The sequence below is a fragment of the Mercenaria mercenaria genome, unplaced genomic scaffold (genome assembly GCF_021730395.1).
Source record: "Mercenaria mercenaria strain notata unplaced genomic scaffold, MADL_Memer_1 contig_1034, whole genome shotgun sequence".
In the NCBI taxonomy this organism is placed as follows: Eukaryota; Metazoa; Mollusca; class Bivalvia; order Venerida; family Veneridae; genus Mercenaria; species Mercenaria mercenaria.
The window spans coordinates 1-58943 of record NW_026459005.1 but is presented as its reverse complement, the minus strand read 5'-3'; the positions used below and the strand labels follow the sequence as shown (position 1 = coordinate 58943).

Sequence of the window (58943 nt, the reverse complement as noted above, 5' to 3'; positions counted from 1 at the left end):
AATCTTGAAATCTTCATTGCTTTGCATGACATTTTCAATTTCTTGAAGCAAAGTTTCCCCTTACACTGCTGACGCATTGTCAAATGGGACGTGTATTCCAAGTTTCAAACCGGGGTGATCAATAGAGACTCGAACCTTGTCTCTTGGCTTGGTCTGACACTCCTCTTTTATCTTGTCTACCATGGCATTGAATAGTTCGTTAGTAAAGTCATACGGCTGGTCATAGGGTTTGAACGTGACATCGTACACTTTACTTTGCGTCTTGAATTTTCATTCTGGGTGTAATGTTTTATTAGTTGCTTGCCAAGTCGTGTCGTTTCACATCGTGCTGATCTTGCCTTGCTTGTTTACGTTTTTCTTCTAAACCCTCACGCCGTTCCTTTCTACTAGATAAGATTTGTTTCTTTTATGTTAATGATAAACGATGCTTCTTTAGTTTCTCTTCATCATCTTCACTGCTACTCGAAGTATTTGAGTAAGGTACTAGTTAACGTGGGCTGCCATATTTTCCAAGGCAGAAATGATACAAATCCCTTGATGACTGCCCTTTTATACTGACAGAAACCAAGCTGGCATGATGGCCTTGAAAAATCTTATAAATACGGAGACTGCCAGCACATCGACATCAGTTGATCTCTGAAATCTGAAGAGACAAGATGGAAAGCAAAACTTATGCACCTGTAGAGAAAGTAGATGGGGCTGATACCATGTACTATCAACAACCAAGGGACGTGTTGTTGGAGAAATTAAAGAAGCATATCAGGGGTATGAATTGGTTGATCTACAACAATGGAAAGGACGTTTGTTATAATTGCAAGGAGGAAGGACAATTTGCTAGTCAATGTCCCAACGAGCAAAGCTACATAAAGAATCTGAGATGTTACAACTGTAACGAATTAAGACATTTTGCTAACAAATGTCCCACTCGACAAGCAGACGATAGCAAGGACACATCGTTGACTTTACCCTGTAGACCATTATTTCAACCAGTCGTAGTATTCTCTGACAGTATACCACCAGTACCACCACGCATGTACAAATGGTCAGATAAAGCAGAGCAGAAGGAAAACACCGTAAACTTTGGCTTTGGCTCTGTACCCTCTGCTGATCCGCGACAAGGTTTTGTTCCACAGAAGCCAACAGCTGGTGTACAAGGTATTAAGAAAACAAAAACACCTAGAGCATATGGTACAATTGATCTGATCATACCAACAGTGCCTCAAGGGAATACGGTAGAAAATCAGGATACCCTACCACAAACCGAGGAACAGGAGCCTAAGAAGGAGGAGAAGAAGCGTTTCATACTCAAACGAAAAGCTGGTGGTAAGGAGAGTCAGGGAGAACCCAAGCAGAAGCAACCAAAGTTATAAAAACCTGTGACATTGACTTTTAACATCTGTGTTTTTCCTTTAAAAGTTGTATTTGGAATAAAATGTTTAGAGAAAAGATAAGTGTTTGCTGTTTTTTTCAACTGACAATATACAAGGTATTTTCTACTCTAAAATAGTTGGTTGGTCCTTAAAAGGACCTTTTTAAAAGTCAAAACTTAATAAAACTCAGACAAGTCTGGGTATAAATTATTAAGCTTGACTGGCTGAGTCTTAAACTAAGTCAAGTCCGGGTACAGGTTGTTAAGTTTAACTCTGTACCGCGGACGTGGCAACTCCACCCCACGTCTTACAAAGAAGGCTTTCAGGCCTGCCTGCCTCTGTCTCTTTTCAATCTCTTCCTACACCCAGTCAGGAGTCCGATCCTTCTTGATCAACCGACGTATCAAACGAAGAAGTTTTCGTAGACCTATAGTGAATGGTATACCCTATACCTTTAGCAACATTGTATATAAAGTAAAGGCACGAACTGGAGAGAGAAACAATGGACTATTCAGAAACAAGTTTACATATTTAATGTTTAACCAATCAGAAGAGGCCTTACTAAACTACCCTTGGGGACTTAGACAACTTTGTTGTTTTTTTAATTGTTCTTGACAATATAATGTAGGTATCATTCTGAAATTTGTGTGTAGCTCTGAAAAGGGCTGTTGGTTTAGGTTTGGAGGATCTCCAAAACCTAGTGCATGCAACGGCAGGTCGAAGGACCGGTTTTGGAAAGTAAAGGACGGCTCCTCATCCGCCTCCCAGTCCGAACCTTCACTGGCAGCTTGGCTCTGGCCCGCTTCCTCCACCTTCCCTGGCCCATTAATGACAATGGGGTTGGCTGGTTGTCTCCTGGACCCGCTGGCACGCCTGGCTCCTCCACCCTCATCTCCGTGTATTCCACCACCTCTTCATCCTCTGTCTGAGCTTGCGTGCTTTGCATTCTCTGCAGGTGCTCAACCTCAGCCTCTTGGATGGCCTGTCGGAGTAATGAGATGTCCATCCCCAACCTGTCGTAGCTCTTCTCAATATAAGCAAGTCTGTCTTCAAGCTCGATAGTGGTTACTGTCAGAAAGTGCAATGAAGCCTATGGAGCGCTGCGCTATATAAATATAAGACGCGCGAACCTAATAGAAAGCACTATAAATGACGTCATCGATACATTTTTCTGTACGACTAAATGTAACGTTAAAATGGCTTATTTGTGTTCCTTGACGCTACGTTTTTTCTGAACTGCTCATTGATTAGTCGTCCGATTTTAATGAATAGACCCTTGTTAGAAAGGTCTAGACCTAGACTATATAATGCTAATATGTAATGATGGAAATGTTGACTACGAAAAAAGACTGTAGGAGAAAATATAAGAAATTACGCGGATCTAAGCTCATGTTAACACTTATTCTTGATCAACCAATGAATACACGTGTAACATCTGCATCATGGCTAGGGTATATAAAGGCGGTGCATCCTACGTCCAAGTCACTTTTGATGGATGGAGGATATCTTACCTTCTACCAAATCTATACTTGAAGAAGTCATGGAGGCAACAAATATCATTTAACCGTATACACAAACAGTACCACTATGATGAATACCTATACACCGAATCATTAACCTGTGTATACATCGGTACCTCAAAATACCATGCAGAATGGGGTAGATTCATATTATACCTCATCACAGACAAATTGTACACAACAGTATCAATAGTATCAACAGCAGCCACAGCAACAAGCTCAGCAACAGTCACAACACCAGCAGGTACATATGGCGTACCTCAGTAAAGTTGGAACATCCATACTGGAAGAGATCAAGACTATCGATATGAATCTGGTTAAACTCAACTCTACTATCAAGGAGAGTCGAAGACATCATCGGACGGAATGTGATGTGAAATTCAAGGCAGATCAACTTACGGTGCCTATCCTGTTCACTTCTCCAACAACAACAAGTACGACTCAGCAGGAAAACAGTAAGGGTGAAGAGCAGGATGGCAGGACACAGTCAAACAAAATGACTCTGTCGGATGATCAGGATGATACAGTGTCAAACAAACGAGTTGGCTCAACAGGAAGAGGAAGACATATGAATCTATCAACAACCACAAGAAGGCCAAGAAGTAAACAGCTAAAAAACACAACGGCCCTTTTCAGGGCCACTCCATTTCTTTTACGAAAGAAAGTACTTTATCTTATTGTCTACTGGTAAATTTTCATAGTAACCTAAATGATGATCTGGTACCCTAAATGGTGATCTGGTACCCTATGTTAAATTCCCATAGGGTACCAGAAATTTCCTGATTCACAATGGGGCCTATGGCATGACATGATGATCTGGTACCGTATTGGAAGTGATCCGGTACCGGTACCAGATCATTCCTGACTCACAATGGGGGCTATGGCGTGGCGTGATGATCTGGTACCGTATTGGAAGTGATCCGGTACCGGTACCAGATAATTCCAGAATCACAATGGGGGCTATGGCGTGGCATGATGATGTGGTACCATATTGGAAATGATCCGGTACCGGTACCAGATCATCAGCCTTTACTACTACCGTCACTGTCCCAACACCGCTAAATATCGCAAAATCATTTTCTGCTTTATGTCGCACCATTAACGCTAAATGCCTTACCGTCATATCTCAAAACAAAACGCTAAATGTCGCAGTGCCTATTCAAAACTAAGAGAACCGAATCATGTACAATGTTTACAGTTTTTGACAGCACCAGTTGTTTCAATTAATAGATTTCATGAAACATACATTTCGACGATTTAGTATTTCATGTCCGCATTTGATCTCCTTTTTTTAGCATAATAATGTTATGATATATAAAGTATTCATTTAACAGCATTATGCTTTATCTTAGAGTCCTTGAACAATTCTATTATTTCAACTTTTTACTTGCTTTAGAGAATTATTAAGAGAGCGCAAACTCTCACTTTGAATTTTCGATTCATTTCGATAGTTATTATATTTCTCTATGTAACATATATAAATACATGTAGTTCCAAGTCGTCTGCTTCTTCTTTTAAGAGCATGATGCTGTTTACTAGATATAGAAGGAAGTATATTCTTTGAATTCTCATTATATGTATTTTTGAAGCGTATAGACAAAGTAAGATGTGTGACTTCAACCACATTTTAAAGCGTATGTACAAATGTAAATCGTTTTCAGTTTGATTAAACTCTTGTTTTATTGCATATAAACGTAAGCACAAAGTAAGCATTGTGACAAATTTTACTTATTTAGCTTCCAAGACAGCACTCTGAAGGTTGAAAATATTTCTGGCATTATGAATTTTTACCTTATTTTAAAGTTCTGAATTGTGTACAATTGCTCCCGGCAACAGTAGATATTGGTCAGTTTACCGTAAGATTGTGCGCGGACAATGATAGAACGGCATGCAAATATTGTGGTTTGACAAGCCACGCGTACTTCAAGTGTACAACAGAAAGAACTAATCCACCAATTACGAACCAAAATCCAAAGAAACAATAAAAAAGTATGCTATAATTGCAATAGTGACGACCATTTGAAAAATGCCTGTCCACATGATGTAATATGTAAGTTTTGTAAAACTGAAGGACACACTCAAAACAACTGCCCAAATGAGTGCTACGGAGAATATACATTTGAAATTATGGAAGGACGTACGGCCAACTTATTGCAGTTTGAAGATGGGAACATTAGCGCATCAGTAGAATCGATGTCAGTGTTCTCGGAATTACTGAACAATCCCTGGAGCGTTGAAAGTACTAGACGTGACGAGTCAGAAGAACGAAAGATATTTCTGAAACCGTAAATCAGGAAGATGATCCCCCTTCCCCATCACTTCTTGAAAATCCAAAATCATTTATGTACCAACGGAAAGAAAGTTTTGTGATAATCGGAGATTCAAATACAAACAGACTCCATATACCGGACAAAATATCCAGAATAAATCTATATCTTGGTTATCTTTAGAAACTGTTGAAAATATAGTAAATTCTATCATCATTCCCCATGACAGCAGAATAGGAGGAGTGGTAGTTCACCTGGGCACAAATTACATCCCGAAAAAGAATAAAAAATCGAGGTAGTTGCCAGTGCTAAAAAGACGCTTGACCTTATTTATCAAAAATGGTCAAAATGTCCTATCGCCTACTCAAGCATCTTACCAATAGTCGGCAATAACACTCCCGTCAAGCGTATAAATATGGACGCGAAGTATATTAACCGCCGAATTCTTGACTACTGTAGGAAAAATAAATATATGCATTATTTGGATAATGATGATATATTTCTTCAAGGGAAAAAAACAGTCAACTCTTTGTATGATGCTGGAGACCCGCGAGGAATTCATATTTCCGATGAAGGGGCTGATCAGCTCTACTTAAGCATGACAGCGTTTCTGATCGATCGCGTATCAGACGAGGATACTTTGCCCCCTGATACAGCGACGCCGATGAGAAACTGGTCAAGTGAATCTGATTTTACTCAGCCATCGTCGGCAAAATGTGTGTCAATGTATAAAAAGAATTAAGGAAAGATCCAAAAATGAAAAATGTCTATGTATATATGAAACATATTTTTCATCCGGATCTCTTGTATAAATGTAGAAGACGTATTGTTGTTATCGATTCAGCACTCCGTTTATTTCATTTGCTTATAGTACATACCCATAATGTGTTATGAGTTTAAAAATAGAAATCTGTATGAATATTCGAAAAAAGTAAATGAAGTGTTCAAAATATGCCAAAATCTTATACATATTACCAATGTTATGTTATATGACTTGCGGTTTTATTTATTTTTCTGAAATTGTTCATTTACGAGTTTGCAATTTGATTTTAAAAACTTTAGTAATAACTACTAGTTTTTTAAAAAAAAGTCAAACATTTAAAATGACACGAATACATGAATTTATTTTTCCAAAAAAAATGCTTTGCAGACTAGAAGAAAAATGCGGAATAATATATACTATTTTGTGTAAATTTCGTGTAGTTTAACTGTGTTTATATGTCATATCATATTGTAAATGTAAATGGTTTGAGGGACGTTAAAAAACGATCCCTGGTTTTTTAATGGCTGCATAGGAAAAAAAATGACATTATATTTTTACAAGAAACACATTGTAATAATAATCACGAATCAAGTATGTGGGGTAAACAATGGGGAAGGGATTCCTTCTGGAGCAATTATAATAATTCAACAAGAGGTGTTGCAATTTTAGTAAAGTCAAAGTTACATCTTAAAGTTAACAACATTCATGAAGATACAGAAGGTAGATATATTTCAGTTACTATCAATCCGACGAAAATAAATCCTAACGTCTTGCAAATACTTATGCACCAAATGTAGGGAAAATCCGCAAGGATTTTTTAATGAAATAAAACATAAATTAATAGTATATGACTTCCCAATTACTATTGGGGGAGTCTTTAATTGTGCACTGAATTCCAAAACAGATACAAAAAGTGCCATTTTCTATAATAGCACCGCTCGAGCAGACGATGGCTTGTCAGAGATATTAGAATTAATGCGCGAGTTAGATCTTGAGGACATATGGAGAAGGCGTAACCCGGCAGAAAAACAGCTCACTTTTAAGCGTGTCAGTTCGCACTCGCGTATCGACTATTTCTTATCCTCGAACATAATCAATAATGAGATAAATAAAGTTAAAATTAATCATTTCTTATATTCTGACCATGGACTTTTATCTTTGGTATTAAACACAGTACTTGTTGATAGAGGCCCTGGTCTATGGAAATTAAACGCATGCATTTTAAATGATTCAGAATTATGTAGAAACAATAGAATCTTTCTTGAAATACTGAGTAGGCTGTAAAAATAAATTTAACACAAAACGAGAATGCTGGGATATGGCTAAACATAAAGTGAAATCAATTTCTATAGGCTATCCTGAAGGGAAAGCAAAACCGCAAAAAAAAAATACAGATTTTAGAATGAAAACTTGAAAATTGAAAACATAATTAAATAACGATATTTCGACTTCAGGAACGGAAAAAATAAGTCAAGAATTAAAGTTTTATTACAACAAACAGTTAGAAGCTGCAAAAATAAGGTCAAAAGCAAAGGATGTATGTGAAAATGAAACTTCATCAAGGTGCTTTTTCGAGTTCTAAAAGAAGCGAGGAAAGCAAAAATTATGGTCAAAATTTGTATGGAGATGGGGGAAATAAATCAAGATATTGATTCTATCTTAAGTGAACAACATACTTTTTACAAGTCGCTATTTTCATCAGAAGGTATTGACAAAATTTCGGCGGAAAAAATAATATCACATGTAAACAAAAAAATAAATGAAAATGAAGCACATGCTTTAGAATCAGGAGTAAATGAAAAGGAAATAAAAAGAGTAATTATGAGCTTTTAACGTCTTAAATCTCCAGGAGAAGATGGACTTATTTCCGAATGGTACCAACAATTTTGGTATCTGATTAAAGGAGATTTGTTACAAGTAGTTAGAGAATGTTTGGACAATTTTTGTTTATCGGATTCACAATACAAGGATATAATATCATTATTATATAAAAATGGGGGGGGGGGGGGGAATCTAAAAAACTAGCGTCCGCTAACTTTGCTCAATGTAGATTACAAAATAATTTCAAAAATCATAGCCGAAAGACTGAAACCGCTACTTCCAAAACTACTTAATACTGATCAAAAAGGATTCATAAAAGGGAGACATTTAAATGAAGCAAACAGATTAATTCAAGGCTTAAGAGATTTTTGAAACCTCGAAAATCAAGATGGTATAATAGTTTTTCTAGACCAAACAAAAGCCTTTGACAGAGTAGAATGGGAGTCGGTTGATATATGTTTAGAAAAATATGGTTTCGGAACTAAATACAGAAAATGGATTCAAATGTTTCTTTCAGGCTCAAAAACAGCTATACAAACAAATGGGTTTATATCGGAATATTTCTCAATATCAAGGTCTGTAACACAAGGCTGTTCGGTGGCACCGTTACTTTATATCTTGCAGGCAGAACCTAGGACATGCTATGTCAGAGCAGATACAAACATTAAAGGCATTAAACTCCCAGCTTATAATCAGTTGAATTTAGAAATCAAACTTAATCAATATGTAGACGACACGCAATTCTTCTGCGAAAATGAAACTTGTCTACCGCATCTATTTCAAAATCTAAAGGTTTACAAAAAAGCATCAGGCGCCAAAATCGACAAAGAAAAAACAACCGGACTTTTTTATTGGTAAATTAAAGAACAGTACTCCAAAATACAACGAAATTAAATGGACTAACAATTACATTAAAACAGTGGGCGTATGTCACGGCTACAATATTGATGCTAATGAAATTTGGATGGAAAAAATAAACAAAATAATACACTGTCTACAAGTATGGAAATCAAGAGATTTAACGTATCATGCAAAAATTCTTATTTTAAAAAACTTTTGTCGTTTCGCGTATTAACTTCGAAAGAGAAACAAGAAGATTTCCATTAAAATACATTGACGAACTAGAAATGATAATGAGTAACTTTTTATGGAATAATAAGAAATCGTTAGTAGCTAAAAATACAATTTTACTAAACAAAGAAGACGGAGGTCTTAGTATGTGTAATATACCAAATATATCTGCAGGTCTAAACATTAAAATGATTTATAAAATATTACATTCTGATCCACAAATTATACATGCCTTCTGACCAATAAGGGTGACACTGACCATTGAGATAGGGGTCTAGGGCTTGCACGTGCCATTCCGTCTGATTCAAGCAGATATTTATGCCACATAGAATTAAGATAGTTCAATGCACGACAAAGTTATGACACGGACAATCTTTAAAATGACCTTTGACCCTGATTGTGACATTGATCTTTGATGTAAGGGTCTGCGAGTTGCATGCGACACTCATTCAGGCAAACATTTATGCTGAAAGAAAATGATATTGCTTTATGCATGGCCAAGTTACATCTCGGAGAAGCTCTTAAATGACATTTAACTCCTAAGGTGACCATGATCTTTCAGGTTTGCGCATGAAACTCCGTGTCTCTTAGAGGTGAACATTTATGCCGTTTAAAAAAGGAACATTGCTCCATACGTATCAATATTATGGCACGGAAAAGCTATAAAATGACGTTTGACTCCTGATTGTGACATTGACCTTTGATATAGGAACCTTGGGATTGCGCATGACACTCTGTCTCATGGAGGTAAACATTCATGCAAAATATGAAAAAGATCTATTCATGCATTACAATTTAAAGCACAGGCAAGTTCTGAAATGACTTTTGGCCTGCAAGTGTGACCTTGGCTTTTTTTTTTGACATACGAACCTGCAGTTTGCACTTGACACTCCGTCTCATTGAGGTAAACACTCTTGCTAAATATAAATAAGATTGCTTCATGCTTGTCAAAGTTATTGTCCGGACAAAATCTACGGACGAAAGCACTAACTAGAGCAATACACCAAACTATGGTGTACCATTTAGGTCAAAAGTCTGAAATCGCTCGAGCGGTACCATAATACACGGTAAGCGTGTAAATTTACACGCTCACCGTGTAAATTTATTCGTTAAGCGTGTTTTTTACACGCTCAGCGTATAAATTACACGCTAAGCGCGTAAATTTACACGCTCACCGTGTAAATTTACACGTTCAACGTGTATTTTCGTTGACCCGATTCTAAATTTAGAATTCGAGCGAATAGACCAATCAAAATTTAGTTTAGAACTGCAAAAAATGGCTGCATTCACCGCGGACCAGTAGTATGATCGTCTTCTGTATCCATATGAAAAAAATGTAGACAGCAGTAGTTTCTTAAACGAGTGTATATTATTAAATGGGTAATAATTCATATCTACAACCAAACGGAGAGTAATTTTATTGAAGAAATATATAATATTTATTTCCGAGTAGCCAACGACCGGCTGCGCGAAGTCCCAGTAATGTATATGATGCGTACCTGTAACTAACAAACTTATGCTGAAATGGATAATAATTGATAACTACAACGAAATGGAGAATAATTTCATTGACGAAATGGATAATATTTATTTCTGGGTAGCCGACGACCGGCCGCGCGAACCCCATGTAATATTTATCATGCGTACCTGTAACTAACAGAGTTATTACTGAAATGAATAATAATTTATAACTACAACGAAATAGAGAATAACTTCATTCACGAAATGGATAATATTTATTTCTGGGTAGCCGGCGACCGGCCACGCGAATCCTAGGAAATATATATTATGCGTTTAATTTTTTTTTATTAAACTTCGAGTTTAATCATATTTTATTGCTTATTACTGTTTACATATGTACTAACAAACATCAAAAATGTACATGTACAGCCAAGAAAATAAGCAAATGGGTCGTGCCACAAGTACATGTAACTATCAAACTTATTACTAAAATGAATAATAAATACAACGAAATGGAGAATATTATTTCATAGCCGAAATGTCGCAATGATACTTGTAATATAAGTTGAAAATGAAATAATCAATTAAATCCAGCCTTTCATTTTGTATCCACTTATACTAGAGTGGGGATCAATTCATTCCGTATTCAAAAATAGTAATCATCTTAGAATTGTTATTTATCATTTCTATTGATTCTTCGAATTGAAATTTTTGATTTGAAAATATCAAATGGCAGCGGTCAGATTTAAGAGGGGGAGAGGGGGGGTGGGGGTGCGTGTAGCAGGGAAGGGTGTTCTAGACCTTAAATCTTTTTCTATTTTTTTGCGGAATTCAGCTTTATCATAATTATTCTATTAAATTACGGATAATGACTTTGCGCACAATACATTTTCGATATGAAAATGATCCAGAATGTAAATATAAGAAATAAAAAATTATAGATTTATGTCAGCAGGAAGGTCTAATACGTATCAAGTGTTCCAGATATTAGGTATTTCCCATCAGTAAGTATTTAAAGTCCTTGATTCAAATCTAACGAATTTACATTTTTGTTACTACACTTTCATCGTTTTAAAAATAAATGTTCATTAAATTTCCAAAAATATTCTTACAGATTTTAGAATACTAGATATCTTGTGACATTTTTATTTTCGTTTCACAAGACAGCTCCGCCACGTGATATATTAATCCGTGTGCGTTCATATATAGTGGCATTGATGACCGAAGGCATTAAATTGTATCATATCAAAGCCATCTTATATGCTTCAGTAAATTTTATGATCTGCTCTAATTAGGGAACCTCGAAAGGATCTTGATAACCTAGGTGACATATGTTTTATCATGTCATTTTGCATAATAGTTACGTAATGATTTCCGGTAGATCACTTAAAATTGCAATTTCAGTGACATGGAGTCGCTCGATGCACCCACTCCCCCAATTATGTACATGTCATTCAAGTCGGAGAAGAATAAATACTATTATTATTTATATATATATTATTTGAAGTTGTAGAAAAAATAGATATATGATAACAAATGACATTTTAAAATGTAAAGTACAAGTTTTATATGTGTATGATGTGTGGAATTAGACTGAAAATACTTGTTCTTTTCTGACGAAAATAAGAATAAAGCAGGCTGTTCAGGTAAGATATGATAAAAAAATATACATGTCTTTAATCAAAGCATATATACTGTAGAATAAACTACTTGACTGAAATCATCTTTACAGTGGCAAAACAATTCATAATATACCGAAAATATTAATTATGTTTCCTTAAAAGTAATAATTCAATCATAAACTTTATAAATCTCTTCCTTTGTAACATGTATTTTGATTGGCTAATTTATTTAAAAGTGTAACTCAAGCGAGCGATATGCGCTAAGCGTATAAATTTGTGCGCTAAGCGTATATTTTACCCGGTAAACGCGTAAAAATACACGGTGAGCGTGTACTTTAATAGATCTACCGATTGAAATACACGGTAAGCGTGTAAATTTACACGCTAACTATGTATTATGGTATCGCTCGAGCGATTACAGACTTTTGACCCAAACGGTACGTCATACCAAACAGCCATTTGGATGACTATGACTACGTTTTCCACAAGCGGGCTGTAAAAAAAATAATCAAGTAGTGCTCAGGTGAGGTTAAGGTTCATTCTATCGGAAAATTAGTGGGTCTAAATAATTTAGATTGGCGGGTTTGTTACTGGACAAAGGTCATAAAAAGTATACACCAATGGATTCGTCTTGGAACGAAGTATACGACTAGATAATCAAACTACGACTACGACTCTTTCATAAGTCGTACGACGACGAGTTTGATAACAAAATTGGTCATGTATTTTCAAAATCAAGGGTTGCTTCAAAATACCTGCGGAGTCCATTTAAAATGTATTAATAGACAGACAAGACATGTATCTAGTTCCTGCCACCCTTTAAATTGCCCAAACTTTTTCTAAAAGGCTTACAATTTACGATTGAAAATTCATTTTAAAATGCTTCAGACGATTGTTTTCATCGTGTTTTGTTGACATGACGGACTACTTTTTTGTTACTATACATACTAATATTGCACGGTGAAAACGTGCTCGATTCCCGCCAAATATAATAAAGGATAGTTCTTCACGCCGTTTTATAAAGAGAGAGTTCTTTATCCCGATTATCATTCTCGACAGATTTTATAGATCCAATAACACTATTCTAAGAGCGTTTTTTTCGTAGACAAACTAGTTTCGGTTTTAACCCGGTTTCCGAAACTATCCGTTTGTTGAGTGATTTTTTTTAGAAACTGTAACTGGTTTGCTTCTTTTATTTGCTGAAACCTAAACCAGTTTTTCAAACTATCGAAACCGCCCCCCGGAGTGGTTTCGTCGGTTTCATACTATCCGAAAACGTGTACAGAAAATGGCGGGAGGCAAGGTGCTGAAGTTGGAAATCGGTAGTTCTGATGCGGCCGAGTGGGCACAGACGGTGCAAGACAGTGGTAATAACAATAAAAGTTTATTTTACCATTTTAAGATATAAGAATCAAATTTTGTGTTAATCGATATTACTTTAATCGAGTAGAACAGCAATGATAATATGAAATGGTGATTCGTACACAAAGATTCGAACATGAGCATGCATGGAAGTATGTAGTTTTGCTACCAGCCAGATAATCTGTATTTTGATATTTTTTTAAGGTAAACAACATAGAGGATCACGATATTGTCATTGTGAGTTGTATAAATAATCGCAGGATTATAGACCCACCTGGCCACCGCAATCTAGTAACCTAATTTTAAGTTCAACTGATCTTTTCCCCCCACATGGACATCATGAAAATCATTCTGATAATACAGCTCTGTTGCAAAATGACAAGTGGACAAAATAAGGCCAAAATTGAGTTTAGCTTTTATTGATTCAGTCAATCTTTTTTTCAGTATGGGGAATATAACAACTTTGGCTATTATGGCCATTAATGGCTATTTTAGCTGCAATTGGATATAAAAGTGACACAAAAATGTCAAATAAATATTTGAACACATGTGCTGAGTAAACATTTCAGAATAATACCTTGCGTTTTATAAATAATATGCATGTTGTTTGTTTAAAACAGAAAAAAAACTAAAATCTACCGATGCATTTGCATTTTACATGATAATTTTATGATGAATTACGATCGGATTATTTTTTTATTTATGCTTTTTATTTTTTTTTTTTTTTTTGCAGACTTATAACATATAGATCTAAGTATACACTTTTTTATAATGAACAAACTCTCTGTTTCTATAATCAATTCAAATTAGCGTAGATTATGTTTTACTAATATTTACGATCGTCGTCTAGAAACACAAGTTGAAGTATTAATTGTTGCCTCTTGTTATATTTCATTTCAAAAATATAGTGCGTGTAGGCTAGCAGTAAGTGACTCATGTACGGCTAGAATTTTTGGCTAGCAGTACGGGCCCGTAAGGCTAGCCGCTTCCTATTTTTAACGTTATCTCGTGTTTTTGTGTAACTATTATACCCAATTATTTCTAAAGCAGAATAAAACAAGATTGAATGAAATATAAATTTAATAGAGTTATAAAAGTTCGACACAATCAAGACACACAAATAGTAAATGTAAATTGTCAAATTAAAGTATATAGAAACGAAGACGATGTGTCAAATTAGAAATAGACAAAAGGCTCGAAATAGCTATTAAGCTAGTTCATACAAAACCGCCGGTAATAATCAAAACAAATAAGTCAGCATAGCGAAGAAAACAAACAAAAACAAAACAGACAGAAAAGGGGGCGGCAGTGGCGGGTTAAGAAAATTCTTTCAAACGTTGTGTCAATATCGACGTGTCAAACCAAACTGTACAAAAAAACGCCGAAATTTATGAGCATTAAATGCGCTTGAATACTAAAATTATTCAAACGTGAAACGGTGACACCCATAACAACTAAGGAAAGAAAACTCTTGTAACCTAAATTATATGTCTTTCTCAAAAATACTATAACTAAAAGAACTCTTTATTAAATATATCTGCCGAATTTATTCAATAATTAAAAAATTTTAGTAAACGAAAATACTTCAAATAACAGCTAAAATAGCCAAAAATGGATATAATAGCCAGAATTGTTATATTCCCCAACCGGTAGATCTATTTTAAAGATTTAAAAACACAGCTAAATGAATATCTTGCAATGTATAAACAAGTGTGGCATAATTTCTGACTAGATATATCAAGAATTGTGCATACTTGAACATTAATTCAATAGAATATTTAGGTAGTAAAAAGGTAAACACAAAGCCTGGGCCTCCTAAAATGTCACCGTCAGTAAAAACAAGGTAGATACCTGTATTTCTCAACTTTCCACTGCAAATCATGCACAGTTACCAGAATGAAAACACAAGAATAGATACAGTGAGTAACTGCACAATTGAATATAGCCTAATTCATTTGGCATTCAGGTTGCTTGAGGAAATTGGGAATGTGTGGTGGTGGGGTGGGGGGTGGGAGGCGAGTAAAATATCTTTCAAACTTTAAATTGGACAGTGCAATTTCATCTCTAGAAATCTAGCCACTTGTGGATTACAAATAATTTATAACAGTCAAGGTGACTTATTGTGATACTGCCCTGTCGGACCTCGTCAACAGTAAAAGTTCAAATCTCTCACTCTTACTGCTTTCTGTTAATAGTAGCATATTGGTAAACATTTTCAGATAATTCTTCTGACATCATCAGATTCTATAGATGATGATGACCCACTGTTTTTAACTGTCGAACATTTAACCCTTATTTAAAATGTAATTTTTAAGCACGGAAATTCACCGACTATATACCGTCTGTTCCTTTAATTTAATTTTTGTTTAAAACTCAAGTAAAATGTTGAATGACACATGTTTACTTTATGAATATAAAAATGGACAATTATAGTTGATTATATTTGTTAAAATGTTATAAACATGATAAAAATAATGTCAAGGTGTCAACATCATAACATGACTGAATCATTATACCAGGAAAGATAAGCTATTTCACTCAAATGAAACTTGGACTATATCATCAAAATGAAAGAGACATGCGCATATTATTGGGACTTTCAAGTCCGATTAATTTTTTTTAGTTTTGCCCCTTTTTTGACTTAGCCATATCATTTTATCAAGCTCTTTCATGGGGGCATTTGTAATAAAATCTTGACACTATTCTTGTTTGAGTTATGTCCCTTTTTTGGACTTAGCCATATTATTCTGTCAAGCTCTTTCAGGGGGGCATTCCTCTTACAATGTTAACATCAATCTTGTTTTTGTTTTCAGGACCGGCAGCTTTAGGCCTACCTGTTGGTCCATTTGCTTCACTAGTGCCAAAAATGTTTCATCGCTTCATTTCTGAGGAAACACTTCATGTCAGAAAATGAGGAGCTTGCTAATGTGCTGAGAAATAAAAATTGAGCCAGCTGATATTCCAGTTATTGTAAAGGTCAGTATAAAGAAAAACGGAAACATTCGTGACAGATTGTAGCCTATCAGAATTCTTCAATGGGTAAATTCTTAAAGACTTAGCATTATCAATGACTGATCATTACCTGTAATGTGATCATGAAAAATACCTGTAAAAATGTGAATGTACATGCTTTTCAACACAGTTTATGAATTGAGGCCTTGTTAATGGCCCAATAATACTCTTGAGGGGGGTGGTGTGTGTGGTGGGGTGGGAGGGGGGATCATTTTAACTGTAAATTGGACAGTGTAGTTTCAATCATCTCTAGAAATCTAGCCACTTGTGGATTACAAATAATTTATGACGGTCAAGGTGAGTTATTGTGATACTGCTCTGTTGGACCTCGTCAACAGTAAAAGTTCAAATTTCTCACTCTTACTGCTTTCTGTTAATAGTAGCATATTGGTAAACATTTTCAAATAATCCGTCCAACAGCTCTTCTTTCTCTCTCTCTCTCTCTCTCTCTCTCTCTCTCTCTCTCTTACTTACCGGTAAATCGGTAATATATATGTCATAGTGTTTAAGGTTTATATGCAACCCTGTATTCATGAATAGATTTAATCAATATTGTTATCATTACTTTGAGTTTGGTTATCATCTCTTTTAAAGGCATATACAGAAGAAGTGTACCCACAGGTGCTTGACAAACTAAATGATGTTGGAAAGATTGCAGTGGAAAAAATCCATCCATGGGTCCTGAATACCCTCATTGATTGGGAGAACTTCGATAGAGTAATTGTTAAAGGTATAAATCTGCTCATTGTTCTTTAAAAAAAAAAGCACCAATAAATGGCAGTAGGTCTTCATTTAAGATTTTAGAGCAGAAATTGCTGGCTCAGTCAGAGGCTAAAATTTTGCCTCAATGCTTGGTTATTATGAGGGGAGAACAATGTCCCTTTCTGATGAAGTTGTTTCAAATAGTATTTCTTTGCTTTTTCAAACAGCTGAAAAATACATGTATGTGTGCTTAAGGCGTCTGATTGCAAAAGCCTTAGGCACGATATGTCAATTTAATATTTGATTTTTCAGCTCCACTATTTCAAGAATTTTCAAATAACTTGGCATAAATGTTTACCATAATGAGACGATGTGTCATGCGCAAGACCTAGACCGCTAGCTCCGAGGTCAAGGCCATACTTACAAGTCAAAACCCACCTGTCATTGTCCTAACATAAAAAAAACGGGACATCCGTGTCGTTCAGACACATTTCTAGTTCTTCTAGCTTTCGACTTGACTTAATGCTGAAACATTTGTTTTCTTTGCATGTCTTCAGAAGATGCTTTGAGTAATCCTACAGGAGGAGATTCGGTTAAACAGACTGATTCTAACAACAATGATGTTACAGCCTGTAAGGATGTCAGTTATGTGGCTGAAGGTCTACCCAGTAGCAATGACAGGTACCATTGGACAAATGATCGAGTAAGAAAACTCATCGACTTACATTCAAGATATGAAGAAATGTTTAATAAGCCGTCAACTAAAAAGATAACCATCTGGTAAAAGATAGCTGAAGAAATGAATGCCAATAGTGAATCTTCTGTATCAGTCACTGGTGTACAGTGTGAACAGAAATGGAAAAACATAACGAAAAAGTTTAGGGACTGCGTTGACCATAATGCTAAATCTGGCAATGACAGAAAAGAGTGCCCTTTTTTCCAGGAACTGAACGCATGCTATGGCTACAGGCCGAATGTAAAGCATGTGTACACAAGTGGAAATACCGATGAAGTGAATGAGAGCAGTAACGAAGAGACATCTACGTCCATTTCAACTGCCAAAAGAAAAACAACTAAAAAAGATGAAGTTGTATCAATTTTGAAGAATATACAGGAGGAAATGAAAGAGGACCAAGAAAAATTGATGGAAATGCTAGAAGAGCAACACCAAGACCGTGTCAAACAGGAGGAAAAAAAGCTTAAATTACTTTCAGATTTAATTTCCAATTATAAGAAATGAGCTGTTCTCATGTTGTTGATATAGATCAATTACAAAAAGTCACCCAGAACTTGTGGATATTAATAAATGTGTGGGTAAAAAGGTCATATTTTAATGTTACTTATTTTATTAGCTCATCTATTTTTTGGAAACAAAATTACGAGCTTATGTCGTCACCTGAGCGTCGTCTTCTTCCGGTTAAGTTTTGTGTTTAGGCACACTTTTCTCCTAAAGTATCAAAACTATTGCTTTCAAACTTAGTACACTTACTTACTATCATAAGGGGACTGTATCATAAGGGGACTGTGCATGCAAAGTAACATAACTCTGGCAGGCATTTTGACAGAATTATGGTTCTTTTTTTGGACTTAGCGACTTGGAAAATAAGGTTAAGTTTTGTGTTTAAGTCAACGTTACTCCTTAAGTATCAAAAGAATTGCTTTAAAACTTGCAACACTTACTTAATATCATATGGGGACTGTACAGGGCAATTTGCATAACTCTTGCTGGAATTTTGACAGAATTATGGCCCTTTTTGAACTTAGCAACTTGGAAAATTTGGTTTAGTTTTGTGCTTATGTCCACTTTACTCCTAAAGTAACAAAGCTATTGCTTTCAAACTTTAAACACTTTCTGATACAAAGCAAGTTCAATAACTTTGACTTGCATTTTGACATAATTATAGCCCTTTTTATGCACTTATGTACATGTACTCTATAATTTAGCAACTCTGAAGTTTTGATTGAATTTTTATGAAGGGCCCCTCCAGCTTTTAAATGATAAGAAAAGTAGATGAGCGGTCTGCACCCGTAAGTCGGTGCTCTTGTTTGTATAGTATTAAGAAATTATTGCTTAAAGTATGTAATTGTTGCTTAAAGTATCTTTCAACCCACCGCTTAGTCCAGTAGGTAGAGCGCAGACTAAAAATTGTAAAGTGACTGTTTTCTTTGTGACTTTATACAAAGTATTTATTTCTGACTTTACAAATTTGATTTGACCTAGAACAGATTGATCTGAATAATATTAGTACATATTACATTTAGTATCAGAGTCTGAAATAATATGTACTTCAAAGCATTGCTTTCTTTTTGGTATAATTTTAACGTTTGATGATTGTTTATTGATCTATATTTCATGTTTGTAATTTTGTGTTATTGCTCATGGTAAGTGCTACATGTACTTACAGTTTAAAGTTTAACTTTGACATTGACAATCAGTGAGATAGTTATGGCAGATAAATTGCATTTTCAATGCATGATAGAGAGCTGAGTTGAAGCTGACATTTTTGTTATGTTAATATTTGGGCTAATCCAGGCCCCATCTTATGTGAACTTTTTCATGACATTTTATTTGCTCTAGTCACTTCTTTTTGTACTAAAGCGAAAGGCTAAGAAGCCAGGTATTAAATCTATTTTTATGCTCCCAGTGTCGAAGACCCTGGAGGCATATAGTGTTTGACTTTTCCGTCCCTCGATCTGTCATTCCGTCTGCCACACTTCCTTGCGTACTCAACTCCTCCTATAGTTTTCATCCAATTCAAATAAGACTTTATACATATCATCAACATGAAGTAGACATTTTTATTTCTTCAGAATTAATCAATTTTGATGTTCGATTATTAATATTTTGAGTTATTGCCCTTTTTTGACTTAACAACATATCACAACTACATCTGTAACTTGTGTTCTAAACTGGTCCTACAGTTTTCACCCACTTAAAATGAAACTTTGTATAAATATCATCAACTTTGAGTGGGAACATGTATGTCATTGTAACTTCCATTCGCTTAAAATGAAACTTGGTATGTAATATGAACATGAGTAAAAATATGTATCTTTATCGTAACGTTGACATCCAGGTACCATTTTTTGGACATAGTCATATTACAACTTCAAAGAGGCATATGCATAGGCTTTGGACTTTCATGGCTGATGATAGATTCAAGATTGAGATATGCTCCTTTTTTACTTTGAATATTATTCTATCAAGCATATCGGGGGGAGGGTGTGGGGGAGTAGTGAGTCTTACAATGTCAACATTTTTCTTGTTCGTAATTTTGAAGAGCTATTGACCTATATTTCATGTTTGTAATTGTTTGTTACTGCTCATGGCACTTACAAGTTAAAGTTTAACTTTGACATTGGTGAGTTAGTTACAGCTGATAAATTGCATTTTTAATTCATAATATACAGCTACAATGAAGCCGACATTTTTTATGCCATAGGCATGTACTGATGCGGAGGCATATAGCGATTGTCCTGTCCGTTCGTCTGTTCGTCTGTACGAAATGGTTAAAGTTTTGCGTGCAATGTCTATTCTGGGTATATCTCAAAAACCGTTACTTGATTTGATTTGAAACTTGATGACAGTGATGAGGGGGTGTTACACTATCAAGTTAAATAACTCTTGACTGAATTTATCACAAATTATGGCCCTTTTGCAACTTAGAAATGTTGGTTAAAGTTTTGCATGCATTATTGTATTGTGCATATATCTCAACTATTACTTGGTTTGATTTGAAACTTGATGATAGTGATGAGGGGGAGTTACACAAACAAGTTAGATAACTCTTGACTGAATTTATCACAAATTATTGCCCTTTTGCAACTAAGACATTTTGGTTAAAGTTTTGCGTGCAATGTTCTATTGTGCTTGTATCTCAAAAACAATTACTGGGTTGAATTTGAAACCTGATGACAGTGATCAGGGGGTGTTACACTATCAAGTTAGATAACTCTTGACTTAATTTATCACAAATTATGGCTCTTTTGCAACTTAGAAATTTTGGTTAAAGTTTTGCGTGCACTGTTCTATTGTGCTTATATCTCAAAAACCATTACTTGGTTTGATTTAAAACTTCATGACAATGATAATGGGGTGTTACACTATCAAGTTAGATAACTCTTGACTGAATTTATCTCAAATTATGGCCCTTTTGCAACTTAGAAATTTTGGTTAAAGTTTTTGTGTGCAATGTTCTATTGTGTATGTATCTCAAAAACCGTTTCTTGGTTTGATTTGAAACTTGATGACAGTGATCAGGGGGTGTTACACTATCAAGTTAGATAACTCTTGACTGAATCAATCACTAATTATGGCCCTATTGTACTATTGTGCTTATATTGGCAGGGCTACCACCGGGGGCATAAGCGTTTATTGAACGCAGCTTCTTGTTTTATGTTAATATTTGGGCTAATTTAGGTCTTACTTTATGTGAACATTTTCATGACATTTTATTTGCTCTAGTCTCTTCTTGTGGTACTACCACAAGAAGAGATTAGAGCAAATAAAGAAAGGGCTAAGAAGCCTTAATTATAAATTCACTATTTCTCCTCATGTGTGCGTAGATAAATTGATTTTGTCTTGTTTGTCTGTCCGTCTGTCAGAAAGGTTTAACTCCTCTGAAACTACTGGTGGGATTCCAGCCAAACTTTGTAGGAAGGTTCAGTACCAAGTCTAGTTTTGCATATTTTCAGCATTTTCTGGTTTAATGATTTTAGCAGAGTTATTGCCCCTTTATGGTTATTTTTATGCCCCCGCCATTCGAAGAATGGTAATGGTGAAGGGACATTATGTGTTACCCCTGTCCTTCAGTACTTAAGTCCTTCCATCTGCTTTGGTTTACGCTCAATAACTTGAAAGACTTCATCAATTGTAATCATATTTGGTATGCAAGTATGTAATACTAAAACACAGGTCAAGTTAGATTATGGTTACGGTCCACTAATTTTTGACAGTTGTCTGCCCATGAAAAGACAAAAAAAGGTTTCCGCTCAATAACTTTTGAAAGGCATCATCAATTGTAGTTATATCTGGTATACAAGTGTATGATGTCAAAATACGGGTCAAGTTAGATATTGGCTACGGTCCAATAACTTTTGAAAGGCATCAGGGCTTCACTCAGCGTGGCCATCCGTGTCCTCTGGACACAATTCTAGTTTTTAAAAAGTTTATCCGGACTACTTTTATACTAATGGTTGGATTTAAATGGAATTTCATAGGATTGGTCAGTACCAACTCACCCTGCAATATAAATGTAGCAGTATTTTGAGACATGCGCTTTTTTGAAAAGCAATTTAGTTTTTTATTGAATTCTATTTTTATTTAGTTTCAAGTATGTTACATGTTAGATAAATTTTAAATGAGTTCATGCCTGGGTTTATTTCAGAACCCTTAAATAGTTGGTAAATTTTTAGCAGTGATGAGAGCAATGCTCTGAATCCAATTGAAAGGTAGATCCTTTCTAGCGTCCAATAGAACAATAACTCAACTTCATGTCATTCATTTATTGCGTCAAGAAGTTGGCTTCTTTTAATTTCAGCATTGTGGTTATTCGACATGAAGTCTTGAAAGTTGTTGATTTCTTCATTCAATGCAACAGCTTCTTGGAGATACTCCTTAATATCTTCCATGCTATTAAGACACATTTGGTGCAATGCACAGGCACTCAGAATCAGAATAACAATATTTTTTATATTAAGCATGTCAATGTATTTCAATCTCCTAAACCGTCCTTTCAGGACTCCAAAGACACGCTCTGTACACATTCTTGTGGCACTATGCACATAGTTGAATCGTTTTTGCTTTTCGTTGAGATTACCATGGTCTTTGAATGGCACTAGAAGCCATGTGGTTAAGCTATATGCAGAGTCACCAAGTATATGAGTATTTCCAGGGAATTTGTTGACAGGGTCTTCATCTATTTCATGATATAATGGTGATTTATTTTTTTAGAACTCTTGCGTCATGAACTGATCCAGGCCAGCCACAATATACATCTGTAAATCGTAAGTCACTGTCACAGACTGCCTGTAAAATAACTGATGGGAAAAATTTTCAGGATACTCCCTGGGCGTTCTGATCGGAATATGGCTGCAGTCAATGGCCCCTTTGACAGTTGGAAATCCTTTTAACTGTTCAAAACCGTCAACGATATCGGCAATGTTTTGTTGCTTGGCTGGCCATTTGATCACAGATGGTAGAATATGTTTCCTAATCTTACTGGCGACATCTTTTATAATCACGTGAGCAGAGCTTTCACTCACACCAAATATGTCGGCAATTTCTTGCAATGTATGAAGAGATGAAAAAGACTTCAAGAAAATAAGCAACTGTTTTTCTGGTCCAATTTTTACCTTCTTGCTTCTAATAGACAATGCAGTAGAAAGTTCTACAACTTATTGTTCAAATGATGTCCTGCTTAAACGAAATCGAACTTGAAAGTCATCAATGTATTGTGGCATGACATACTCTACATAATTTTCAATTCTTGGCTTGGTGTGTCGGATTTGACTTGAAGCGCTTATCAAATTAACAGATGATGCCAGAATTTGCCTCCTTCTGTTGGCTGCAATAGAATATAAAAAACATCTTGATATACACACACCAAAAAAAAAAAAAAAAAAATAGCAATTTTTATTTAAGCTATTGCAAAGAATGTCGGCTAAGATGACTAGTACTTCCTACTGCTGATTCAAGTAGAGAATTTGTCATACCCAAATAAAAGGATTATCACTATTAATTGCTTGAGAGTAAGCCTTCCCTTGAAAAAAGTAGGTAGGTATGCTGACTCACTACTTTCGACTTAAATAATGTTGAAAAGACCATAAAGCACAGACAAGTCTACGCATAGTTTTATTGAACAGTCATATTTGGACATCAGCATACATAGTTCATTGGAATAGGAAGAAGGGGAGGGGTGATAAAACTACATTCATATACACAGAACCCTAACCAGGTTATCCACATATATATGTAATTATGCAGGGCGATGGGAGGGCCATAATGAACGGATCAGTGCAAGAGAGAGAGAGAGAGAGAGAGAGAGAGAGAGAGAGAGAGAGAGAGAGAAATTTAATATGTATTTAGTTGCCATACCTATGATATAAACTGCTGAAACGGAAACCGAAACTGGTTTATCTATTAAAAATACGCTCTAATAGTACAGTCAAAAAGTATTCGAAGAATAATCAATATTTTTTTTTCAAATATTCAAAATATATGAAGACTAGAGCAAATAGGGGTGTCCGGGGGTATGATTCCCCGGAAAACTATGAAAATAATGGATCCATTTGGTGCATTCTGGGCGTTGTGGGGAACTTTATTTGTTATTGACAAAGGACAGGTTTTGTGATAAAATCAACACAAATAACATGCTAATTATAGTCACGTCTTATGAACTGTCAGACTTATTCTTGCGCGAGTATCTCGGAATTTCTTATATGTGAGTAAACTTAATTTAAAATTGATGTTTCCCCTTTTAAACCTGAAAATTGCAAACTTGAGAAAAATGCAATAAATAAAATTTAAATTGTCCTGGGATTCTTATATAATGCTTAATTATCAAGTAATGCCTGCATTTAACTTACACACTGCTAAGAATATAGAACTGCCACAACAGAGAGAAATAAAGTAAAAACCCATTTTATTTAAAGAATAGTTACAAGGGATATTTTTGGGTGTATAGACATATATGAAGATTCTGAGAAAGTTGATTTATAAAACAATAAAATCATAAGGTGTCTTCAAAGCTGTAAGGATAAAGATCTTAGAAAAACATTACGACTTAAGAAAAATAATGGGGTTATGAAATTGTAGTGTTCAACTTTTAAATTTATCACTTTTTTTTATGAAGGGGCTTCCATTACAATTAAGACATGAACTATTGGTAAGAATAAAATTTAGTTAATGAAAAGAAGTATTTTGTTTTAAATGTGCAGAGTTTAGATTACATAAGAAAAGCAAAAGCTGTGAAATTAAGTTTGGTTTGAAAAAGTAAAACACAGTTGAAAACTATCCTTCATGCAAAATGTCACACTTTTGGTGCAGAGGGGACAAAATTAGCTATATAATTTAACATAACTTTAAAAATGCTTGAGCCATTCATCTGAAATTGCACACATTTCTTGAATACATTGATTTGGATATCATTTGCCCCAAAACACATTCTAAAACTGAACTGAATTAAAGTAAGGTGAAAAGGAAGAAAAAGCTTTATTTTTTTGAAAACCAACTATATAAGGAAATCAGCATTTTATATGGAATCTTGACAAGTGTGGATTTATGTATCTTAAAATTACTCTTCTACAGCACAGTTGATTTAGGAAGTTGAACAATTCATGCATGCCATGTAAAATAAATAATTATGATATTATTTATTAATCACATCTTGCTGTAATATAGGCCTACTGTATGCTATTTCATTCCATTGTATAAATGTATAAATTTGTTGATATTTTGGTGCATGATCATGTTTCATTCAGACCCTTGACCTTGTCAGCTATGCAGAGGTGTCCTTTCTTTGGCTTGCTTACAGACATTTTTCTTTTTTTTACGTAGTTATTGTAGAATATATATAGAACATTGACAATTACCTAGCTGTACTGTTAGTCGGCATCATGCATTCCTGTTGAATAAGAAATGTCAATGTGAACGCCCAGCACAGGTTCAAAAAGTTTGCAAATGACATTGTTTCCATGGTGCAGGTATTCATTGATCTGAAACAAACACGTGACGGATTTAATGCACAGTAGACCTTGATTATAATTAATGGTACTTTAGAAATATTGATGTTTGCCACAGGGGTACTACCCCTGTGGTTTTTGCCGGATGATTCAGCACGTCACTTTATGGCATAAACAGTTATAAATGCAGAGTCTATGTTCAAATTATGTCAATTCGAATGCAAAAAGTACATCAACGTATTTTTCTATGACAATGATCTATTCTGTCTATTCTGATCGATTCACTGTCTATGAAACAATGCGTTAATTCTGGCATCGACTCTATTTCAAGATCTGACAATGATTTGTTGTAGCTCTGCCAGTGGATCTAATGATAATCTATGGTGGCAGTGATACAAGCATGCATATGCTATGTTCTCCGCCCAAAAATAGGCAAATCATTATCAGATCTTGAAATAGAGTCGACTGTTTATCAACCTTACTTTGAACTCGTTGCGAAAATAATTAATTAATATAAATCTATATAATTTGCACTTACCATTGTTCCTAGTCCCAGAACAACTCGACCTGTCAGAATATGTAAACACGAGGGAGGCCTTTCGACAGGACAGTCATGTAAACTTCCGAAGGAAATAGTCCAAATTTATTCCAGTTACTTCCATATGTGGTATTATCGTGAATTATAATTATATGCATAATGTATCACATATAGATTTAAGCATAAATTTAATGTTTGTGAATCCTGTGCTTTAACTGTTTTCACGTTAAGCGCCGAAAATTATGAAATCCATAAGACCATGTGCTCAGCCTGATCACATTTCTACGCACTAACACATTTTTGTGTGAAAAAATATGCTGAAATTTACATTTTATTCTGTCAATTACTTTGTGACTGCAACCGTTTCTAAAAATAAAATTGACACATCTGACTTGTATGTGTATTGCCCTAGTAATGATATTATGGATTTTTGTCATAGATACGCATGTTTATCTCAAATTAGTTGTGAAATGATGATGTCTGCTTGAAAAAAAGAGAAAATAAAAATTATCTGAAATTATCGACTCTAAAAGGCACTTTCATCAAATTAATTAAAATTGATTGCTCGCAGAAAGTAGATATATTATGTAGGTACGTGTTGGTCACAATTTTAGGCAGAACAATGCTTGAATGTAGCAGCTGTCGATTTTGAAAAAATATGACCACTTAAAACAAAAAAATTCTGTCATCTGTCCGGATTTTCGGGTACAAGTTGGCATTTGTTTTTCAAGATATATACTTCAAAGGAGAGATAAATCATTTTCAATAGGCATTTCATTCATCAAATTATGTAATTCTTCAGTAAAAATTCGCAAAATGGTTGTAAAGACAAGCACTAAAATGTCGATATTTTGGCTATAGAATGTACCTTAAAATAGTAAGGCCTGGACCGGGATTTGAATCATTGCTATATCTGTTCAACATTACAAAACCTGCAACAGATGTACGTTTTAGCCCACTACACCATTTTTCTTTTTCTATAACAGTACCTTGACCGGAATGACTCCGAATACATTTCCTACATCACATACCAAGTTTGCTTTGCTGACAAGAGGTGTACAAAAACAAAAGTACCACAGTAGTTTTTATGTTACGCTGTACTATAACGTTACACCTAAATTGAATTAAGCCTGAATTTTAGTAATAATGTACCTGTCTACCAAATTTGAATTTACCTAATACATCACCTTTTCAAAAGTTTTTGAACGCACATCTACACTTGCTGAATTTTAAGTCAAAGCGGGGCCATAACTCTGCCAAAAACTTCTAAATTGTAACATTAAATGAATTCAGCCTGCATTTTACAATTATGTACCCAAAATTGACATAGATGTATCAAATGGAAACCGATAATAGTGAATTATAAGTAAAATCAAATTAGACCGTCTTCTTATAATTATGTACTTGTAAATAAAATTAATTCACCGGACACACAAGTGACTCCAGTAGACCCATCAAAGCCCGTGTTATCACAATTCTGACCAAGTTTGGTAAGGTACCAATGAAAAATGTTGTCTCAAAATATAAGACATATATTTTAACAGAAAGCTAGTGGTTTTATGAAGCGAGGGGAATTTTCCCTACATTTTCCCTTGTTTTCTATTCTCAGTAAGAGTCAAATCTAGAGAACCTTGGTCACAATTTCAGTTGAAGGTTCAGCTGCTTTCTCTGCTCTCTAAAGCTGCATACACACCAATAATATGTCTTTTATGTTCTGTGAATGTTTGAACACAACAACTGGTTTGTACGGATGCAAATTTATAACACCAGTTTTAACAAATCCTACTACTTACGCAATATACAGCCTTTTTTCGGCAACGATGGGTTGTAGCATACAGAAAACGGTCTCACAGCACTGTCAATGTTTTTTTTTTTCAGTTTGGTTTAGCACATCCGTCTGTGACATTGTGGATACCTTGTTGAACGCATTGTCAACAATCATGGCGGGGTAGTTCCTCTCAAGTATTGTCGTAATTCATTTTATTTATTTTGTTGGGTTTAACGTCGCACTGACACAATCATAGGTCATATGGCGACTTTCCAGCTTTAATGGTGGAGGAAGATCCCCAGATGCTCCTCCGTGCATTATTTCATCACGAGCACTTGGGTAGAACCACCGACCTTCCGTAAGCCAGCTGGATGGCTTTCTCACATGAACGTCCTGCGTCTTCAAGCTCCGAGTGAGGCTCATTCATAAGGGAATCACGGGGCGGGTGATAGTGTTGTCAAAACAGGAACAAAGCAACAATTTCAGTTTCTTTCATCCATTCTTCTCTTGAATATACGGATAAATGTGTTTCTCTTTAATCCTATATGTTTCTCTGATACCGAGCAATTTTCACATTACAGTCACTTTGCAGGAACGCTACCTCTTCAAACCTTAGCACTATAGCTTTGAATATGATTAATACATAGACAAAGTAAGACATGAAGACAATCGGGGTGTTTAAACCCTTTTCTCTTTGTCCCTATAATGTTTCACGGTTGTATAGTAATATACATAAGTTATTCGCGATAAAAGTGTCCTTTATACGAAACGATAAATCAAAGCATGATATTTAAAACACAAAAAAAACTCTGATATATATAATTCTAGTCTTTTCAATATTGCTATAATAGAATTTAGCCGGGGCCAATGGGGGTGAAGGGTATTGCGCATTTATGTATCTGCCAAGAACAACTCAGTAAGACCGAGTTTGCTTTCTTCATTTTGCTTGACTGCTCTCTATGAATAAAAAAAGATATTCTGATTAATAAAGAGTTACTTAGCGAACCATTCCCACATGTATTCGATGCTGTGGGCGCGTTGATATCAACATCAGATATTGTGGAAACGAAAATGCAGAAATATCCTACGAGGCGTCTCCGACCCATTTTGTTAGAGATGATCTAAGATGGAAGTGTAGCGCCTGACTGTACAAAAGGTGATCATGAACCATTCATTGTATCTCAAAATAAATCCGGTCATAACCTTTTGTATCAAAAAGTTATGTTATTTTACCAAATACAGGAAAATTATCATGACCCAAAATCTTACAAATACTCCATTATAGCCATGTAACAAATTGCTACTAAACTTAGAACAACACATCTGAATTACGATTCTAGTATTATGAAGAACATTTCTAAAGTTGATGGCAATGGGCAATTGTAGTCTTTCTTAAGCGGTGTGCTTTATTTGGTATTGTATTGATACTTGTTATTAAAAAATCAGCAAGATTAATTGGTCCTTAAAATCTGATTCATTTAAAATCATATAAAAACCAGATCTAAAAAGGGGACGTTTACAATACTCGGGGATATTTGTATCAAATAAGGAAAGATATAAATTCAGAAGCGATGCAGTAGTACCAATACCACACGCAGAAAAAGGTTTATAGAGATCATATGCAAGATATCTAACAACCACCCTGTCAAAGGGCATTTTAAAGCTAAAGTCTACAGAAAATCAAATCCCATAACATTGTACGTTGTCAAATAATTTTGGTTTGAATACTAAAGCAGTGAAAATTGTTAAAACTGGCATAATTCTAAAGATATCTATAGGAAACACCACGAAACCACTTACTGTCGCCTATGACACTAAAGCAACTATACAAACAGCATAGTTAACGTCGGTGCATGCGGAAATATCTGCTTCTAGAGATAAACAATGTCAATGTCGGGCCCTAAGAAACCGAGACAGAAACGATTAACGATTATGTGGAAAATGATAAACACTTGATAAACGAACACATACAGTACAATTATTTACAAAACTCTCAGAACTACTACCTAGGGTCGCCATTGCTGCTCGTTTACATACAGGGATGTTTGACGTACGGGTAATCCGACGAAGATGCTCTTCTTAAACTGCACGTTCTAAAACTAGGTTTTAGTGTTCAATGAAAAATTAGCAATAACAAAGTAGCATATAACAATTACTATTTAGCAATGTATAGTCTGAAATCGTAGATAAAGATGTAAATGGTAGCAATTCCATGGAAGGTAACTTTTAATAAAGCAGTAATTTTGCGATTGATAAGATTTTGTGGTAATAATGCACTGACTGAACAGAACTTGAAACTACCTACATTATTTCGTTTGGTCTAAGATTTTGTAAGAATTTGTATTGTCCGAAAATGTGTTTAGCATAATTTTTGTTTACATTTAGCTCCAAACGTTTGAATATGCATTGAGACGAACTAAAGTTATTGTCAATGTAATTCAGTAATCCTGTTCAGTGGAATGACACAAGTAATATATTTTGGTACTATGATATTCCTTTAATAAATATGAAAATAATATAAGCGTCACATGATGATGATTCATTGGTCATCTTAGTCTGTTGAACTAAATCATACCAAAAGTGAATTTCTACCTTTCTTTCCTTGTCTTCAAGAAACTCATGTTAAGGCGGAATTATGCATTCATTGGATTTATTAAGTGTAATAGAAAAATCGCCACTTAAACATACTTTTCCGTTTTCAAGCTCTTTATGCAATAGAGTCATTCTCTCGACTACTCCATCTAACATAGTTATATCGATGAATTTCGAAATTTGACATGAAATGAAACAGTCATACACAATACTAAGGTATATAAAATGAAAATTATTATCAGGTTTGACGAATGAAGTATAATAAAATTGAGTCTATTTTCGTTATCCAATGTTTGATCTGTATGGATATTTTACTTTTTATTTTAAGCAGTATAAATATCGTTTTTATTTTACAAAATTATAATTTAAGCATTACCTCAAATAAATATATCAATATTACAATTATAATTTTTGAGGACATTAACATCTGAAAATATTCAGCATCTATATTTATATCTGGCGTTCTTCCTTTATCGTAAGACGCCTAACTTAAGACGCAAGTTGCGTGCTCGGAGACACATGGCGAATTTTTAAAACTCACTTCAGACTACAATGTGGTATATTTTGCCCATATCCACACAAATCACAATTTACTATTGACATGAATCCTGAGAGCTAAATGGAGAGGAAGTCCGACCTCTGTGAATCTGAAAAAAGACACAGTAGAAAAGCGTCCTACAAATGATGCCTTTTACAGTAAAGCTAACTCAATACGACATAGATAATCTTTCCAGCTAAGCTTTGTACAAGAGTCCAATTGTTGTCTTTTAGAGGTAAAATAACTGAAAGGAACTCATTTGGAACTTGACATACTTATGATAGAACATGTATATGAAAATGGCCACATTGTAAAGATCTATATAATATATAGCATAAATAATAACAATCTGGTTTACTAAATTATATTGTAATCTGTTAGCATATCTGTAAGCGGTATGTTAATTTATGGATGTAAACATGTAAGTGTCAAGATAGGGAACAATTTCATTAACTGATTTATTTATTTAATCTGTTTTCACAGACATGTTAACCCCAGGTTATTTTACAACATTCATTTGGTTACCAAAGCAGTGTAGAACTACAACATCTGCGCACTGACCCTTTAGAAACTGATGACGTCATGCTTTGTCCCAACTTGATGCCTATGAGCTTTGTAAATGAACGGGGACCGCTAAAGTGCATTCTACCCGAATAATCAATAAATAACGATTCTGTGTGGCTTATTTGTTTCCAAAATGAAGTGTACCCCGATCAGGTCACAACTATAATGGTTAGGTTTAAATTGTTTCAGCTCAGAGATTCGTGACAGCATATCAAAATCTCTGAGCAGAATTTGTTTAGCTACTTCAAATACCGTATAAGTACTTTTTTTCTGCGGGAACTTTATTTCTGCGTTTTCTGCGGAAGACAATAAGACCGCATATTTAAAATCCGCAGAAAATTGTGTCCTGACATGCCGTGATACGACGATACAAGCCGCCATTATAATCCGGTTAAGTATAAGACAATGTCCGGTAGCGTTATCAGCTTTTGTCCCACAAGTAGCCAAAGGCCGACGAAGCAAGTTGAAAAATTGTTTTTTGCTGTTGAATAGACCATAATGAAAACATCGAATTCATTTTGATTTTCGTTCACCATTGAGCAGTCAGCTGTCAGTATCAATTTTCTAAAATTATGTGACAAACACAATCCATTATATCCTTTGTGTCTATTGTTAACTGAGCCGTCTGACGATCGTCATATTTACCGTTATTTGTATGGGACTTGAAAAAGGTGTGATTAACAAAAAATATCATACCGTTACAATGCACAGATGAGAATGTTTGCAAAATATAGATATAAATATGCCATTTCTCGTGTCTGTTTGGCATAACCGTATTTATAAAATGACTGTTTCTCCTTGCGTTTAACACTCAACATTATGTGATGATGACGATGTTACATCAGTATCGTAATCTTTTCAAACCGGAAACCAAAATAACTGTCAAAATAAAAACAAAATACGTACCTGTCTAATTGAAATTAATGAAATAACCGGTGAATATAGAACCGCAGAAATAAATCCCATCAACGTGAAGAGGAAGACACCTCAGAAAAAAGCAAAGCAGAAATTTAATACCATCTCATTTTCTAAAAAATCGCAGAATATTAAGCCCGCAGAAATAAGTACTTATACGGTGCATAAAGTGTCCCTTCTTTGTTATTTAGACGGCAGCCGTGTCCTTTAGAAAATGTTCGCACGGTAGATATTGAAAGAGACCACTGGAGAAACATATGGAAATGATATTTCTGCTGAGAGTACAAATTTCGCAAACTAATTTAAGATAAAGTTTTGATCTTTGATGTATTTTAAGGCCCAGAATTTTAAATTTTATAAATGTGTCGTGAATTTTCCTGTTTGGATAAATTCTTTGTGAAATACTTTTTGTGAGTGTGTTCTGGTTTAACGTCGTTTTCGACAATTTTTCAGTCATATAAACGACGGTGTTTACATGTAGCAGTGAGCACAATGCCTAACTTTATAGTGCTGCTTCACTGGAATATCACGCCGTAGACACGTGTCCTTAACGAACTATTGGCACGACTATCGTGTAAATAGTCACATCAATCCAGAAAACGTTAGACCCTATAAGAATGAAAATTAACATTTTTATATGTTTCGTTTTATACAAATATTCTGTGATATACATCTATCAATAAGGTTTCATTTAATAAACAATAAAAGAGCTTTAAAAATATATTATATAGTAGAAAATACGGGTTTTTTCCACTGTTTTCTTCGGTACGCTTATTTCTTTTCTGGTAAAATATTTTGAAGATTATTAGATTTCTATTTTTTCTATAAAACAACAAAATCAAACCAGAGCATCACTGTATTTATCTTTTAGTGGAAAATAAAATGCTTCTGATCTGTAGAATCGTCTTCTCCATCCATTGAATTGGCTTTCATATCTTACAATTTTCTATATTTTCTAAATCACTTCGGTAACAAACGTTTCATTGACTTACGGCTGCTTAAACAAAAACAAAATGGAAGACAAAAAAAAAACAAAAAAAAAAAAAACAAAACAGATAAGATCGACTGTCCTCAACTCAAGTAAAGTCTGTTTGTGCGCAAGCTAAACAAAGAATTACTGTATTACAGTATGGAGTTCAGACCAACTGTCTTGTTAAAACTGTTGATCTGGTTGTGTCAACCGCAATTCAAAAACAACATCATTCATGGAAATATTTAACTTTAAAACGTTTCAAAATATTCGGTCAGTATCATCAACTTGTACGTACTTGTCAACGTAACAAGCACTGTCGAATAAGAGAGTAAATTAAATTATTCACAAACTTGTGCAGGAAGACGTCCAAATGTATTTAAGTTCACTAGAGCTAACACTATGAATTGTGTAAATGTTTCTGTTTTGCAAAATACAGTGATTGCGTATAGCAGTATCACTTGCAAAACCCTTATTAAATAATATCTTTTAGTTTAGCACCTAATACTTTCGCACACATTCCAATATAAACGTCTTCTAAAGGAAAGAAAGTAACATTAATGGATACGTTGTATATTTCCTTTATTAAAACCATGCTTGATATATAGCCAGTCCCTGAGCAAAATGGTAGATATGTGTCATTATTGTTAATACTCTTCGGAATATAAGAGTTTGAACTCACACTTCTTTCCACTGGCTGTATACTGGTACATTTTCGACCCAATGTCTTATCAAAATCTTCACTTTTGTTGTAAATCAATTTCAAAATATTTGGTATATTAACAAACACATCCTCGTCTGTTTTTAAAACAAACCTTGCCTTTGAAAAGAAAGAAACTGTCCATTTAAGTCCTAGCATAGTTTTATATGTTAGGTTTCTGTATGAATCGATAAAATTTCCTTTAACAATGTCTTTGTACTTTGCATTTTCCTTAATAATAGACGTTCGTAGAGCGAAACCACTTCTATCACCAAGAAGGAATACATAACGTACATTAGCTGTGTTTTTTCTTGTGTAATTCAGCCATGTTGACCTAAGTGTTTGTCGAATTTCAAAATGATCGCTTACTGTTGTAATTAGTATCAAAATATCGATGGTCTTGTCTGGTACGTCATTTCTGCAAACATTTTTGTTATTTATTAAGTATGAAAGACTCAGTGTTAAACATTTGTTACAGGTGTATTCAATTATAGGATAATCCTTATTCAACACATATTTTTTTTCCTCTAATCGCACGCGCATATTTATCTCTAGTAAACATATTCAAGCATGTGAATATATATGTAAACCATAGAATAATTAAAATCGTAAACAGCCGTTTGCCTCTAAATACAGTTTGAACGATATTTGACATAATTTTGTAAAATATATTTTTCCAAAGAAAAATATTCAATATTGTAAGTAAGTGATTTAAACACGCATAAACCACGTTTAGCTGGAATGCGCGGTTAATTTCTAATACAATCCGTGTAATGAAATAGATTATGTATAGGATATAAGGCGAAAACGATCCAATATGTAAAATATTGGACTGCCGCAACGCGTCAGCGCTAAGGACCGTGCAGTATTTTACATATATGATCGTTTGAGGCTTATATCGTACTTAAAACAATGATTATATGACATATCCAATAAAGAAGTACGTATAAACCACTGACGTAAAACATTCTTAAATTTATTCAATTCTATTTACTTTACCGCATTTAATAACAGTTGTTATATACTTATGAGATGCTCTGTAGATCCTCATGGCCATTTAAAGCACGTTTTTCTCATAATATACGATTGCGCTTTTCTCGTGTTTCTCGCCTGCGTACTTTTGGACTTCCGTTAGCCCAGGATTCACGTGTTGCTATAATTTGTGTAACATATGTACGGAATAAGCAATTATATATTTTATAGAGTGAGCATTCTAAGCGATGGGTCGAGGGAAGAAATTGCGAGGTATTTCGGAAACAAATACTGGATTTATTTTAATTCATGGCAAGAGTAAAGTGGTTTTGTTCTTTTATAAAAAACGAGTACAAGGAAATACTTTCTTGTTTGGATTAGAAACGACATAGCGGATGCGGATAATGTTTCAATGAAAGCGTAGCCGGAAAAATGTCTGCTGCGGACAAGTGCACTGAATGAGAAATGTCTTATTTTTTACATTCCTGGCAATATTCTGTTGTTGTTCAATAACAGTTTTAGCTGGGCTGTACATGAATATGCCCGATAATCTTCAAGTAAAAACTAAAGTGTTAACACATGTAAATGCTTATGTTTAAAACTGGGGCACCTTATTCCAAATAGGCAGTCTCAACAAATGTGAGCAAATACCATTTGTAGGGTGCAAAAAACGTTTATGTTTTGAAAGAAACACGGAAGATCCCATTTTACGGATGTCACGAGTTTCATAAACGCATAATTTTATAGGTTTCTGTTTCAGGCATTAAGGCTTAAGATATGTTTTCAAGGGCATGCAGACCCAATATCAATTTCAATGTGCGTACAAAGAAAAAGCGTGTTGTTTTTTTTTTTTTTTTTTTCAATATGGATTATAAGGTTTTGGACTGGAAATTTAGGGTATTACAACAAATTGTATGGATAAAATGTGTTAGAAAAATCTTAAATATTCATTTAAATTATTATACGTTGATCGTTTTGAATGACATAGTTAGAAATTTGCCTGACATTCCATAGAGCAGCTGTAAAAAAAAACAACCTATGTGTTTCACCTTTTCCACAATATTGTGTTTGAAGGTAGATTGAATGTAATACTCAAATAAACTTGAAATCTGAGCATAACGCCGGTATATAAATCTTATGGTTAATATGCTAAAATTCCTTGCAACTCTCAATACAAAAATACAATTTGCAGGCGTTTACGTGTATGAATACCATGAAAGTATTAATTTATTTTTTCTTCCATATACGGATAAATTCGGAAATGTGAACAGTGACATAATAAAAAATGGACTTTGTATGAGGATGCAATTATCCACTCGCCTTTCGTAAATTAGGTTTATTATTTTTGTGACTGTATTACTGTTAAACGTAAACCAAACGCTACAGAATTATTATGGTTGATTTGTTTGCAATTTGCAATTAACGGTAGTACTGAAGTTAACCATTTCCTTTCAAAGTTCATGCAGTAAATAACCGTTTCGGATAATATATAGGACTTGGTTCGCGAACTCCAGGAACCTAATACAGTACAGCCTCTAATAACTATCATCATGGGTCATTTAAAACTATTTAAATTCTTACACAATTCTTAAAACGTAAAAACCTAAACAATATATTCCAAGGGAAGTTGCTGCTCTAGGAATGTATCGTTTAGTGGGTAAGACTACGTCGACCCATGCAAAAAATGCACAATGTTATTTCAAACATTTTGCGATTAAGTCCATAATAATTAAGCATTTATTCATAAAACTTTGTATTGATATTATTTTTTTTTTCTTTCAGTACTATGTTATAATATGGAACTGCTATCAGCGGGTAACAGTAATGTATTTGTATGGACTAAAACTATTGCTAACTATTGTACTACACGAGTAAATTAAATGTGCATATTATTTGTTTTCCCCATGCAATATTGGACCAGTTGATCACATACAGCTTTAAACTTTAAACACTGTCATGAGGTAACTCCTTTACAAGTACTCTCCATACTGTAAGTTTAATATTGGTTTGCTTTCAATAGGACTCAGTACATTACTTTTTCCACGTGGAGTTCAATATCTATTGTTTTATGAATGTTTATGAGAAGTATTAAGGAGGAACCATACTATGACTTTTTTTTCAGAGCCTACGTAATTGACTGGTACCAACAACAACTAGAAGATATTTCTGATTTAGATCTGTATATATGTTTACGTTAATTGCATCAGTGACGTTTCCATGACGTTGCAAACATGACCACTTCGTGCACTTTTGACGTCAGGTATACGGGGACAAAATCTGAAATTATTTCAGCGGCAGTATTCTTTAACGTAAATCCATAAATTATACATAGAATGAAAGCTGAAATTAACCCCAAGACGATGATTTAATCGGAATTGCTCTACGATTTCGCTTAAAAAAATGAGAGCCAAAAAAACGAGATTTTTACTTAAATTTTCCAAAAAAAAAGCTTCGCTCTGAATTAAAAAAAAAATTTCATTCGTATTTTTTTATCAGAATTGCATATGTTTTACATGAGTTTGTTTTCTGTATAACAGCCAAAATTTAGAAAGTTCTGCGATGTCGTTATTTGGTAATAAGCTGTTATGCGTTGATACTAGGTCAACAAGTTTACGTTTGTTTGACGTCACCGTTTCAAATTGTTTTTGAAGAATTGACAAGTTTTTCAAGTTCAAACAAACGTAAAATTACATTAGTTATTCCATTATTTAGTAATTGTGATAGCTTTTATGGAATGTGTAATGACACAGACGGCCAACCTATCATTAGTTAAGATACTGGCAAATCCGAATATCTACCGTTCAGACAAGACATTCGGAAATATTATGTTTCTGCGAGGATAAGTACTTTTTAAAAAAATAGGCTATAAACTGAGACTATGGCATTCATTAAGAGTGATATAATCTGAAAAGTAGATCCCTCGGAATCACCGAGAGCAAGGCAAACAGTGAAAATTGCAGTATTTGTTTTATTGAGTCTGTTCATGAGCAGTAATGGAATTTTCAAGAATTATTATCACATTGCGCCTATTTCACAACGCAAATAGTTAAAATATTTTAAATGCTTTATTTCATTGTTAAATCCATATTTATTTAGTAATGTTACAGAAATGACCGAATTTGTTTATAATAGCATAACATATCAAACATTTGTTCAGAGATAATTGGCCGATCGCGTTCACGTGCTTGGTGTGCACAAAAAGACATCTAGACTAAGATAATAGCGCATAGGCCTGCACGGATTTCTCGTCCAAGTTTTGTCGTTCGATATCTACAAAAACAGTTTGTATGTTTTCTGGATTACTATCCACATGTGTATTTGTACATTTTGGAGGATCCGTAACTTCGAAAGGATCCATGTCTTCTGAATTAAATGCACAGTTTGATTGATAACAAGTACCGAGTTTTATATCACTTATTAATTCCCTTTGCTTTATTTTCCGTTTGAGCTAAATCCGCCTTTTCTTGTTTCTCCTTTCTGTTCTGTATTTTTTTATATATATATGTTTTCTTTTTCTATCTACTTTTCGAGGGCTGAGCGCGAAACTATTGTATCTTGTTTTTTATTGTGTATGACTTTGTTTCCTTTTGTGGTGTCAAGACCGCCTCGACTATAACCGTGCCAACGTATTTCGTTCATTCGTTAAATTGAAGAATACCTGCCGCTCATAGAAAATCAAAACTTTCACTTAGATTATAATTTCTGATTTTTAGTACCTTTGAAAATAGTGTTGTTTAAAATTATCCGTTTGCTTGGGAATTGCCGCATGTCATAAGTCTTGACGGATTGCTAATATGTGGTTGTTGGAGCTTAGAAAGTGAATCGTTCAGTAGTAGATCTGAGATATCCTTTCCATACGGGAGATTTGAGTGTTATAGGTCGATTTTTCATTGCCACTCCATTTATCACAGACTGAATGTTCACCAAACATGTGCGGTACTATGCTACGCAAAGCTAGTTGCAGCTCGTCCTAACTTCTGAAAAGCAGCGTAGGTGAAGTTGTTCATAAATTATTGCCTAACCTTACTTGTGAGTAAAGTATTGGTCTTTGACAAAACTTGTTACTTGTTGGATATTGACCTCTTGATATGTGTAAAACCCGAGTATTTTTCCACAGAATTTACTTTTTCGTGAATGTGTTTTATCGCAGATGAATCTTTGTCTCCAATAATTTTACCATACTTAAAACCTTGTTAGCTGGCTTCATTGTGTAACTGGACAGCAATATTAGCTCCCATAGCTTTTGCTGAATGTTTCTATTTAGCACTGCAGTCGTGGTCTGGTACACGCTCCCCTACATGTTCATAATAGGAACACGTTTACAATATTTATATACAAAAATGCACAAGCTGACATCAAAATAGTCGTTTATATAGCTAACGAACAAGAAAAGGATACACAGCCGATAACTGCACGTCTTTCAACATGTACACAGACTGAACTGTGTCAAAGAAAAACTAACATAATAACTTCCCAAACAGTATGGTTCCAGAATCAGCCTGGACATTTACGCAGTGTAATCAAAATCTGTTCCATTCGCGTACACTTTCCACAACCTGTATCGGGTCATACACAAGCAGCTAACACCTGACGGCGTTTTGACCGGGTTTTCCGAATAAGGTGATAGTGATGAAAAGTTCTAAAAAAGGCATACAATAAGTAAACCCCAAATTTATTAGCACTATTGCAGAAAAAAGGGGAAATGGACAAGTAGAAAATAAAATTAAAGAAATAAATTGGAGTAAAAAAACCCTGAAATCAATAAGGGGCGTGTACACATCAAGACCAGCATATGTATGAAGTTTCAAGGTCCTAGGTGAAATATTTGTCTAGATATTGAGCGGAAACAGTTTTCAATGTTTAGATCTCCGTGACCTCGATCTTTAACCCAGTGACCATGAAATCAATACGGATCATGTACACATAAAGACCAGCATACCTATGAAGTTTCAATGTCCTAGGTGAAATACTTGTCCAAGTATTGAGCGAAAACCATTTGCAATGTTCATGTCCCTGTGACCTTGACCTTTGACCCAGTGACCCTTATTTTACTTTGATCCAAATAGGATAATAAGAAATCATTCTGACTAAGTTTCTTGAAGTTTGGATAAGTAGTTGTTGAGAAAAATTAATGAACGAAAAGGTTAAGATGAGGCTCATTATCCCATCAACCCATCCATCCGCCCGCCCATCCATCTACCCGGATAGCCCTAATCTACAAGCCAGATTTTTCTTCGTAAACCCGGCCAATAAAGAACAGAATGATGATCGGACTGCGTGCTGAGTGATCGAAGCAATAGCTTAGTAGTCATATTTGTTTTCTCATGCCAGGGCTCATAATTATAAATATATCTAGTGTACTCGGTCCTAACCAGACATATAATTCATCATTCAATACTCACTTCCATACTTAAGCATCGACTGTTATATACCGAAGTTACATTAATAAAAAGTTTGCCTCAGTTTTTTTTCTTAAATGACACTCGCACATGTCTAGACAGATCCTTTTGCTTTAGAATGGCTGGTGCAGTGACTGGCAGACGTTAGCCGTTAAGGAAATAGCAAATCAGTCGAAGAGGACGCATCATGGCAACCAAACGTTAAATAACTTCAAGTGAATAAAGAATACATGAACTTGTAATTACCGGACATACTGTTCAATGCTTTTCCACGTTTGGACCAAGCTGCATCTTGACTAACAGTGACTTCAAGTAATATCGGTGTGACTTCCGTTTCATATTCCGATAACATATTTAATATGCGGTCAACATAAAGAAACATTTAGGCGTAATAAATATTCGTGGAGGCCAGCTCTACTTGGCCTTAAACGATTTTACTGCAATTCCACTGCTCTGTAATTCAAGACGATAGTTGTACAGGTGCATGAATATGCGCACTGTCCGCCTGTGAGCCTGGTCACGAGGCCCTGAAATATCATCTCTTGAGCTATAGCCAGTCTACTATCAAGCGTAGATAAAACTGCCCCAGTGTATCTGGCAAACTGTTGTAAATTAGACTAGAAAAAGTACATGAAATAATTTCGAAAAGAAAATAATATATTATCACACTAGTGACTAGTCTATTCGCAAGGATATACAGTCGCAACTTACGCTAACGTGGTGATACAAATGAAACATTTTGTATAAGATATATCTAACAATTCCATTTTATTTGGCAAAATAATTATAATTACTATTATTACATGTATACCTTCTTAGCATGAGAGTACTTAATTTACAACATCTGCTTCTTCAATAACGTTCTCTTCATCTTTACATACAAATTTAGAACTGCAGTCTGAATCGGTGAAATGGAACAATATCTGTATGTTTTTATGAAGTTTAGAAGAACATTGCTGAGTTATAAGAATATTCGAATAGACAATTAGGAAGTTGACCACGAAGCCCAACAGCCCCTGGTAACTTCACAGTCCCTGGTAACCCGTAGCTCGTGAAGTTAATCCCGCAGCGCCTGGTAACCTCAGAGCCCCTGGTAACCCCGTAGCCCGAGAAGTTAGTCCCGCACTCCCTGGTAACCTCACAGTCCCTGATAATCCGTAGCCCATGAAATTAGTTCCGCAGCGCCTGGTAACCTCGTAGCCCCTGGTAAACCCGTATCTAAGAAGTTAGTCCCGCATCCCCAGGTAACCTCACAGCCCCAAGTAACACCGTAGCCCGTAAAGTTAGTCCCGCAGACCTTGGTAACATCACAGCCCCTGGTAACCCCGTAGCCCATGAAGTTTGTCCCGCAACGCCTGTAACCTCACTGCTCATGGTAACCCGTGACCCCTGAAGTTAGTCCTGCAGTGCCTGGTTACCACGTAGGCTATTTCTGCGACGTTACTTTGGGCTGTGCGGTTAACTTCACGGACTGTTAGTTTACAGGTGGCTGTGGGTTCTGTGACTAACTTTACAAAGTCGTTCAGTAAGTGTCATTACACATACTACATTCGAAAAAAAATGAATGTCGTTCAAAGACAATTGACATTATTTAACAAGAAAGAGGAGATATATTCTCATATTGCAGTTTGTATTTATAGAGTATTTTCTTGCACCTGAAAGTGCATGATCTAGATTTTTCTGGATATACTTATTCAAGCCTAAAGTCATTATTATCGATATCTATCTTTAAAATGGTGATTGTTTGAAATTAGTTTAAATTATATTTTTCAAAATATTGACTAAACTGTTCTGTAGATCATTTGATATAATTTGATTGTTAAAGGAATAACTTGTTCTATCACACTTTAAAATATTCACCAGAAATCTGCTGAAAAGAAAGGGCTAGGATACTTTATATTTCAAATGCCCATAATTAAGCATTGTAATTTTGTTATACGATTAAGTTGATGCAAATTGATAGCGAAAATGATCATTTACCATTGAAAGTGTTTTTCGTTGATTGTTTTTACAACAGCATGAACCTTGTAAGGGATTCTAACCTCCCGACTGGAAGTCTTGTACCTGTAGCGCATATATATTGTTCTTGTTATTGCTCCAAGAACAGCTTAAGCAGCAATATATATAAAACAAAGGTTTTAAGGAAATAGCCAAGTCGTTTTGAACTTGTATTTTGATTTATTCCTCAACCGATTTCAAAAATTATCAATAGACGTCATTCATTTAAGAGTGGCATCTCTTGTTTCTATTGACGACGTCAAATGACGTCATATGGTTTTTAACCCTCCTGATGATAATTTGTGAAACATCTTGAGGAATAAATCAAATAAAGAAATTCAAAATGATTTAACTATTTCCTTAAAACCATTTCCACCCGTAGCGTAGTCTTTTTCATGAATAATATATATTAAGAATAAAAAAGGACCCGGATCGGGAAGACAAATATCGTAAAATAATAAAATGACTTCACAGGCTCGCTTAGATTTTCGTAAATTTTAATAGGAAAGTCAAAAACTAGTTTCGGCGTGAAATGAGCCATTCACGGCAAAACTAGTTTGTGAAGTCATTTTTTAATTTAACGATATATATATTGTTTATTCTGTGAGAAATGAGTTCGTAGAATTTCATGTTTACTTACTCTTTTTATATATAATCAGTGCACCATTGCGCTTTCAGTTTTATATTCTACAATGCATGTTAAGGTATTTGTCGAGTTCTCGTCATTTCGTGTTGACTTGTGTTCGCCCCACAAACACGCCAACACAGAATTGCAGAAATGAGCCACCTTAACAAGCCTTTATCCATTGAAGACACTTCTCCAGACTGTTTTAAGGTTTTGAATAAGGTATAACTTTACACCGTCCTATAGGCGTTCTGGGAAACGACTGTTTGACTTGCAAAGTCTCCACCGAAACTTTTACCAGTTTTGATAAGCATTACACGTATATGTAATCATTTTCATCAAAGGCCTGAATGGCCTGAGTCGGCTAATGATTGATGTACTGACAGTATAGTCTACCAGTTTCAGTTTGTTTTTAGTTTTTTTCTTAAAATTTCATTACACAGCTCGATAGTTACCCAAAATATTATATCCGGATACGATTACACTTTTCTCCAGTTTGAACAATATATTTTACAAATTGTGATGATACGAAGACATTTAGCAGCAATTGGCAGTATCTGACATTGAAGTTTACGGTTAAATTACCTCTTATTTAAATCTTTTCATAAAAAAGTTGTTTCGTTTCGCCAAACATAGACGATCTACTTTCGATTTCAAAAACTACAAGAAAATACAATTTAATGTTTCGCCGATTTTCGCCGGTAATATTTACATTAAAACCGTCAGCAGGTGTGCTACGATTCGCTTGAGCGCATTTGGTTGATCGCTTATCTTTGACAGTCGTCGTTTGGCCAATTGTGCCACAGACGTATATGTAAACTGAATCGATTGGAATTAAGCGTCAGGACTATTTTGGAAATGTACTTCATTTTCATTTTGACTTAACGGTATGTTTCTTTTTTCTTCTGATTAATCTATATCAATTATCTTTTAAATGATGACTAGATACTTTTTTCTGTTTCAAACATATTTTTAAACCTGGTGATTTTACTTAATTACAATGTATTTTGCGGAATATGTAAACTGAATATTCAACTGGAAATTGTTTCAGAAAAGTATTTATTTCCTTTTTGCTTCCATTCTATGGAAGTTACAGTCTAATTTTCTTATTAGGATTTAAAAAACAGGACCTTTGTCCAAGGACTTTGATTATATACATCAAAATTAGAACCTGCATTTATTGCCAAACCTGCTAAGCTATATCAGCTATCGCTTTGGACACTATATGATTTGTTCAATCAGAGATGATTATAATTTCATTACGTTACTAGAATCGCTTTGATTACATAAAAAGCTATATCATAAATACGTTATTTATAATTTTGAGAGTTCCGCTGGAGAAATTTATTTGCTATATTGATTTCGTTCTCAACGTTTACAACACTAGAATAATGATAATAATAAAAACATTTTTGCCTGGATAATGTTATTATATTTTTAAACATATTTAATATTCAAAAATGGTATCCAAATTCATACTTAAATCAAACGGAGAATCTTAAGGATAAATTTTAAAACAAAACGGAAAATCGGCCGTTAGTTTTACAAAGTATTTTATGAATGTAATAATTACAAATTTATAAATACAGCTTCAACAATTCGTTTTATTTCTTGGACATCGTTTCTTTTCATGAATATGTCTGTATACATATTACAAACTACATGAAAGTATATCTTTTAATATTTTTAATTGTTGGATTAATCGTTTCTACTTCAGTTGCAAATACATAAGATGTGTGTACAAATGGAATCGTTTTACAAATAGAGACAAAAATATATTCAGAATGGGAGACTGATTAAGATTAATCATTATACCAAGTTAAACACCACCACAAGATAATTGTCATTTAAGACGCATGGCTACAGACTGCATTTACTACTTCTACTTACTTCCTCGCATATATGAAAACTACATTAGTAGTCACTTCTACTATTTAACAGATAGTTTGATCATTGTATATTCTCTATATTAATCCATCTTTCTTTACCAGCTATTAAAAGGATTTCCAGAAGTTTTATATGAAACATGCTGCCATATGTTCAGATGTATTTAAATTACTAACATTCATCGTGACAATAAACATATCTTGGTATGGGAATCATTAGGGAAACTTGCAAAATACTTCAATTCTGCTATTGTTCTTCCGATTGTAAGTATAAGATTCGATATATTAAATGTTTATTCTAAATTACAATTTCATGTTTCTGCTGTCATGCTGTTATGTTTATTATGCATTAGATAATACAGTTCAATGTTTCAGATTACCTTTTTCAAGATTTTCGGTTATTTTGAAACGCGTTTTACTCGTTCAATATTTGTTAATGTATTGAGATACGTTTAACCTGTTTTTGTTCTCTCAACATACTTACAAATTAACTTGCACCAGATTATTTTTAAAAAGATGTAAGGAAGATCAAAAGCATATATAAATATTTATTTCACACAATTGTTTATGTAATAAGTCTCAGAGGGTGTGTAAGTGTGCCCGAGAGTACAATGAAAAAATCTCTAGACATGATATGAGGTAAATCTTACAGCACAGGAAAATTGAGAGTAATGATCTCGCATTGTGGCCTTGTCCGAGAAAATCCAGGATGACCACCACTAAATTTAAAACTGCAACTCTATACTCGATATTGGGGCGAACAGGTCAAAATTCAATATTGTTTTAATATATATTCTTTTCGTTTGTTAAAGATGTTCAATTTATAGAAAGAACTTTCATAAATGCGTGTATGTAACATGAGCGACGAAAAAGAAAGTTGACTTACTATTCGTGGAGGAATATTTGTACTTAACACTATTCTGAAAGTTTGTTGGGTAAATCAACACCCGACAAAAAGGCGAATTTTAATTCAAACAAATGGAATGATTTTCATTTTAAATTAAATTTTCTCTGTTCCTAATAAAGAAGATTTGATATTGATGGAAACATATGTTCAAAATGTGCCCTCTATAAAAGATAATAGGTAAGGGTAGATTTCCTCAGAGCCACACATTTGCAAAGTAAGCCCACAACAAAAAGAAGCTGTAAAGGAAATATATTACAGACGGGTTGCTACAAAAACCTAACAAGTACATTTTAATTCTATAAAAATGTAGATAGAGGGGGAGGAAGGGGTAAGGGGTAGAAAAAGGGGTGGCGGAGGGGAAAGAAGGGGAAAGTAGAACAAGGATGAATATACAAAGGGAATGCTACGTTCCTTAATCACAGTTACACTACAACGTAAACAACGGTAACGCAGACATTCATGAACCAAAGACAAACACACACCTGCACACATCTAGATAACGTAGATAAACCGACAAGTAAGATATAACAACATTGTATGGCACCACGCAAGACACACAGACGCACAAGCATACAAACGCACACATATAATCAGAATAAAACAACAATCGGGCATCGGGCAGCAAAATTAAGGTGGGCACGATAACTTACTCTTATTAAAGAGGGGGGATGCCAAAACAAGGGCACACAATTGCAAGGGCAAAGGATGGGGCGATATGGGGAGTGAGGTGAAAGAGGAAAGGAACGCTAACAACAAAACAAGAAAACATATGCAACACAAAGTACAAGACAGACAGCAAACAATTTGAAAATAGGGGCTCCGTCTTGGAACGAACAGTAACCTATATAAAGGAAACTGGTGGTTTAAACGCGTTTAGGGCATGTCAACCTCGCACTTACCCTATTTTCAACAAGTTAGACAACACAATGTAAATAAAATCCTCGCTGAGAAAAGCTTTAACATTAGCGAAATAAATACGAGATAATATTAAGTAAAACATAACATTAAGGTAAATCCAAACAAGATAATAGGTAAGGGTAGATTTCTCGGAAGCACAGAGCACCAAAAACACAATCCCAGAGCCACGCATTTGCATAGTACGCCCACAACCAAAAGAAACTGTAATGGAAAAATATTTCAGACGTGTTGTTTCAAACATCCAACAAGTACATATTTATTTATGCTAAAAATAATGATGGAGGGGAAGGAAATGTAAGGGGCGAAATGGGGTCGTGGGGGATCCGAAGGGGAAAGTTGAACATGGACGAATATACAAACGAATGCCATGTTCTTTAAAAACAGTCGCACTACAACGTAAACCACAATAGCGCAGACACTCGTGTACCACATATAAGCACATGACTACGATCAACTAAATAACATAGAAAAACGAACAAGCAACACATAAGAAAACAGTAGGGCACCGTTGTAGACTCACAAATTACAAACGCACCCACACAAATAGGAAAAACCAATCAAGTACCGTCTTAGGACCCGGCTGCCAAAACAAATGGGAGCCACAAAAACTTACTAAAAGTAAAGGGGGAGGGGATGCAAAAAGTAGCGTAAGTGCAAGGGAAAGGAGAGGACAATAAGTGGAGTAAGGTGGAGGAAAAACGCTTACAACAAACAAGAAAACATATGCAACAGACAATACAAGACAGACAAAACAAGCAGTTGAAAATAGGGGCACCGCCTTGGAACGGTCAATAACCTATATAAAGGAAACTTGGGGTTTAAACGCATTTAGGGCATGCCAACCTCGCACTAACCTTATTTTCAACAAGTTAAACAACACAATGTAAATAAATTCTAACAGTTCCGACGATCTGTAGTAAAATTTACTAAAAGCTTTCTGTAGCTTATGTTAACGGTAACCATGTTGTAACATTTTCTTGGTGATTCGAAGATTACTGTCATTTAACTCATCTATCTTTGAGCAAGCTCTTGCAAAACGAATAAGCTGTGAAATATGGACACCGTAAGATGCTGCTCGAGGGACATCTCCATCAAGATGGGGAAAGTTGACAATTTCAAAATTACAATCGTCCCTTTTATCATATATTTTCTTTTGAAGATTATTATTCACAATTTTTAAACTTAAATCCAGAAATGACGCATCTAAATCTGAAGTATTAGCCTTGTTAAGCTGAAACTCTTTAGGGTAAATATATTTTACCATTTCTGAAAAATATTTGTTGTCCATATTTAAAATATCATCAAGATACCTTGAGGTTCCATTAAAAGCTTCAATAAATTCAAATTGTGTCTCAGTGGATAAACTAAGCATAAAATCTCGTTTATAACAGTATAGGAATATATCAGCAATGTGGGGGCGTAGTTGGTTCCCATCGGAATACCAATTACTTGTCTGTAAGTTTTATTGTCAAATGTATTATCTAGTAGAACTTTAGAGCTTCAAAAACCTGATCACAACTCCATAGGTTGAATCTCTTAAATGCACTGTTACAAAAGAATGCTCTTGTTTCATTGCAAGCCAGATAATTAAGGTTTTCTCAATTAAAGCTACTAGTTTGTCTTAAATAAAATTATGTGGTAAATTAGTATAAAGATTAGAAAAATATAAGTATTTATCTTCGAACATTTGAAGTGTTTGTTTTTTTAACTTTTTGTTAACATCTCCAGAGTTCTTGATTGACCAAAACAGATTAACCCCCGAGTTGTCATAAACCTTGGAGCAATACTTCTGCACGTGGTCTTTTATTGCAGTAAGACAAGAAGTCAAACGTACGGAAATGTTTTTTTGTAGTGCATAAGGTTGAATTTGCAATGAATCGAGCTTTATATGGAGTATTGTGAAGTTTAGGGATCCTATAAGGAGTAGGGAGCTTCATTTGACTGTCGTCAAGTGCGACATTATAATTGATACAATGATTTGCATGACTTTTTGCAATAGTTTCTTCGTCTAGTTTTGATAACTGGTAAGTTTTTGTATGTTTCAGTTCATTTTGTAATGCTTCTGTGTAGAAAATGCGTCATATAATAATAATGTTAATAGAAGCTTTGTCTGCAGGAGTGAAAACAAAATTCGTATGTACCTTGGATAAAGCTTTCTTTAAACTTCGAAGTGAAAACTTTGGTTTAGGAGGTAATAAGGAAGGATTTGATTCATAAAATTTAACTCGAGTTTTAATTGTGTTAAATATATTATTTTCCCATTCAATGAGAGCGTTCTGATCTCCATTTTTCTTCCGACACCATTCCGAGTTATTTCAGAGAGAAATTGTTCAAAGTTAATGGACGAGGGAATTCTATATTTTGGACCTTTGGAAAAATATTTCTGATTCTTTTATCATTAAAATCTTACAATTACCCGTTATGTCATGGCCAGCTGGTTTGTAACAGTATTTAGATTCTTTTCAGTTACAACTATCTGGAACATTTAGTTCTATATCTAAATCCGAAATAATTTGATTGTAATTAAATATAACGTTTCTAACTGGTTTATTATATTTGTAACAGATAATAGGTGTTTCTGAATTCTTGAAATATTTAGGAAAAAAGTTAACTACATATTGGTCTCTCACAATACTAGGTGAATCAATAAATTCGATTCCTTTATTTATGAAAGACAATTTTAGAAAGTTTCGTTTATGATCGGATTCAGAATCAATGTGAGGTCTAAGAAAATGTTGTGTATATGTTTGTATCAATGAAGCAGTGTCGTAAAATGGATGTGTACGCGTATAAATATTATCAGCTTCTTAATCAATTTGCATCAACAAAGAAACAGGTAAAGAGGTTAAACATGATAGCATTGCATGTCTACCAGAGCGTTTTAGTATCATATGGCTATCAAAAACACTCATTCTTTTACGAAGTTTACGTTTGATATTCCCATTTCGTCAGACACTATGAGAACGAGTATTGCGTCTTCTTGGGGAAAAGATAGAGAATATATCAATTCCGGAATCTTTTGAAATATTTCCCTTTTGATAAATGTATCATTTAAACCTAATGGAAAGGTTTTTTTTGTAGAAATTTAATCCATTTAAGATCAGAGACATGTTTGTCTGAGTTTTGCCTTGAAGCCAGAAGTCATGTTAACCTCATACTTTAATTGTTCAACAGCTTGCGTAGAAACATTTTTAACCGAATATCCAGTTTTACGAAAATGATTGTATAAGAAGTTTCGAAATTCATTATTGTTAAAAATTTTGTAACAGTGTTCCCGAAATCTGGTTTTAAGAGGTCTTTTCTTTTGCCCAACATACTGTATACCACAATTATGGGCATTCCATATAAGAACATAGATAACATCAGAGGAATTTCAAGAAATGTTTGAATGAATATTTATACTGAAATTTATGTTATTAACATTAGAACGTATTGTCGAGTTAGTATTAAGATGAGGAAAGCACAATGTCATGCACCTATCAGAATGGCACTTAGAGACTGAGTGAAACCTAACGCACACAGTAGCAGATGTTTTCATGTTGTATTTTCTAAGAATAGGTCATTTAATTGGTGAAAGCAGTACTTTTAAATTATTGTTGTAAAGTGCAGTGTTTTTAATAGTTCTCTTAGAATTATCTAATGTAAAGGTAAATGACCACCAGACGCCACATTATAGCTAGCAGATACGGATGATAAGTATCTACTGGACACGTTAGATATCACACACTTACTATTTTTCTTTGTATCAGTATTTCTATTTATTATTCTGCTCATTTTGTTTTAAAGGAAGAGCCATTATGCATCAAGCGAAATCAATATGGGAATTAAAACTTTGTTAAAATCAAACAAGAATTCTGGTTGAACAACATTTTCTTGACGATAACTTGAAAACAAAATACTTATTTCGAGTAAAAGAGTAGAAATAATTAAAGGGTGTAGAAAGAACCAGAATAAGATAAAATAATGCTTAAAAGGAGGCAAACGATTTACACAAATTTGTGTTTATGAATAGGGCGGCTTGACACATAAAGTATGTGCTCTTCACCACTGTACCTATGAGTCGTGCAACATCAAGTTGTAATAATGAAATGAATGAACTAGCACGCAGAAAAGTGCCATTCAAATATTCCACATGAAAATGCAAACACAACTAGCCGTGTCCAACTGTATAAGAACATTTTGGTTAATTCCGACTAGATACTAAAATAGTTTAATATAATAATTTAGCACAATCATTCTAAAGCATCAAATACCACCACAATCCGATAATGTTACAATATGTAATTAATTCAGAATTAACAGTTCTATCAATTCAGTATTCAATATAATATTCAAAATTTATAAAATTATAAAGGTGGGGGTTTACCTACAGCGATCTGCATATATTTAAAGTATTGAAATTAATATTTAAAGTAGCAGTCCTAAGGCAGTGAGTTTCATATATTTTTTAAGTATTAATTGAATAGGAAACAAAAATAAAGCAAAATAAGGTGTCATGCATCCTTAGCCAGCACTACAGACACTATCTTTCGGTTCAGCCTGTGCTGGAAAAAAGACCCAAGAATTTATGACATTATACATTCCTTGTGAAAATGTAGTGGTGCCTTAAACATGTTTTACTCAGCTGAAACACTCGGCACTCTAATGTCACACATTCAAAATGCAATCAGCACAACAGACATTATTTTATTTACTAAAACATTATTAATTTCAGTGTATGTCCCTTTCGGCAAACCGAAGCATTTAAAGTTTTTATTTTTCTATTTAAAGTTGTTTTTTCTATGTGAAAAAAGGTAATCATAATAAACCTAATGAAGTTTCTATTATGAGAAGCAAAAATTTACCCCTGATTTTCGAAGAGTAGAAAATTTCAAAAAACAAGTCAGATAACAATACATTGTTTTCACCAGTTTTAAGTGTCTACTTCGGGGATAGTTTGGACATAACTGAGTCACATACAACTCAAAATCTATGCAGGCCATTTTTCCTATATTCCTATAGTTTCCTATATTTTTGATATAATTCCTATATTCTGAAGTTGTTCCTTCATTTCTTTTAGTAATTAAGACGTAAGCAAATGGTTGTTTCCGGTAACATGCTAAAAAAATTAGGGTAGGTAGGTCGGTGATGTTTTTTTATTATTATTAAGTGGGACTTTTTGGAAATAATTTTGTGTCAAAAAATAAAAACAAATAAGGGAGTTATGTCTTAAGAGTATCAGTAAATTGATTTCTAACACTAATTACCATTTTTAAAGCATAAAATGGCCGTTTTGCAACTTTTTGTTAAAAGTTGATAAAAAAAAACATCTCCAAGGCCATAAAAACATTCAGGGTCGGGCCAAAATTCAGGGTAGGTCGGGATACAGGGAACAAACTAATTTATTTTTAGAATTTTTTTTTCATGTATTTTTTTCTGACTTTTTATATGACTGATTTGGCTCTGGAAGCTGATAAACATGAACAGATGGCTCAAGCTTTTAAGTACAAAAAGGTGTTTGTACTTTATAGTTTAACGTACAGAACACGGGTTATAACAGCAGATAAAGTCTTCACTAAGATGTTGCATCAATATTTTATTCATAGAACTCTGATAAATTAACATAAAGATATAAAGCCTTAGCTAAAGGGCCAAAGTACCTTTGCAGTTTCCTGTACTGCCAATGAACAGACTATCAAACCAAGTCTTCACTTTTGATTTCTGTGCTTTCAAAAGTCCCCTTATTTCAGATTATTATTTTTCAAATGAAAATAGAAAACTTGGACAAAATGCAAGTATGAAGCATTTCATTGAGGTTTTACAGAATACTAAAGGGTAAGAAATTGATCTGATTTGTTCTGGGGTGGGGGTGTAATGTAGCAGTCTGCATATTATTATATCGTCCCTACGGACTCGGGTTATGCACGCTGCACATCGACTCATTTTACCCCACCTGCGTGCAAAGTTTGAAATCAATACCTTGCATGGTTATTTAGTTAGGCTCCGGGCACAAAATATGACGGATAGTTTTGACGTTTTGACCTTCATCTTTGACATACAGAGCCATTTCAAATGCTGTGCTCATACTCTAATCACCATCTACATATATGTCAAGTTTAAAGTCAGTACCTTTAATGGTTATAAAGTTACGGTCCGGACACGAATTATGACGGACATATGGACAGAAGCACGCGCTATCACATAATACGTCCGTTTTTTTTTCAAAACAGGCGTACAAAAGGCAATGCCTTGCAAAAGACAACCAGTTGAGAGCCACCGTGGGATACTGTTCCTGGGGGCGGTGGGGGTTAAGAAAACCCATTGCAACATACAAGTGCATCAACAATTGCAAGGTACTTCATTTAGGACACTTTTACACTGAACAACACTGATTATTCCTGGAAAGCATGACAGTTGTTTGGAAAATATTCGGGAGCTCAATTTTCCCATGCCAGACCCGCCCCCCCCCCCCAACTTCCGATCCCCGCCCACACCACCAGTACCTATAGGCCTACTGTCAGGCATTAAAATGTAGTATTATTGTAGCAGTCAGCAGTATTTTTCCACTATGTATTTTAAAATATTTAGATATCAAATACTCGTAATATAGGAAATCATCAGTGTCATAATGATGAGGTCATAAATCAGGTCAGTTTGTGATACCTGTACATGCACAATGACCTTCACTGTCCTTCAGACTTTAAAAGTGGTGGTATATGTCCTCTAAGATAGTGCATTATAATTATGTTAACATGTTTTAATAATCAGACCATGCAGGCAGAATATTAAAAGAATCATATTAATATAAGCCCTTTTATTTGAATGGATGTGAGCTTTTGCATCTTATTCTTGGGAAAATATAACACAATATAAAAATGTTTGGCATTAAGGCAGGAATGGCAAAATTAATGTCAAACAGACTAGTTGCGCACTGGAGCAGTTCAGAGCGCAGCTAGTCCATCTGCATTCAACTGTTTAAAAAACAATTTGCATCAACAAAAATGCATTTACAAAATTCGCTCACTTAGAATCACTCACCTCGCGCCGCTGTTGGTTCCAAACATAGAAGAACTTGGTCCCGATTTTATGAAAACAAAAATTCTGGACTTGCTTCGTATAGACCATGACGAAATGACACTTTAGACTGTTTATTTCCAAAGAATTAACCTATTTATAACAAATATTTCAACGCCGGTTTAAACCTCAGATGATTATGTATATGTAAATCAAAAGAATAAGTATAGTATGAGAAACTTCTGGAATACATGCATGATAGGTTATGAATGTAGGTAAGACAGAATTCAAACTTAGGCATGAGAAGACCCGTTTACTAAACAAATATTCATTCATGATGGAGGAAACTGGCGATGTAGGTATGTTGTTGCGACCTTGACCTTTGATATCAGAAACAACAAGGGTCATGTACTGACTACAGGTTATAATCCAGTGATCTTCGACGAGCAAAAACAGATCAACCTCAAGGTCACGGTGACCTTGACTATTGCGGTACCGACCTCAAAATCAAAAGGGCTTATCTCCTGAAATATGACTGCCAGAAACCCATACGTTCTCACATCATAAACGATTTTCTCTGTGCCCTTTTCCCGTTAACAGCAAAATCATCAAGGGTCATATATTGAAAACGGAAAATGAGTCTGTGAAGTTAGAGCAGAAGGAGCAAGTCTTCTATAGTTATAAGCAAAAACTGTTTTCAGTTAAATGGTCAGTAACCCTGACCTTCGAAATACTGACATATAAATGGTATGGATCACTTGCTGACCAAAATCAATCTCACTAGGAAGTTTAATTGCTGTAGGCTAGAGAGTTCTTCACATTGACCGAAAACATTTTCAGTCTAGAGGTCACCACGATATTCAACCAACTGACCCATAATGATCATTTAATGACCATAGGAAAGCATAGTTCTAAATCTGTCAGCCAAAGCCCTCTTGAAGTATACAGCAGACCGAGTTTTCAGCCTCAACGTCATTGTGACCGTGTCCATTAACCTACTGATCCAAATCAATATAAGTATATTGACCGCAGACAATTCTATAAAGCTTGACGGCAGTAGGCCAATGCACTCTTGAAATATAGGTCAGAAACATTTTTCAGTCTCAAAGTCATTAGGAAAATTAACTTACTGACCCCAACAACATTAGGTGTCATCTATTGCCTACAGGCAATAGTCCCATGAAGTTTGACTACGTAGGCTCAAAGCCCGCCCGCTTAGCTCAGTAGGTAGAGCGTTGGTCTACGGATCGCGGGGTCGTGAGTTCGATCCTCGGGCGGGGCGTATGTTCTCCGTGACTATTTGATAAACGACATTGTGTCTGAAATCATTAGTCCTCCACCTCTGATTCATGTGGGGAAGTTGGCAGTTACTTGCGGAGAACAGGTTAGTACTGGTACAGAATCCAGGAACACTGGTTAGGTTAACTGCCCGCCGTTACATGACTGAAATACTGTTGAAAAACGGCGTTAAACCCAAAAAAACAAACAAACAAACAAACGTAGGCTCAAGTATTCTCTAGTTACTGCTCACACAAGACAGTCTGAAAGACAGCTATATTCCCCGCATCTGTTATGGATAGTGAAAAGGCTGATGGTATAGGGTGGAAGCATTGACGTTGTTAAGTATATTTTACAATACATGTATGACGACATTCAAGAATTTGAAAATCCTTCAAGGGGTTTAGGAAATACAGTGCGGACACAAAATGGAAGGCTCAAAAATTTGACCTTGAGTTGTGACAAACATGGCTGACTCATACGTTCTGCACATTGTCTTGATAAGGTTATAATTTGACCCAAGTTTCATGATTATCCTTCAAGGGGTTTGGGAGATATGGAGCGGTCACAAAATGTTACGGACAGACGGAAGTGCGAAGACCTTTCCTATAACATTAGGATTAAAAATAATGCTGACAGACCAACAAATGCTTAGCATTACTTAGGCATTATTTTCTGTATCACTGGAAATCCCAGGTTCAAGTTAACTTGGTGTGAACCAGATCAGATCCAGAGATATACCACAAACCTCAATCTGAAGGACATAAAACACAATCCAAATGTTCAGGTATGCACAATATTCTGCCTAAATACTGATAAAACTTAAATCATATATGGGCTATCTAGTTATGAAACATTTTTGAACATACAATTTTATTTAAAACACTAGCACTATTTGTTTGTAACCAATTAAATTTTCAATAACATTCACAGTGTATCTAATGCAAATTAATGCATTGAACTATACATTTAAAAACTGGGACAGCTCCAAAGCACAAATTCCTAATAACAATTAAAGTGTGACATAATTAGTTTTTGTCAACCAAAATATCAAACAGAATCTATTGTTATCTTTTAACACCTTTTTATCAATTAACAGTATGCCACTGATAGTGATGTTAAAGAACTTATGGCAGCTAGCTTTTACATGTCATGTCAAATTAGGCTGTTAGGGAGTCATTAAACAGGTACTTGACTTTCAACATAAGTGTCTTTTATAAAGTAATGGTAATGGTAAAAGAAATATTCAGATATAATATAAGAAAGTCATGCATGTATTGAAATATAGATTACCTAGGTAAATACTGTAAAGCAGACTAAACGCTCAAATCTTTGAGCAGCTCATGTTCATAAAATGCAACAGTGATAAACTATAATACATTAACAATATCAAGCACTGGAGACATAGACAGATACAAAAATACTGAAGATTTTAAATGCTGTGTTTCTTATGGTGCTGTTGGATCATTTCAAGTATTTCATACAAATTATATTTAATCCCTAGTTGGTAGATTTGATTCATTACAAATGATTGTCATGTGTTTCTGCTATGAAATAAACAACTAAATGATTAAATGAAAAACAAGAAACGCGGCAATGCCACGAAACCAGGTTTTCAACACTTTTCATAAGAATAAAAAAGTATACTGAATCACAGTGCACCACTTTAAAGCACAACCCTAACCCTAACCCTAACCTAACCCTTACCCTAACCCTAACCCTAACCCTAACCCTATTTTTAATAACAATGACCTTGACCTTGATTCCAGAAACCCCAAAATCAATCCCAAGCTACAACTTTATATAAGTTTTCTATACACCAAGTTTTATCATGATAACTCATTCCTAAGTTAAGTTATTGACCGGAAACCCTTTTTCTATTTTAAGTAACAGTGACCTTGACCCCAGAAACCCCAAAATCAATCCCAGCCTTTGTCTTGATATAAGCTACATACATACTAAGTTTTATTCAAATATCTTTACCGAAACAAAAGTTATTGACCGGAAACACCAGTTTGACGCCGCCGCCCGCCCATCCGCCCGCCCGCCCGACCAACGACATACCCCAATCTAATAACTCAGGTTTTCGTTGAAAACCTGGTTAACAAACAACAAACAAATAGTGATTCGATTATAACATGCAATGATTCACAAAAAGTAATGCTAATGCTAATGCTAAGCACCCTATGTAATGCTAATTTAATGCATTATTTTGACAAAAATGAGTAATGCTAATGCTAATTTAATGCCGATTTTTTCTAAGTAATGCTAATTTAATGCATATCTTTTGCAAGTAATTTTTAACAACCCTGATAACAACAGCTCATCTTAGTGAGCTATAATCATGTGCGGTGATCTGTGCTTTGTCTACTGTTATTTGCTTTGGAAACTGCTTTTTCTTCAGGCTAACAGAATATTCAAAGAAATTTGTAGAAAAAGTTATCCTAAGTCATTCAGTAGAACAATTCTTTGTTTACAATTTTTGGATAGTTAATATTTTTACTCAACATTTTTGAATACAATTTGTTTTGCTTACAGCTATCACTGAATTTTATGGGAATAAGTTTTTTTTTGTTCAGATTCAAACTCTGATTCGATACAAGTCACTTGTTATTTAGTTCTATATTTTGGATTGAAGAAAGAGATCTAAACACAATGCATTTTTATCTTGTCGCAGGTGCTACATTACATTATCACACAAACGGAAGAGTAAAGTTAAGGACGTTTTGATTAAAGATTAAAGACATGAAAATAATCGTAATTTATTTGTACGGTCATATCTACAAATAATCAACTACCATGGAAACTAGTCAAGTATATACATTTTTTCTCAATATTTTGTCTTAAAAATACCTGCTTTCATTTATTCAAACGTAAGTTAACAGTTTCCATATTTTATACTGTGATGGTGTTTTTGGATAAATGTAACGTTTTAAAGGCAGTTTCTTTAAAAATCTATTCCAATAATTTCATCTTTTATGTCTATTTTCAGAAGCGTTAGACCAACTAGGCGATCATATTTAACATGTCTTAGACATTTTTCTTTACTCTCGCAATGAGTACTCTCGCAATGGGGATGTGCAGGAAATTCAATAAACGTATGCTGTTTCTGTCATTTTTTGCAGCATTTCTAGTATGTGTATTCCTGCTATTCACCGAAAATGATTCTAAGATAAGGGAACTATCTCCAAACTCTAATGCAATGTTTGTACCAAATCATTTCAACAAAACTTATAGAATTGGTGTTTTGATAATGTGTAACTACAAAGACAACAGGGACTCATTATCATTGATGACTACACAATTATTAGAACAGAACATTCCATCCATCTATAGGACAGTGGAAAATGGTCATATATACAATATATACGTCGGTGTTACTGAAAGTTTACGAGAACAGGTTTCGTCTCAATATAATGATTTATTTGTTATGTCGTTAGATAATAACACCTTTTCAGACGGAATTAATTCACTCGCTAAGAAAGCACTCAGCGATCAGATTGAATATTTTGCACTGTCAAGTTTTAGTACAGAGTTCAATCTAAATACGTGGACGTCGCAGGCGATATATTCATTAAAAGGACACTGCCCATCAGATGTTGGTGTTGTTCTTCAGTATTGTTGCAATACAAATACAACAGCAATAGTTCATAGAACACATTTTAATTTATTTGGTAATTTCTTACCACCAAAGCTGAATATTACTGACTCAATAGCATGGCTTCGGAG

The 58943-nt window shown here is 34.6% G+C and overlaps 1 protein-coding gene and 2 pseudogenes across 1 annotated transcript; 1 reads left to right on the top strand and 2 right to left on the bottom strand.

Annotated features, from left to right (window-relative positions):
* Positions 1 to 13183: 13183 nt before the first annotated feature.
* On the top strand, positions 13184 to 18211 carry LOC128551375 (uncharacterized; annotated as a pseudogene).
* A 2596-nt stretch (positions 18212 to 20807) lies between these two features.
* LOC128551374 (putative nuclease HARBI1) lies at positions 20808 to 28386 on the bottom strand (annotated as a pseudogene).
* Positions 28387 to 33409: 5023 nt separating this feature from the next.
* LOC128551376 (beta-1,3-galactosyltransferase 1-like) lies at positions 33410 to 35766 on the bottom strand. The gene has a single exon (XM_053532222.1). The coding sequence runs from the start codon at positions 34779 to 34781 to the stop codon at positions 34014 to 34016; it is 768 nt and encodes a 255-aa protein (XP_053388197.1). The 5' UTR covers positions 34782 to 35766; the 3' UTR covers positions 33410 to 34013.
* Positions 35767 to 58943: the final 23177 nt, after the last annotated feature.

What these genes read in the sequence shown, in the direction of transcription:
- LOC128551376 (XM_053532222.1), bottom strand. Translation starts at nt 34,781, where the DNA reads ATGCGCGTGCGATTAGAGGAAAAAAAATATGTGTTGAATAAGGATTAT.